This window comes from Arachis hypogaea, chromosome 4 (assembly GCF_003086295.3).
Source record: "Arachis hypogaea cultivar Tifrunner chromosome 4, arahy.Tifrunner.gnm2.J5K5, whole genome shotgun sequence".
Classification (NCBI taxonomy): Eukaryota; Viridiplantae; Streptophyta; class Magnoliopsida; order Fabales; family Fabaceae; genus Arachis; species Arachis hypogaea.
The window spans coordinates 114,970,288-115,042,376 of record NC_092039.1 but is presented as its reverse complement, the minus strand read 5'-3'; the positions used below and the strand labels follow the sequence as shown (position 1 = coordinate 115,042,376).

General features: G+C 34.6%; 4 protein-coding genes across 10 annotated transcripts; 3 read left to right on the top strand and 1 right to left on the bottom strand.

The window, feature by feature from the left end:
- Positions 1–16,223: 16,223 nt before the first annotated feature.
- Positions 16,224–17,862, top strand: LOC112795241 (uncharacterized). The gene is made up of 5 exons (XM_025837181.1): positions 16,224–16,227; positions 16,311–16,378; positions 16,472–16,983; positions 17,028–17,308; positions 17,387–17,862. Exons 1-5 carry the CDS (start codon positions 16,224–16,226, stop codon positions 17,860–17,862), a joined length of 1,341 nt encoding a protein of 446 aa, XP_025692966.1.
- A 17,624-nt stretch (positions 17,863–35,486) lies between these two features.
- LOC112797414 (ribulose-1,5 bisphosphate carboxylase/oxygenase large subunit N-methyltransferase, chloroplastic) lies at positions 35,487–40,363 on the bottom strand. Its single transcript, XM_025840329.3, has 12 exons — positions 39,835–40,363; positions 39,570–39,733; positions 38,604–38,687; positions 38,401–38,458; positions 38,031–38,084; positions 37,750–37,821; positions 37,583–37,663; positions 37,210–37,382; positions 36,684–36,786; positions 36,488–36,619; positions 36,190–36,312; positions 35,487–35,860 (listed from the first exon to the last, which is right to left on the bottom strand). The coding sequence occupies exons 1-12, from the start codon at positions 40,183–40,185 to the stop codon at positions 35,774–35,776; spliced, it is 1,482 nt and encodes a 493-aa protein (XP_025696114.1). The 5' UTR covers positions 40,186–40,363; the 3' UTR covers positions 35,487–35,773.
- Positions 40,364–40,453: 90 nt separating this feature from the next.
- LOC112797416 (uncharacterized) lies at positions 40,454–44,806 on the top strand. 4 transcript variants are annotated; one of them, XM_025840330.3, is made up of 7 exons: positions 40,454–40,609; positions 41,582–42,046; positions 42,738–42,883; positions 42,980–43,148; positions 43,373–43,471; positions 43,975–44,057; positions 44,280–44,806. In XM_025840330.3, exons 2-7 carry the CDS (start codon positions 41,657–41,659, stop codon positions 44,404–44,406), a joined length of 1,014 nt encoding a protein of 337 aa, XP_025696115.1. In that variant the 5' UTR covers positions 40,454–40,609; positions 41,582–41,656; the 3' UTR covers positions 44,407–44,806. The 4 variants fall into 4 exon arrangements, with proteins under 4 accessions (XP_025696115.1, XP_025696116.1, XP_029153799.1 ...); XM_025840331.3 differs by having other exon boundaries at positions 40,462–40,609; positions 41,545–42,046; XM_029297966.2 differs by having other exon boundaries at positions 40,606–41,446.
- Positions 44,807–46,184: 1,378 nt separating this feature from the next.
- LOC112797413 (K(+) efflux antiporter 2, chloroplastic) lies at positions 46,185–57,124 on the top strand. 4 transcript variants are annotated; one of them, XM_025840328.3, is made up of 22 exons: positions 46,260–46,513; positions 47,582–48,713; positions 48,795–49,231; positions 49,589–49,760; positions 49,836–49,926; positions 50,260–50,396; positions 50,493–50,552; positions 50,656–50,772; positions 51,218–51,286; positions 51,402–51,467; positions 51,952–52,041; positions 53,041–53,145; positions 53,323–53,451; positions 53,701–53,910; positions 54,496–54,645; positions 55,164–55,217; positions 55,300–55,358; positions 55,566–55,632; positions 55,717–55,893; positions 55,974–56,030; positions 56,463–56,537; positions 56,642–57,124. In XM_025840328.3, exons 2-22 carry the CDS (start codon positions 47,676–47,678, stop codon positions 56,762–56,764), a joined length of 3,483 nt encoding a protein of 1,160 aa, XP_025696113.1. In that variant the 5' UTR covers positions 46,260–46,513; positions 47,582–47,675; the 3' UTR covers positions 56,765–57,124. The 4 variants fall into 4 exon arrangements, with proteins under 4 accessions (XP_025696111.1, XP_025696113.1, XP_072092114.1 ...); XM_072236014.1 differs by having other exon boundaries at positions 46,278–46,513; positions 47,660–48,713; XM_025840326.3 differs by having other exon boundaries at positions 46,185–46,513; positions 47,582–49,231.
- Positions 57,125–72,089: the final 14,965 nt, after the last annotated feature.

The following is a 72,089-nucleotide window of genomic DNA, read 5'->3' as shown; positions in this document are numbered from 1 at the left end:
TTTGCAAAAAACAAAAATGTATCAACTTGTACTGTACCAATAGTACCGGTTAACATAACCGACACTGTAGAAACAGTATTTTTCTCAACTATAAAAGGAGGCGTGTGTATATATATATATATATATATATATATATATATATATATATATATATATATATATATATATATATATATATTCATTTCTTAAATTTGGTAATCATAATTCCTGTCTCCAATTTAAACTTTTTTTTTCTTTCTAGACTTATCCTTAGCCTTGATTTTATATCTACTCTTTCTCTAACTCACTTTTTCTGTTTCTTAAGTTTGTCATTATGTTGCTCAGTGTTACTCTAAAATATTATATTATGTTATTATGTTGGAAGATATTTTTATATTTTTTTAAATGTTATTGTTTATAATGAATATATTATGAGTTATGTTGAATTATATTGAATTGATTATTTTATTATTATTATATTATATTTTTTTGTTATTTTTTTCAAAAATTTTCAAATAATATCCGTAAATAATCGTGGGTATCTGCATTTGCTAAGGGGATAATTAAATAGGGGGACTTGCGACGAAGATAGAGAGCGAACGGGGGATGTTTTTTTAAACGGGAGCGAAGGACGGAAAAAGAGGTCCGCCGCCATGCCCACACGAGTATCTATTACTATATCTAACTAACAACGAAAATTCAATTTGAGCCGATTTGAGATAGGACACGTGAACTTTATCTGCATTGGGTTTTAAGACAATGAACCTAATTCGGATTTAGGATCCTAACAATAGACCTAGGTTGATCTTACTCACTTTACTTAATATTTTGAGTCATTACTGTAATAAATACAATACTATTAAATATGATTATATTTAGTATATATAAAAGTTAGATATACTTACAATAGATTTTATAATCAAATTAAAAAAAATAAGATCACTATTTTCATATACTAGAAAGTTTATAAAAAAATTTTAGACAATAAATCAATCCTTAATAAAGTATACATTAGCTCTGTAAAAAAAATTAAATGGTATATTAGATATTATTATTTATGTACTAATATATATATATATATAGATATCATCGATTATTAAGTTATAATTAATTTCTAACTCAATTTTTGGTAATTAAAATTTAAATTATTGAAATTATTAAATGTTGAATATTTTGCAGCTAACAACTTTTATTTTTGTTATTAAAATTTTGAAAAAGACAAGTTGTTAATCAATTCTAAATTCAAATTTAAATTTAAATTCATGTAAGAAAATATTTTGAATTTTTTTCACTAACTAGAATTAATTTTAAAATAAAAAATTATATTGTATATTATATTATAAAATAGTGTAGTTATTCATTTTTCTAATGATAATTATTATCAAATAAAATCGTATAAAAATGGAGAAAAAAATATATTCCAATCTAGAAATAATAATTTATTTTTTAATAGAATAAATTATATATTAAATAACAAAAGTTATTATAGTTTCTTTTTACACAAATAATATACTCAACTACGATGTTTTGGTAATATTGCCAAAAAATATTAATCAATCAAATAGTTTTTGTAATGACATAAGTTTAGAAGTTTAGAAGCTTGAAAATCATGTAATAAAATATAAAATTTTAACCGATAATAACGTTGATCATATTGTTTGAATTCCTGAATGAATATGATACCAATAAACAAAACTGTCAAAGTTAAATTTTAACAAAGGCAAATCTCCATAAGTATTGCTATCATCAATTAGAATTGTTTTATTTTCAAGACAAATACTATTTTCTTTCACTGTATTTTTCAATTCGGCAGATCGAGAACTAATCATCCATGGATTGAAGCTCCATTTATTAAGGATCTGTCGCTAGCCAATGAGTTGTTATATACACAAGGCAGAATTCAAAACTCTAATACTTAATTAGGTAGACGAGTGAGATGATCACTCTATCAATCCAAATTAGTTAAGACAAATACTAATTATTTTCAATATTAAAAATAATTAAACTTTGATTTTAATTATAATTTTGTAAAATATTTATAATAATACTTATTATATATTTTTTGTTTAATCTCTTTTAATAAAAAAATTTATATATTTTTATTAATTATCCCGTATAGTGTTTGGGAATATACACTAGTGTATTTAAAAAAACGTGTAGTTTTTGTTAAAAATATTTTTTTGATAAACCTCTGTTAGAAATTTATATTACTATAAAATTGTTATTAGGCTAAAAAAAATCTTAAACAAAACTCTTAAAAGTTTCGAATAAAAAATAAATAAAGTTATCAAATTTTTATATATGATCACTCAGCTCAAATGTGCTTTTAGCCAAGCCAGTCTTTCTACAGCCATGGTCACAAGCTGATTGCTACAAGAGAGAGAGTAAAGACAAGTGTTTATAAATAAAAATTTCAGAGAGAATCTCTGTACCTTATATATCTTTACCATAGTGTGACCCAAGTTCATTTATTTAAACTAGATAAATAAATTGGCAGAAATGCAACGTTAACCTATTTTAACAGTCCTACTTGTAACTTATCATTTTAACACTATTCTACTCAGAATCAGATTGTATATTACAAATTTTTTATATGTTATGATAAGTATGAAGTGGATGTTCATTTTTCAATGTTGTTTAGAATACGAAAAAAAATTATAATTAATTAAGTTTGAAAATGGTGATCCCGTAAATAAATAGAAATTTGTTTTGAAACAATATACACACAATAGTAACAACATTCTTCTCTCTCTTTTTATATTACTAATACTATTCTCTCTCTTTTTATATAACAAATAAACTTGTATCTTATATATATGAATAATATTGGTGAATACTGATAATAGAATCTTCTATTTATATTTTTTTATTTTATATTTATTACTTCTTATTTATTTATTTATTTTACAACACGTTATTAGCACGAGATTCTGATCAAAATTTGAGAAGACTCGGATAATAATTGAATTTAATGCTCTTAATATATCTGAAAACAATTATTTATTATGGATATTAGATGCTGAAATTCATCTTGATTCAATGGATCTTAGAGATACCATTAAGGTTGAAAATAATGCATTTCACAAGGATAAAGCCAAAGCTATGATTTTTCTTCATCGTCATCTTGACGAAGGATTGAAAAATGAATATCTCACATTAAAAGATCCTGCAGATCTGTGGAAAGACCTTGAAGAAAGGTATAATCATCAAAAGACGGTGATACTTCCTTAAACCCGATATAAATGGACGCACTTGCATCTACAGCATTTTAAATCCATAAATGAATATAATTCAGCAATGTTTCGAATCACCTCACGAATGAAATTATGTGGAAAAAAGATAACTGATAATAATATGTTAGATAAAATTTTTTCGACCTTCTATGCCTCGAATGTGCTCCTGCAGCAACAGTATCGAGAAAAATGATTTAAAAATATTCTGAGTTAATTTCTTGTCTTCTTGTTGCTGAACACAACAATGAGTTGCTTTTAAAAAATCATGAAGTGCGTCGAGTTGGCGCCGCCCCATTCCCTGAAACAAATGCGGCAAATCATTACCTCAGAAGAGGTAAATGGCAAGGTTTTAGTAACAAGAAAAATTATGAAAGGAAGAAGAATTATGTTCATAAGAAAGGATCTTACCAGAAGTGGGATAAAGAAAGAAATACTAGGCAAAATAAATCAACAAAGGATAAATATTTTCGTTGTGGTGGAAATGGCCATTAGTCGCGTACCTGTCGTACCCCAAGACACCTAGTTAATCTTTATCAAGCATATTTGAAAAATGATGACAAAAGAAAAGAGACGAATTTTGTTTCAAATGATGCTGAAATTTTCACCACTCATTATGATGTATCTGATTTCTTTGAGTATCCTGAAGGAAATATTGGTCATTTGATCAATGATGGAACAGTTCAACATGTGGGATTGTTAAGTATTCATGTAAATAAATAATGTAAAAAAATTCTTGTTAAGTTTTATTTTCTATGCATCTTAATTTCAAGTACGATGTATAATAAAATATTTATGAATTTCAAAATGATTAAATGTGCCGAGTTCTAAATTAATAATAATAAAATGTTTAGTATATAATATTATGTATAGTATTTCTTAGAAAAATAATCAAGAAAATAATTTTATGCGCATATACTTCTACTCATTTTAATATTATTATTTGTTTTTAAATAAAATGGCAAGGACATATAATAAAGATGTTTGCCTTACGGATAGTGCAGGTTCACATACTATTTCTTAAAAATAATATATATTTTACCCATCTTGTGCCAAAAGAAGAATATATTAATACTATTATTGGCTCAAGCAATGTGATAGAAGGATCAGAAAGAGCTATAATTTTATTTTTCTAGAAGAACAAAATTTATAATAAATAATGAACTATTGTCTACTAAGTCTCTAAGGAACTTATTGAATTTTAAAGATATTCACCAGAAATGGATATCATATTAAAACAATGAATGAGGGAAACCACGAGTACTTATATATCACAACTCATGATTTAAATAAAACGGTTATATTAGAAAAGTTACCCTCACTTTCATCTGAGTTATATTATACCAAGATTAGTGCAATTGAATCACATGCCATTGTAAACCAGAAGTTTACTAATCCAAATGAATTCATAACTTAGCATGATTGATTGGGTTATCCAAAAACAATCATGATGCGAAAAATTATTGAAAACTTCCATGGACATTCATTAAAGAATCAGAAGATTCTTAAATCTAGTGAATTCTGTTGTGCTGCATGTTCTCAAGGAAAGCTAATTTTAAAGTATTCACTAGTAAAGATTGGATTTGAGTCTCCTGAATTCCTAGAAAGGATTCAAGATGATATATGTGGACCTATTCATCCACTATATGGATCTTTTAGATATTTTATGGTCATAATAGACGCATCTTCGAGATGGTCACATGTGTGCTTATTGTGTTCTCACAACCTGACGTTTGTGAGATTATTTGCTCAAATTATTCGATTAAAAGCACGGTTTCCAAAAAAATCCAATCAAAGCAATTCGTCTTGATAATGTTGGTGAATTTACTTTCCAAGCTCTTGATGCTTATTGTATGGCTAATGGAATAAGCGTTGAACATCCAGTAACTCACGTTCACACATAAAATGGGTTAGCAAAATCACTTATTAAACGTCTCCAATTAATTGCTAGACCCTTACTTATGAGAACAAATCTCCCAACCTCGACTTGGGAGTATGCTATTTTACATGCTGCAACACTTATTCGTTTGAGGCCAACAAGTTACCATCAGTTCTCTCCTATGCAATTAGCTTTTGGACAGTAGCCAAATATTTTTATTTAAGAATATTCGGGTGTGCGATATATGTTCCCATTGCACCACCTTCTCGCACCAAAATGGGACTCCAAAGAAAATTTAGGATAAATGTTGGATATGATTCTCCCTCTATAATGAGGTATCTTGAGATACAAACTGAGGATATATTTAAAATCTGATTTGCAAATTATCATTTTGATGAATCAAAATTTCTAACATTAGGGGAGAGAGAATAAACTTCCTAAAAAGGAACTTAATTGGAATGTATCATCCTTGATGCATTTAGATCCTCGATCAGGGCAACGTAAATTAGAAGTTTAAAAGATTATACATTTGCAAAGAATAGCAAATGAATTACTTAATGCATTTTTTTGTACAAAGAAGATAATCAAATCTTATATATCAGCGAAAAATGTCCCAATTCGAATTGATGTCCCAATAGGACAAGTGGCCACTGAAACAAATTCACGCTAAAAGCGTGGTAGATCGATTGGTTCCAAATACAAAATCATCGAAAAAGAAAAGAGGTAAATACTATTCCTGTAGAAAAAGACATAATAAAGACACCTATAGTTGTTCAAAATTCTGATATAGTTTTGATGCCAGAAGACGTTTAGATACATAAAAATTGTAAAAATGATGAGATCTCGATTAATTATGTCTTTACAGGTAGGGGTGCTCATAAAAAAACCAAAATGTGGTTAGCCAGTTTAATAAAACAATTTTAAAAACCATATCCATATTTTTTAGAATTGGTTAACCAAAACCAAATTAAAAAAACCCGATTTTTAATCGGTTAACCAAAACCAAAACTAATTTAAAATCAAAAGAGGGAGAAAGAGAGAGGGAAGAGAGAGAGAGAGAAGGAGAGAGACATAAAAAGAGAAGAAGAAAGAGAAAAGAGAGGAGGGAAGAGAGAAGGAGAGAGGGAGAGGAGGGGAGAGAGAAAGATGGAAGGGGGAGAGAGAGGGAGAGAAGGATAGAGAGAAAGAAAGGGGAGGGGAGAAAGAGGAGAAGAGAGAGAGAGAGAGAGAGAGAGAGAGAGAGAGAGAGAGGAGGGGGAGAGAGAGAAAAAAAGAGAAGAGGAGAGAGAAAAGGAAGAGAAGAGGAGAGAGAGGGGAGAGAGAGAAAGAGAAAGAGAGGGAAGGGGGAGAAAGAGGACAAGGGGAGAGAGAGAGAGAGAGAAGGAAGAGAGAAGAGGAGGGGGAGAGAAGAGGAGAGAGATGGGAAGCAGGAGACAAGAAAAATTTACTCGTATCATTTAGAAAGAAAATTATTTATATTAGAAAAAATTATTTATAGAAAATGCTGAAAAGATATAAGAAAGAAAAAGGAACAAAAGCAATGGAAGGGATTTCATTAGTTACAAATGTTACTCGTATTATTTAGAAAGAAAAAATTAGATTAAAAAAATTCAATTAAAAAAAGGTTTAAAAATTTGGATTTTTGTATGTAAAAATATTAATTTTTGTGTAAAAATCAATTTTTTGTATAAAAATCAATTTTTTAGTATAAAAACCAATTTTTTATGTAAAAACCGATTTTTAGTGTAAAACTGGTTTTTTAATATAAAAACCAATTTTTCTATTTAAAAACCGGTTATGAATTTTACTAACCGGTTAATAACCGGTTTCATCATATAAAACCAATTTGGTTAATTAACCAATACTATATTTTTGGTTAACCAAAAAACTGGTTTGACTTTTGGATTAACCAAACCATGAACACCCCTATTTACAGGAGAAAAATGAGATTGAAATAAGACAATTGTCAATGAAATATTTGCATATAATGTGGCATTAAATATCATGCATGAAAGTAAGGATCTTGAGTCAAGAACAGTCGAAGAATGTCGACAAAGGAATGATTGGCCAAAATGAGAAGAAGCTATGAAAGTTGAGCTAGACTCACATGCGAAACGTGAAGTTTTTGGACCTGTAATACGTACACCAGAAGATGTAAAACCTGTTGGATACAAATGATATTTGTGAGAAAACGAAAATGAGAAAAATGATGTTGTACGCTACAAAGCTCGACTCGTAGCACAAGATTTTTCACAAAGACTCTGTATAGATTATGAAGAAACATATTCCCCTGTAGTGCATGCAATAACATTGCGTTATTTGGTTAGTTTATCCGCATATCATAAACTATATATGCATTTAATGGATGTGGTAACAAATAAATTTTTCGATATCTTTATGGTACAGTTGATATGGGATTGTTTTATCCCTATGGATCTAAGTCACAACTAGTTGACTACGCAAATGGAGGATACTTGTCTGATCCACACAAAAGGAGATCTCAAACAGGATACCTGTTCACATATGGTGGTACAACTATATCATGGAAGTTCACGAAACAGACGATAGCAGCAACATTCTCTAATCATATTGAAATACTAGCGATACATGAAGCAAGTCGCAAGTGTTTTTGGCTCGAGTTTGACCCAATATATTTTGTCATCATGTGAATTGATTGATCATAAGATAGCTCTAACTGTCCTGTTTGAAGATAATACAACATGCATTGCTTAACTTAAGGGTGGATACATAAAAGGTGATAGAACAAAGCATATTTCTCTCAAATTCTTCTTTACTTGTGATCTTCAAAATCAAGGGACAATTAATGTCCAACAGATCCGCTCAAGTGGCAATCTAACAGATTTATTTACAAAGTCACTCCCAAAATCCTCATTTGAAAAATTGGTACATCAGATTAGGATGCGCCGATTTCAAGATGTTAAATGATGTCGACCAGAGAGGAAACTGTACTCTTTTTTCTTTGGTCGGATTTTTTTCTATTGGGTTTTTCTTGATAAGATTTTTAATGATGCACTCCCCATCACAAAGGATATTGTATTCTTTTTTCTTCACTAAATTTTTTTCATTGGATTTTTCTTCAATAAGGTTTTAACGAGACAATCTTAAATGGTTATATAAAGGGGAGTGTTGTGATAAGTATGAGGTGAATGCTCATTTCTTAATGTTCAAAATATCAAGAGAGATTACAATTAATTAAGTTTGAAAATGATGACCCCTGGCACCTATATAAATAGGAGTTTGTTATGAAGTAATATACTCACAATAATAACCACAATTTTCTCTCTCTTTTCATATTACTAATATTATTTTTTTTTATATAACAAATAAATTCGTATCCTATATATATGAATAATATTAGTAAATACTGATAGTACATTTTTTATTTATACTTTTTTATTTTATATTTATTGTTTTTTATTTATTTATTTTACAACATTATAGTCCGATTATTGTAAGACTAGAAATTTAACATGGGAAATGACAAATACAATTTTTTCTTGCACCACAATAACCAGTTGCTTGCGCTCCATATATTTGCTTGCAGTCACTGGTGCATTCTTTAGTTCCTGAAATACATCCTCTTTGACTCACTGCAGAACACAATTTTGCCTCTGATACTTTCAATAATCTTTCACTACCTATGCATTTACACATCAAACATATGAAATCATTATGCTTGTGAATGTCAAAATTAAATTATGCTTAAATAATGCATATGATTTGCACTTTAATTTTTTATTTATTTTTAATATTTTATTTTTAAAATTTTTCAGGGAAAAATAAAAAATAAAAACAGAAATTAAGATTTTATTATTTTTTTTCTTCATAAAATCTTAAAAATTATAAAACATTAAAAATAAAAATAGAAAACAAAAACATAAAACAAAGACATCTTTAGAGTTTATTTGGTTTTAAAAAGTATTTCCTTTTTATTTTTAAATAATTTTAATTTTAAGATTTTATTTAAAAAAAGATAAAAATTAAAAAAATTAATTTTTAATTCTTTTCTTGTTCTCTATGAAATACTAAAAATAAAAAATATAAACACAAACTAAACCACAAACCGATCCTGAGTTGTATCTATTTGTTATTTTTTTTCAAAAAAAAATTTACACGTGCATATAAATTTATAGAATAAAAAATGATTATTAATTCTTTTTCTGTTAAAAAATCTAAATAAAATAGAAGTATCTTTTAAAGTAAATCCATTTTTAACATTCTTAACAATATACAAAATAAAGGTAAAATAACACTTAAAACAAAAAAAAGAAAAACAAACACTCACATAAGATACAAATAATTAAATCTCGTTAACGAATAACTAAAATATACCGATTCCAATGGAAAAAATGAAGAGAATGATGAGAACATAAGTAAAAGCCTTCATCTTATCAGTATTCAGTCTTCCGGTTTGCGCACTTAGCTGCATGAAACACCTTATGTATGTCTGTGTGTATGTGTGTATATATATATATATATATTTGTGATTATTAGCTATCAACTAGTCATCAATGATGATTTGATGATGTGAGATTGGTGTAAAATTTTATCCAAAGACTCACCTTCTTCTTCTGGTTACATACTGACCAAAATTTAATAAAACTACTGGCCCCTAGACTTTTCCTCTATATATATATATATATAGTAAGTCATATGCCTATGATGGCATATTTATAACTGACTAGATTAACTACATTTGATCATGTCTATCCATATGTCTTTGATAGCATATTTAATGTAATTGACCGAAATTAATTATATTTAAATATGTATTTAATTTTAAAAAATACTAAACTTATTTATAATTTTTAAATATGTTTATTTTATTTTTTTAAATTATTATAATAAAAGGTTGAATATTGTACGATTTTTAAAAGATATTTAGTTAAATTGAAGATTAATGCTACTTGTATAATAAAATTCAGTTTTTATTTAATTTTTAAATTTAATATTTTATTATTTTAATTTTTTAATTAATCATATTTTCTACTTTTAAGAAATTATTTTTACTTTTAATATTTATCACTGTAAAATTTGTAATCACTTGTAATACATTAATTTTTTACAAACCAAACCATAAAATTTGTAATAATTTTTTGTATACTAATTTAAAAAAAAATCAGTGAAATTTTTAAAATCAATTAAATTCACTTCAATTTTTTTTTATTCAAAGTATTCAAAATTCATATCAAAAAACACATCTAAAATTAAATAAACAACCTAAACACATTTAAAATTATATATTAACACATCTAAATTATTATTATTGTAGTTCTAAATTACATATTGAACATAAAAAAATTAAATTTAAATACACATTTAAAATTATAAGAATGCATTCTAAATATTTTATCAACATATCGAAAACTCATATATATATATATATATATATATAAAAGAACATAATAAACAACATAAATACGTCTAAAATTATAAGAATGCACTCTAAATATTTTATTAACATATTTAAAATTTATATAAAAAATTTATATATACAAAATAATAAAAAAATAATAATGTCAGAGAATACACAAAAAAAATTCTATGAACCCACCCAAACCTAAGATACGGAGGAAAGAAAATCAACGCCTTCGACGAAAAGGAACGAATAAGCATTATATACAATAAACTATACTACAGTTAAATTAGTATGTATTTTGGTATGAAGTGAATAAAAAAGCAAATTAAAATGAATTACCAGCGGCACCAGTGACGAGAATTCTAAGTGGTCCACCATTGTAACGAAGATACCTGTTCCGTGGAAGCTCACTATTCACTAGTGTTACTGTCTAGTGCATGATGCGGACGAATGACGACGAAAAAGAGGAAGGCAGTATTGTAGATGAACACTAAGGAAAACGATGGCACAGATGAACGGTAGTTAAAAATGACAAATTACTGATGGCGTGTGTTTCTGAATTTATGATGTGTGGTGAATGTGATTGTTTAAAATTTTGTATGGTATTAGTTAACAATTAGATTGTTTAAGATTTATTTTAAAATTTTAAAATCGAAATTTTAAATTTTAACTAATTTAATTTTTGAATGTATATTTAAATTATAATATAATAATAATTAAATATATTAAATCTAAAACTGAAATTTAAAATTGAAATTAAAATTTTAAATTTTAATTTATTTAGTTTGTATTTTAAATGTGTATTTAATTTTAAAAAAATATTAAATTTATTTATAATTTTTAGATATATTTATTTTTTTAAATTATTATAATAAAAAATTAAATATTGTATATCTTTTAAAGGAGTTGTTTGAAGATAGTGCTCTCAAAAGTCTCTATTTTTTCGGTCTAACACTCACGTAATTTTATCACTTAAAAAAGATAGACGTAAGTTGAAACAAATCAAGTTTAAGAACCCAAAAATTTCGATTCACACCTCAATTATAAAGCTCAAGTTTAACTAATCCAAAGCTCAAAAGCGGATCCAAACTCCTGTTCGGACTCAAAACACAATATAATTGGTATAAATTTTAATTTATAACAAATTATGAAATATAAATATTTAAATTAATTTAAAAAAATTTTAAATCAGATTTTAGTCTCTAATAAATTTTAATTTTCTAAAAATCTTTATAAATTATTTTTGTCGGATTAATTGATCATTGTCTTATTTTAAATATGGATTAATTTATCTTAGAGTATATTTTTTAAGGATCTAATTGTCTAATAATAAAATTTTTTAAAAATTTATTTGGTTAATAGGCATATTAAAAAAGTGACTCAAAGTAGCTTAGTAATTAATATGTCCGATAAAAGTATATCTTAAGGATTTTCAAAGAATAAAAATTTTTTTAAAGATTAAAATGTCTAATTTAAACATTTTTGGGAATTAATATTCAATTATTAATTTTATATTAATTTTTATACATATGTCTTGATGTCAAATCAAATTTAAACTCGTTTATGGACTTAACTTATATCTTATTTTAAGTTGAGCATGACCTGGTCTGTTCATGAATTACGAGTTATTTGATTATGTAATAGATGGTACCAATATCTTGACGATAGAATTGACGACTTAATTTATATCTTATTTTTAAGTTGAGCATGACCTGGCCTGTTCATTTTAACAAAATGAATGATACTTACAATAACATTTTGACACTCAAATCAAAAGAAATTAATGAAATAGAGACTAGTTAAAGTTTATATCATACTTGAGAGAGTGAAAGCTCCCTCTAATATAGCATGACATTAGCTAGTTTTTGAATTTGTGATTTTTGAAAAAAATCATATCACATTAGATTTTTTTGTTTGAACATTCTTTTGTGAGGTGAATTAGACAATCTTTAATTTTAGATATTATCCATGCATAAAACATTCAAACAACACACTCTCACACATTATATGAATTTATTTTTTGGATTATTTTTCTTTCCGTAAGACTTTAATTTGAGTGTAGTTATTAAGGGGCATATAATATGCCACTCAACCAAGCCTCCAACATGAACGGACCCAAGTAATGTATTAGGTGGCATTTGTCCCTACTCTTTTTTTTTAATATATTACATATATAATATGCTTCCGTATAAATAAATTTATCCTAATTATTTAAAGTCTTAAATTCACTTTATCTTTCTATTATTTTGATTATTAGTTAATCTAATTAAATTTAGTCTTCTCTCATTCTCAAATCCCAGCCTTATCACTCCTTTATTTTCTTAAATCATCTTTTTAGTTTCAACATTTTTTCTATTCATTTTTTAGTAGTCATCTTTTTTTCATCAAAAGGTTAATTTTAAATTCTTTTTTTTTTAATATAATTCTTTATGACTCTATATATCTTTCGATTTCATTATTTTTCTTTTTGATATTTTCAATTACAAATTATAATTCAAACAATTATAGTTTAGGTATTAATTTAATTTTTTATTCTCTTTATAAATTTATATATTTTATTTTATTCTCAATTTACTGAATTTAGTGATCCCTATTATTTATTTGTTTATCTTTCGTTCTATTTTATTATATGTAATTATGTTGCATATAAATTTCTAAAATCAACCGATCAATTTACTAATTTAGAATATATATTTTTTATTTATAAAAATAATAATAAAAAAACATTTTAAAAAATATCTGTTATTCTATTTTATTATATGTAATTTTTTATTTTTTTATTCGATAAATTAATGTGTACTTTTATTTTTTTTGAATTTAGATTAATATACTTTTAGATTAATATATTTTTTCTTTTATTCTAACCACTTTTATTTGAACCATAAATGGTTGTTACGATATCAAGGCGGCCAATGAAAAAAGACGACCGGATTTGGCCCGTGAGGGGTCCAAAGGTGGTCTAGCTATCGTGGGTTAACGGTTTGATGGGCCATTAGTCAGTCCAGAACAAGCATTAATTTCCAAAAATAATTTTAACGTCAACCAAATAATTTTAATTTCAAATAAAAATAACTATTCTATTACTTATATAGTTATACCGGTTAATATTAAACAATTATTTCTATTATTTTAAAAATAAATTTATCTAGTGTTAATAAAATAATTTAAATAATTAACACACTTAGTAAGTAACTTTTTAATGTCAGTGGTGTAAAGAGAAATTGATATATAAAATTTCATTTTAATAATAAGATAATTATATTTCTACTCTCCTCTCTTTGTAATAAATTTATTTATTATTTATTATATATTATTAATTTTACAATTAAAATATATTACACAATATTTTTTATTGTGATTAAATTGATTTTTTTTTCCAAAATCAAGAAGCCTCTTTTTTTTTATCTCTATTCTTCTTTCATCCATTCTATCTCTCTTATATATTATTATTAATTATTAATTTAATAACTAAAATATATCACATAATATTTTCTCATTACAATTGAAATTAAAATCAATTATACATTATTTCATTCGTTTCCAAATAATTTGCTTTAACTTTTGAGTTCATTGAAAAGTTAATGTATCTAAACAAAGAGTTTATCTAAATACATTAATTTTTCAATGATCCTAAAAAGTAAAAGTAACACTTATTTTATAACAGAAAGAGTATTAATTTGACAATTAAAATATGTCACATAATATTCTATCCATTAAAATATTTTTTTAAAATTAAAATATAGGGATGCATTTTTTATAGAGACAGGACACTGAGACAGGATACAGAGATACAAAATCGTGTTTAAAAGAAGAGACATAGACAGAGACAATGTGTCTAGAGACATTGAATTAGTGTATTTTATGTCCATCCTGACAGGAAGGACACAGAGACACTAACAAGGGACACAACTTATTTTTCATTTTTTCTTTCATTATTTTTGTTAATTTTTCATAATTATATTTTTTACTATTATATTTTTCCTCTCAAATTTTTTAAATGAAAAAAATAAGAATAAATTAGATTTTCATCATTAGTTTTAGATTATCACCCAACAGAATACAATAACATAAATTTTGTATCTCTATTCTTTATGGTTTATTCTCAGTGTCTTGTTTTATTCTGTTCTCATAAACAAATACAACCTAGAAGTTCTCTTTCCCTTATCCACTTACTATATGCCACACAACACTCTCTTGTTGTAATTGAATTGAAATCTTTTCCTTTAAAATTAAAAAGATCTCTCATTCTGTTCTCCTTTTTTGAATGTCTCTTCATCTTTCACTATCTATATTTTTCTTATATATAATCACTAATTATTAATTTAATAATTAAAATATATCATATAATATTATTTCATTAAAATTACAATTGTAATTAGAATCTATTATATATTATTAATTTAAAAATTAAAATATGACATATTGCACTCTATCTCCTTATAATTTAAATAAACTAATTTTTTCTAAAACTAAGAAATTCTCTCTTCTCCACTCTCTCTTTCTCTTTTGCCTTTTTAATTAATATTTCACAATTTTTAAGACTTATTACAAAAAGAGGCTATTTTTTGTTATGGAAAAAAATTGGTGTTACGCAATAAAATAGACATATGGACAAAATTTTTACTGCTATGGTGTCAGCAGTAAAACATAACCTATGTTTTACTTTTGTCTTTAATTTTTTTTTTGTTTAAGAAACTAAACAAACGCAGCCTGTGTTTTATTTTTTTTAAGGTTTTCAAATCATTTTTATTTTGTTTTAGCCCAAACGCAACCTGCGTTTAGTGGTGGATAGTATTTTTTTTTGGGAAATAACAAAACACAGCTTGCGTTTTGCTTTTTATGTCAGTTTTTTTGGAAGATGCAAAACACAGGCTGTGTTTTATGAACTGTCAGTTTTTCTTTTAGGAAAACTAAAAACACAGGTTGCATTTTATTTAAAAAAATATTTTAATCAAGAGTCTTGCCTATAAATACGAAGCAAGACTCGTTCAACTTGCCTCACTCCACTTCTACTCATTCTATTCTTCTTTCTTGCACATATGTTGTAGTTCTTCTATTCTTCTTTCTTGCACATGTGTTGTAGTTCTTAGTTTTTTTAGCAGTTAGGTGTGTCAAAAAAAATGGATTAAGTGAGGTTGAAGTTATGGAAAATATTGCAAATTTGCGAGTGTATTATAACGGTGAGGTTATACCAAACACACATGAAGGAGTGACTTTTGTTTGTGAATATCCGTTGTCATTTGGTATTCCATGTACTATGAGTTTTGTAGAGTTGCAAAATGGGCTTAGTAATAACATTCAAAGCCACATTTCGAAAAGGGTGAGTAATATTTTATACAGAAATCTTGTACAAGTATTTAGTGGGCTGATACAGTTTCAAATAATGCCCATCATTAACGATGCCAGTATGCAACAGATGTTATGTATTTATCAACAAACCCAATTTCACGTGCTGATGATAGAGCTATACATTGAGTTCGAACAGTAGTTGGGGTTGGGCGCAGTTGGCAAGGAGGTCAATGTTGATGAGTTCGGAGATATAGATTGGGAGGAAGATAATAATGACAATGAAGAGGAGTTTGAATCCAACTATGAAGTCGATGACAAAAATGATGACGGAGACTTGGCAGGCAATCCAGCTGTGTAAAATGAAGCGGATGCGATTGTAAGTCAGCACCCGTTTGGTATTCTGTCTTTTATGCGGACTCTAGATCTCGAAGTCATGCATGCCCTGGAATTTCCTGAGTATGCGAATATGGGTATGTTATGATTATTAATTCAAGTTACATACAGTGTTTATTTTATTTGCCTTGTCTTATTGATGGTGGTGCACATGTCGTAGGTGAAGACAATGTTGTGGCAGAAGATGATGAGTTTAGTGTCAGAATAGAATTTGATTCGAGAGAGTTGGTGATATCTGCAATCAAAAGCTACACTATCTCTAGAGGAGTTAATTACACTGTGTATGAGTCTAAGCCGCAGACATTCTATGTGAAATGCAAGGGTTATGGTGCAGGTTATGATTGGCTTATCCGAGCTAGCTTGATTCGAAAGAAAGCTTGTTGGGAGATCAGAAGATACAATGACAAACACACGTGCACCATGGGCACGATTTCGCAAGATCATGTCAAGTTGGACTCAGACACAATTGCAGAGGCTATTAGGCCGTTATTCGAAGCAGACCCGTCGATAAAGTTGAAGTGTATTATTGCAGAAGTTCAATTCAGGTTCAACTTCACTGTAAGTTACCGCAAGGCTTGGTTGGCAAAACAAAAATCAGTCGCAAAAATTTTTGGTGATTGGGAAATTTCTTACCAAACTCTGCCAGTATGGTTAAAAGCAATGATTGTGAAGATGTCAAGGTCTCGTGCGCAAATTAAAACGCTCCCCTTTTACCGTGAAAGTGAGAAGGTTCAAGGTGTAAGAGTACTGCACCACATTTTTTGGAGCTTCTATCCATGTATTGCAGCATTTAGACACTGCAAGCTACTGGTGCAGGTTGATGGTATGCACCTGTACGGTAAATATAAAGGTACACTTCTGGTTGTGGTTGCACAAGATGGGACCAAAACATTGTCCCCATTGCATTTGCCATAGTCGAGGGTGAGACGGCAGACGCGTGGGAGTTTTTCCTAACCAATTTGCGGAGATATATTGTTACCAATGATGGCGTGGGCATTATTTTTGACTGCCATACCTTCATCGATGCTGTAGTAGCTCACAGTAACGGTGCATGGTCACCACCAAGAGCATGGCACATGTACTGCATCAGGGACATCGGGTCCAACTTCTTAAGGAGGTTCAAGGCTCCATATTTGCATAAACTAGTGGTTAACATAGGTATTTCATTTCGTTGTTATGGTCCTATTCATAGTAATTTTGTGATATCTGCTTACGACTAAATGAATTGTTCAACAGGCTATTCTAGGACGGAACAGGAGTACAACAAAAACTACCAAAGGCTTAAAGAGTGGGGTGAGGCATATACTCAATGGTGCGATAACATCGGTGTTGAGATATGGGTGTTGGCATTCGATGGGGGTCATTGTTGGGAACATATGACGACAAACTTTGTAGAGTGCATAAATTCTGTCCTGAAAGGTGCACGCAACCTTCCTGTAACTGCCATTGTTAGGTCTACTTTCTATCGGCTGAATGAATTGTTTACTCGGAAGAGTGCCGAGGCTCATGAGCTTGTCCGCAACAGATTCACGTATTCAAAATTTGCAACGAAGAGAGTTGAAGAAAGCTTTCGACGTGCAGAAAACATTGTGGTCAACCGGTTCGACAGGCGCAATGAGATGTTTGAGGTTCGCGAAATGCAAGCTGGTTCCGTTTACACTGTTAACCTTGCGCAACGACACTGCGACTATGGCCATTTCCAAGTCGAGTGACTCCCATGTCGCCACGCTCTTGCATGTTGCGCTAACCAGCGTCTTGATTGGCAAGTATATGTGCACGACGTGTACAAGATATCTGAAATTTGCAAGGTGTACAGAGACAAGTTTGTTCCGATGGGTGACCCATTTACGTGGAATAGATATGAAGGAGCGAAAGTGATCGCCAACTGGACATTGAGGCGCACGACAAAAGGAATACCGAAGTCAACACGTTACTTGAATGAGATGGATTCGCGGGATGTGCGTGGTCCTCGCCGGTGTACTATATGTGGACGCGAGGGACATAGCCGCAGCCGATGTCCTCATCATGCAGGTCCAAGCTCTGCTAGAGGTCATTAGTGGTTAAGCTTTTCAATGTAACTTTGTTATGACCTACTTCACAATTATATGTAACTTTTTATGTAACCTCGTCATTTATTTTAACCTTGCTAACAACTTATAATAAATAAAGTTTTTAACCTCGTTATGTAACTTTTTAATACGTAAATATTTTGTTACGAAAGTGCAATATGATAATCTCGAACAGAGTTATACGAGAACAAAGCTAAATATATGATAATAATACTAAACAAAATCATCTAAATATAAGATACAACACTGAATACAACACTGATACAAGATCAACTGCAACAGACTACTTCCTCGGTGCCTTCTTTGAATACAAGGATGTGGTGTATTTGTCTGGAGGCGCAGTTTGTGTCCGTAAGTTATACGGATGACACTGAGACACACCGGCATCCAGACCACTGCCAACGTCAGGACCACTAAAATCTGGCATGCTCGCACCACCAGTGTCATACAAATTGAAACCACTTATCCCCGGAGCACTCGCTCCTCCAAGATCATATCAGTGTTGCAAGTCATATCCCAAATCTCCATCTTCCTGCTGTGGGTACTCATTCAAATCAAACAACTGGGTACGCAGTGGTGCGGAAAGATCGGGAGGATCTACATGACCCGTCGATCGATCAAAGTCAAAGTCATTGGCATGACCTGATGTGGTGCGACGACCACCTGACTGCTGAGATAGAGCAGACCCTTCTTGCGGTGGCGTCGGAAATGGATAATCTGTATCTCTCAGGACCTGAGACAAGTTGAGGGTGTTAGATCCACCCAATGGGCTAAACTGACCATCGGCTAAAATTACCAGCTGCGGTATATATGGCTCAAGTGCCTGATGGGGCTGTCATTCCGATATGTACAGTGCCTGCTGCTCATATGCTGGCCACTGCTATTGCTGTTGGCCGTAGGCCGGTGCTTGCTGCTGGGCATATGCTGGATCCTGAAACTGCTGCTCATATGCCGACATCTGATACTAGTGCTCATATGCTGGCATCTGATACTGGTGCTCATATGCCGGGACCTGATAGTGGTACTCATATGCCGGAACCTAGTTAACAATTAATAATAATTAATGATAATAGTAAACCTAAATAATAATAATTAATAATAATTTAAAACGGGAAAAATTAATAATAATAATAATAATAATAATAATAATAATAATAATAATAATAATAATAATAATAATAATAATAATAATAATAATTAATAATACCTGAAACTGCTGCTCATGAAGGGGGACTTGCTGTTGAGGTCCACCTGGTTTTTCTTGTTGTTCCTGTGGTTCATTCGCGCCAACCTCTTCACCTGCAACTCTATTTGACAGTCGTAGGTGAACCACGTACTGCTGTATGTACCACATGTAGTACATTGGAAGAGGATGAAAGTCAATAATCTCCTCGCCTAACTACAATGTGTTATTGCAGTCAGATCTCCACCTGTTAACCCATTGACTCTAAATCTCTCCCCAGTCATGGTTCTGTGCTCCTGTCAACCGCTTGCAATGATCACGACCAAGGTCGAATGCCGGGCCTAGTGGAAGCTGTTGCATCCTGAACTGTCGTCTAACTCGGTCTGTCGGGTGCCACTCTATACACTCGAATGATCCTAGCAGCAACTTCATGGAGCACAACAACAAATGGAGTAAATGTGAGCCCAGATATACTGCTCAATGGACTCCTACGTGTCACACGGTTTGGTGTCTATGCACCGCCGAACCCATGCAAGATTCGCCTTACCCAATACGTGATCCTGTGGACCTGGTTCCAACCAAAACAAGCAATGCAATTCTCCATTAAAAATTGGTGATTGCTGTCTGTTTTACCCGTGACGGGCTCCCCATTAACCGGGAGGCCAAGTATATATGTAATGTCTTCCAGCGTCACCGTCACTTCCCCAACTGGAAGGTAGAACGTGTGAGTTTTTGGCCTCCACCGTTCCACAATGCACTCAGCAGTGCATAATGACCTCTCATTTTGCCTACTCGCGAAACGTGTTGAAACCCAGTAAACGCCAGTGACGCTATAGCTACCTCGTTAAAGGTATCTGACGGATCGAGTTTCTTGGGCAACAAATTCCTGACAGCCTACAAAAAGAAAAATAATTATTATTTAAATTTTAAATAATATCAGTTAATAATTTATTCAATAAATAATAACAGCAATATTAAACAGTATTTATTTATTATTATTCAAAAAATATTAACAACAGTATTTATTTATTTATTATTATTAAAAATAATTTACTTATTTATTAAACAATATTCAAAAAATAATAAAAAATTATTAAACATTATTTACTATTATTAAAAAATAATAAAAATTTATTATTATTATTATCCTAAATGATATTCTATTATTAAACAGTATCGTTTATTATTAGAAAAATATCAATAAATTATTAAAAAATAATAAACATTTATTTATTAAATAATATTATTTATTTATTATTAAAAAATAATAATAACTTATTATTATTATTCTAAACAATATTCTATTATACTAACCATGATAACAATTTTTTTTTCGGAGACTCAAAGCATAATAATAATGGCTAACAATAATAATAATAATAACAATAACCGCAATAATACTACTACTACTAATAATAATAATTATAATAATAATACTAATAATAAAACTATTATTTAAAATAGAAATAAATATATTTATTTATTGATAATTGACAAATGAATTTTTGTCGGTATAGAATTTATCAAGTGATCAATCGTAGTATAGTCTAAACCAACGCAAAATCCATCATCAAACAAATCTACAATCTACATCCGAGAGTACTAGTCTCCCGAGTCGTTCTCCCTTAGAATTGTCAAAGTGTGCATCTTATTGATTTAGTAAGCCTCGTTGGAATTCTTTGAAGGTTTTAGCAAAGTAATGAGAAACAAACAATCAATTATCAAAAGGCTTGGCTTAGGGTTGGCATTAGAAACTCTATCCTTATAGTCCATTCAATTGTTGACAACAATTAGGCCTTGCTTCATTTAGTTGTCCCCTAAGTATAGAGGAAAATCAAATGAAAACAATCAACTTGAGTCACAAGTTCTAGCTTCACCTCATGGGAATCTAGCTTTAGTGCACTCCAAGTCAATTAGCAATCCCTAACTCCAAATCAACCATTGATACAACTATTCAACTTATTCCAATGACCAAACCCTATGCCAAGTGTAAAAATTCTACTCCATAGCTAGTGTTGACATTTTATCAAACATGTAATGAGCAAGAAGGAAGGTCATAGTAAAATGAAGAGAAAAGTAGAATTAAAGATATTGCAATACAAGGAATTAACAACAATTGTCAAAGAGCAATAATGAGGATCAAAATCTCAAAGTATCAATGGAATCCAAAAATCATAAAGTTGAATCCTAGATCCAAAGAATTTTAGCAATTACAACTACAACTTGAAATTGGAAAAGGAAACCTATTACATGAACAAAGTGAAGTGAAAGTTGCAATGGATCTCACCAAGGAATGGGTAAAGATCCAGAATTTTTGATGAAGAAGAACCCTAGTAAGAACTTGAATCCTCTCTCCTCTCTCCCCCCAAAAATATCTAAAAACTAGAAAATGAACTAAGTGTCTTTTACCCTTGCCCCCTTGGTCCTCTTCAGCCTTTTCCCGCCAAAGCATTTCCCCAAAAGTGGGATCCTCAACTGCCTCCATGCTTAAGTCACGTGACTTCTTAAAAAAACACATTCGCAAATCGGCGCGCACGCGCAAGGTACGCGTACGCGCCTGTTGAGGCGTCTTGTATTGTGCGCGGAGGCGTGATGTACGCGTGCGCATCCCTGAGGGTCCTGGCTTAGCCGCCACTCAAACCGGCTCGTGGCTTGGCTCTTAGTCTCGGCTTCACGTTGCTCTCATCCGCGCGGGCGCGCCAGGTGCGCGCACGCGCCCATGCAGAAATTTCCAAAGCCTAATTCTCATGCTTTCTTCCTTTTGCACCCGTCTTCCTTTTCTTTTCCTGTCCATTCCTACTCTATATCCTGAAACCACTTAACACACAAGTCACGGCATCGAATGGCATCAAGAGAAGATTAGAAATGTATCTATTTTAGTGCAAAATAAGCATGTTTTCATTCATGAGGCAAAAATAGGAAAAGAATGCAAATCCTTGTATTTTCATGCAGAAAGTGTGTGAAATCATTGATAAACCCTTTGAAATTAGCACAAGATAAACCCTCAAAATGGGGTTTGTCAACCTCCCCACACTTAGATTCTAGCATGTCCTCATGCTTAGGAAAATGCAAAGAAACACAGAAGACCGAGGGGTCACAAACGTATAAAACTCACGAAATGCAACCTACTTATATGCATGCAACTACGACTAGTGCTGTTATCTACTTGGTTAGGAACAAATCAGCTTTCTTATGACATATGCGAGCACATGGGACACGATGGTGGTCAATGCATAGGACTTGCCAATTTCTAAGTATCAAATGCAATATATACAACCTTGCATGAGGAATGCTCGCGAGAGCCGGGAATCAAAGGATTGAGCATCGAACCCTCACCGGAAGTGTTTGCGCTCTGGTCGCTCAAGTGTTTAGGGTTAATTCTCTCAATTCTCCCCTAATCATGCTTTCCAAGATTTGTTCTTCTTCTAACAATCAACAATTATTCAATGCACGCATACATGTATCATGAGGTCTTTTCTTTAGGTTGTAATGGGGCTAGGGTCAAGGTAGGATCATATATGGCTAGTGGACTTAGGATCTGAATCTTTAATTAACTTAAACTTTTCCACCTAACCTATATAATGACCTATACAATTAAGTACTAATCTAACTACCCATTCCTCACTTTTTCACATACTCATGTATTTTCTATTCATTTCACAACATTTATGCATTGATTCTTATTGAGCTTCACTTTGGGGCATTTTGTCCCCTTTATTGCTTTTCTTTCTCTTTCTTTTTCCATTTTTTTTCTTTTCCATATTATTTTTCTTTTCTTTTTCTCATTTTTTTTTCTATATATAAGAGCATCAATGCATAAGGTCTATATAGTTGATCAATACATGAGCATGTACCCAATTCCCGACATTTTCAATAGAAAATACAAAACTACCCTTTTATTCGCCCAATGTCCCAAGGTTCTCACACTTGAACGATTCTCACTCACACTAGCCTAAGCTAATCAAAGATCCAAATAAGGATATTTATTGTTTTCCGCTTTTTTAAGGCTTGTAATGTGCTGAAATTAAGAACAAGTGGGTTAATCGTAGGCTCAAATTGGCTAACAAAGGAATATAAAAGGGTTGGCTATTTGGATAAGTGAACTAAAGAAATGATGGCCTCAATCATATAAATGCATGAATACACAGAATAATGGACATAGAGAATCAAACAAAGCAAAGATTACAATCATAGAAAGAGAATAATGCACACAAGAAGGGAAATAAGTGGTTATAAGATGTAACCGCACCATTAGGCTCAAAACTCACTTGCTTGTGTTCTTAGCTCAAAACCATGTTCCAAAATATAATTCTTCATGCAATTTTGGCATTAAAGCATTTAAAATTTGCAATGCCCCATGGTTGCCCCAAAGTATTGGTTTCCTAAGAAGAATTTCATTGTTCCAACCAAGTAAGCTTATCATGCGAATGGTGCCAACTAAAACCTAATCATGCAACCTATCCTAATGTATTCATATTTATTCAGATGTTACCTACGGAGATCGGTCGGCCGACCTCCCCACACTTAAAACTTAGCACGGTCCTCCGTGCTATAGGTCAGGCGCAGTGGTTGGTTGAGCTCCGAGTGTCCCACATCTCCGATGTCATCGCTTTCTCCGCTTGAAGTTGCGGTAGATGTGGAGATATCGGGTTCCTCCATAGGTGGGGTGACTATGCTTAGAAGTCTCTTCACATGAGCATAACGGCATTGGTTGCGCCTCTCATAACGGTCCAATTTCTTGTGAAGGTCTTTAAGGCGTTGGGCGGCCGACTTTTGTGATGTAGATGAAGTGGTAGTGTTGCGAGTTGGTGTGGGTAGTCCAGTGTCATTGGGGGCTTCCGGAGGCTTGAGGCATCTCTTGGTCGGAATTATATCACCATCGACCGGAATCGAGGTTCTCCTATCTTTAGCCTCTCGGTTGACGCCGGCTCTTGCAACCAATTCGGTCACCAAAGCGGGGAATGGTAGATTTCCTTTGGCATGAATGCGCCCCATGGATCGGCGGATGACATGCGAAATGTTGACCGGTTTCTCGGTTAAGATGCACCATATCAATAAGGCCAACTCGGCGGTGATGGATGACCCATGTGTGCTTGGGAGCACATAGTGAGCTAGAATTTGGGCCCATGCCGTGGCTTCTTGAGTGAGGTGGCGGACATCTAAACCCTTGGGTCTTTGCTTTATGGTCCCCCGAATCCAATATGCGTCGGGTAAAGCAATGACGCGGAGGATCGCGCTCCAATCGAATGCACGGTCATCGCAAGTAGCCAAGACTTCTTCGTAGGCGTCATACACATCCGTTGATGGTTCAATCCCAAGGACTTCTTGGATGGTTTCCACTGTGACCGAGACTTGCTTTCGGCGCACAAATATTGATGTGAGAAGGGGAGAGTGGTAGTTGGAGTAGAATTCCACTACCCATGAGAGATTGGCCTCCTTTGGTTGCCTCAAGAGGAACCTCCATTGCCTCCGGTCAATGTGTGGCATCACAATCGGACGGAGGTGAGCCGGTAGGACTAGGAGGGGTTCCGGATGATAATTCCTTTCGAGCATTCTTGAGTAAACAAGTTCGCAGTAACGGTTGGGAAACTTGTTCGAATCCTTAGGAGGGTTGTCCTTCTCTAAAACATCAACGGGGCCCTTAGTCTTCGTTAAGAGTGGCTTGGCTGTTAAGTCGTGGTGCGCTTTATTGGAAGTTGGCTTCTTGGGGGCTTTCCCTTTGTTCTTTTTGATGACCATCCTATGAGAACAAAGAAAGGGAAAAAACATCAAACCCAAATAAGTGGAAGTAAATGTGATTATGCAATGAAAAGTTATGCCGTAGAATATGGGTATCATTGTCACATGACAGCTGCAATATGTAACTAAGATAACATGGGAAGAGCAAGGCAAATCATATTCGTATGGTGTAAGGGTAATTTAAGCATGCAAGTAAGGAAGCATGAGAAGCACATACCCTTAAGGACCACAAATGGAAAGCAAGTTAAGAAAAATGTGAGTGGGTGGATTGGAAAAAGTGGGGATGCGCCTAAGAGTGATAAGCTGAGAGGCAATTTAGTCAAAGTGAGCTCAAAACTCAAGTATGCCTTTTGTCGAACACTTGGCGTGCATCCTTTTGTAGTGTGTGATTGGAAGATGGTGAAAGCAATGGAGTAATTCACAATCCAATATTAATGATTACGGTCCACAGTGATTGTAAGAAAAACAAGCAACACAACTCATCTACTAATGCAAGTGAAGTGGAGACCCAAATGCCCATGAAGAGTTAATTTGAGGGAGATGAAAAAGGAAAACAAAAACCTCCTAAAGAAGTATCTAAAATAAAAGAAGAAAGAAGCTAACTAAAAAAAGGTGAAACTAAATGAATAAGAATCACAAGAGATGGTGGCTTAGTATAGTACCTTGTGAGATGATGAAGAAAATGGGAGAGGAGGTTGTGGTGTGGGTTGATGGGGAGTGGTGGAGAAGGTAGTAAGTGGTAGAAGGTAGTGTAGAAGAGGGAATGGAGGGATGAGGGTGAGAAGGGGGAGTGGGCCCCTTTTTTAAGTTGGATGTGTAGTAGAAGGTATGAGAGGAGGGGAAATGTGAGGTGAAAGTGAAGGGGTGAGTGTGCCCCTTCTTACATCGGTGCCGATCATCCGCGCGTGCGCGCGCAGTACGCGCTCGCGCAGGGAGGCGAGGTGGAAAGGGACGCGCGCGCGCACGTTGCGCGTGCGCGTCCATGCGCTTGGGCTGGGGGCACAGAGGAGGCACAGGGGAGGCATAACTCTCTGGACGCAGTACCAGAGATTGCTTCAAGACTTTTGGCGCGCGCGCGCACAGTGCGCGTACGCGTCAACGCGGTTGTGCCCCAAGCATGAGAAGGGCCTGGAGGAGGCCCAACTCTCTGTGAAATGGCTCAGAGAGGAGTGCAGGATCAAAGGGCGCGTGCGCGGCTATGGCGCGCACGCGCATTTTGTGCTCGCAGTGTATGGGCGCGTGCGCGCCAGGTGCGCGCACGCGGCAGAGGTTTTGGGCTGGTGGCTTGGTGTAGGCCTGAGAATGGCTTAACTCTCTGGAATATGTACCAGGAGTGCAGTAGGGTGATCGGCGCGGACGCGCACAGTACGCTTGCGCGTCGATTGGCAGATTTCGCCCAAGTGCGCGGACGCGCCATGTGCGCGCGCGCGAGCTTCATGTGCTTCAGGCATGGTCCTGGCATGGTGTGGGCGCAACTCTCGGGTAAATGTATGGAGGGCTGTTATTCGCAATCCACGCGTCCGCGCACGGTGCGCGTCCGCGTAGGTGACCGTTGAATGCCTTAAGGGCGCGTACGTGCCAGGCGCGCGCACGCGCAGAGGGGGTTGCTTTTCCTAAATTTGCATGTGTTTACATCACTTTTGATATTTCAACTCCCCCCTCCACACAGCTGCTTAAGCACTATAGCAGAGCATTTTGCTTGGTAAACCATCAATGAATTTAACAAAAAAAAGAAAAACGGGGAATTGACATTAAAATCTATCTAACAAGCATGAAGTCAAGTGTCTATGTACAAAGCTCAAAGGAAGATCTTACCATGGTGGGGTGTCTCCCACCTAGCACTTTTGTTTAACGTCCTTAAGTTGGACTTCCAGCAGCTCATAGTGCTTGTTCAAGAGTTGCATCCCTCAAGAGGAACACTTCAAATTCCTTGGAGTTCTTTCTTTGCTCACCATGATACAATTTGAGACGGTGCCCGTTTACCTTGAAGATGTCCGGGCTTGTTGGGTGGCGCAAGTGGTAGACCCCATAAGGTTCTACTTTCTCCACTTGGTAGGGTCCATCCCACCTTGATCTGAGCTTTCCGGGTAGTAATCTCAACCTTGAATTGTAGAGAAGAACTAGGTCACCGGGTCGGAACTCTTTTCTCCTAATGTTTTTGTCATGGATGGCTTTCAACTTTTCCTTATAGAGCCTAGCGTTGTCGTAAGCTTCTAATCTTAAACATTCCAACTCCGCCAATTGAAGCTTTCTCTCCACTCCGGCCCCACCCAAGCTCATATTACACTCCTTTACGGCCCAATAGGCTTTGTGTTCAATCTCCACCGGTAAGTGACATGCTTTACCATATACAAGCCGGAAGGGGCTCATGCCGATCGGTGTCTTGTAAGCCGTTCGATAGGCCCACAGTGCATCGGAGAGTTTAATGCTCCAATCCTTCCTATTCGGCTTTACAACCCTTTCTAAGACATGCTTGATTTCCCGGTTCAAGACTTCGGCTTGGCCGTTTGTCTGAGGGTGGTAAGCCGTGGCGACTTTGTGGATGATGCTATATTTTCTCATGAGGCCGTCTATTTTTTTGTTGCAAAAGTGTGATCCTTGGTCACTTATGATTGCTCTTGGGGCGCCAAAGCGGCAAATGATATTATTCCTCACAAAAGAGTACACAACATTAGCGTCATCCGTTCGGGTGGGGATTGCCTCCACCCATTTTGACACATAATCGACGGCTAACAAGATGTAGAGAAAGCCGTTTGAATTTGGAAATGGTCCCATGAAGTCGATTCCCCATACGTCAAAGATTTCACAAAAAAGCATATTTTGTTGGGGGATTTCATCCTTCTTGGAAATATCTCCAAGCCTAATACATTGGGGGCAAGATTTGCAATAGAGAGAAGCATCTTTGAGAAGAGTTGGCCACCAAAATCCGCAATCAAGGACCTTTCTTGCCGTTCTTTGGGGCCATAGTGACCACCTCCTTTGGAAGCATGGCAAGCGTCCAAGATTGCTTGGAATTCGGTTTGGGGTATGCACCGTCGCACTATTTGGTCCGCTCTACACCTCCACAAATAGGGATCATCCCAAATATAGTATTTGGATTCGCTTTTCAGCTTATCCCTTTTGTTTTTGTCGAGATTAGGGGGGAAAGTGCGTGAAACCAAATAGTTTGCTATTGGGGCATACCAAGGAACCACTTCCGAGATTGCGTGCAAAGCATCTAATGGAAATGAGTCATTGATAGGAGTGGTGTCGCCTTTTGTGTGTTCGAGGCGACTTAAATGGTCCGCCACTAGGTTTTGGGAACCACTCCTATCTTTGATCTCCAAGTCAAATTCTTGTAACAAAAGCACCCAACGAATTAATCTCGGTTTTGATTCCTTTTTGGCCAACAATTACTTTAGTGCCGCGTGATCCGAGTACACTACAACCTTGGAACCAAGAAGATAGGCTCGGAACTTGTCCAAAGCAAAAACAATGGCTAGGAGTTCCTTTTCGGTAGTAGTGTAGTTGGATTGGGCTCCGTCTAATATTTTGGAAGCATAAGCTATGACATAGGGAATCTTACCTTCGCGTTGTGCTAACGCGGCTCCTATCACATAATTCGAAGCATCACACATGATTTCAAAAGGTTGAGTCCAATTGGGGCCTCGCACTATAGGAGCTTGTGTCAATGCTACTTTGAGTTTGTCATATGCTTCCATACATTCCTTGCTTAGCTCAAATTCGGTGTCTTTTTGTAGTAATCGAGAGAGAGGTAAGGCCACCTTGCTAAAGTCTTTGATGAATCTCCGGTAAAATCCTGCATGTCCAAGAAAAGAACGGACTTCCCTCTCGGAGGAGGGGTAAGGTAAACTGGATATGACATTTATTTTTGCCGGATCTACGGAGATGCCTTCCTTTGATACTATGTGTCCCAAAACAATTCCTTGTTTGACCATGAAATGACATTTTTCAAAATTTAAAACAAGGTTTGTTTTGGTGCATCTCTCTAAGACTTTTTCAAGGTTACCTAAACAATGCTCAAATGAATCACCATACACACTAAAGTCATCCATGAAAACTTCCATCGATTGCTCTAGAAAGTCCGCAAATAGGCTCATCATGCATCTTTGGAACGTTGCCGGTGCATTGCATAGGTCAAATGGCATACGCTTGTAAGCATACGTCCCAAAGGGGCAAGTAAATGTGGTTTTTTCTTGGTCTTCTAGAGCAATATGAATTTGGAAGTATCCGGAGTAGCCATCAAGAAAACAATAATATGATTTACCGGCTAATCGATCAAGCATTTGATCAATAAATGGTAGTGGAAAGTGATCTTTTCTTGTGGCCGCATTCAATCTTCGGTAGTCTATGCATACTCTCCAAGAATTTTGCACTCTTGTTGCTATAAGTTCACCACTTTCGTTTTTGATTGTTGTCACTCCGGACTTTTTGGGCACCACTTGGACCGGGCTTACCCATTCGCTATCCGATATAGGATAGATGATGTTTGCTTCAAGTAGCTTAGTGACTTCTTTCTTTACTACCTCAAGAATGGTTGGATTAAGTCTCCTTTGAGGTTGTCGGACCGGTCTTGCTCCTTCTTCAAGGAATATGCGGTGCTCGCATACTTTGGGGCTTATTCCCACTAGATCTGCCAAACTCCACCCGATTGCCCTTTTGTTTTTTCTCAATACGTTTAGCAATTTTTCTTCTTGTTGAGGGGTTAGCTCTTGTGCAATTATCACGGGTAGCTCTTGTGCTTCATCAAGGTATGAATACCTTAAGTGAGGTGGTAGTGGCTTCAATTCCATCTTTTTGTCATTCTTTGAAGTTTGAGTTTCCGGATGGTTTGTATGATGTGTGGTATTTAGTTCGCTTGACTTTTCATTTGCTTCTTCAACCATATACTTCTCGTCTAACTTTGCTAGATGTACTTCGGCCACTATGTTATCGATTGGGTCACACCGAAATAAAGAGTGGTTCTCCGGTGGATGCTTCATTGCTTCCTCTAGGCTAAAGCTTACAATTCTCCCATCTATTTCAAATGAGTAGTTCCCCGAGTAAGCATCAAGTTTAAATCTAGAAGTTCTCAAGAATGGTCTTCCGAGTAGGATAGACGATGCTCTCTCGGTTTCACTTGATGGCATTTCAAGGACATAGAAGTCAATCGGAAACACCAACCCTTTTATATTCACCAATACATCTTCCGCAACACCCGCTACGGTTATTATGCTTTTATCCACTAGGACAAATCTTGCCGTCGACCTTTTTAGTGGTGGCAACTTCAACACCCGGTAGACGGAGAGCGGCATGATGCTAACACATGCTCCGAGGTCACACATGCAATCTCTAAATTGAACTCCATTGACTGTGCAAGTGACCATACAAGGGCCCGGATCATCACACTTCTCGGGCAGTGTTCCCATTAAAGCGGAAAGAGAGCTCCCCAATGGGATGGTTTCCAATTCAAGAATTCTATCCTTATGTATGCATAAGTCTTTGAGGAATTTGGCATATCTAGGAACTTGATGGATAGCATCAAAGAGGGGGATGGTTACCTCAACTTTCTTGAACATTTCTACCATTTTGGGGTCGAGTTCTATGCGCTTTTTAGCTTTCTTCGCAAGTGTTGGAAATGGAAGTGGTTGAGCAACTTCTTCTTCCAAAGTTCTTTTGGCCTTGGTTGTCTCCCTTGTTGGTTGGGCTTCATCCTCAACTATGGCTTGTGGTGTCTCCTCTTCCACTACTTCTTCTATATTTATTCTCTCCTCTTCTTGAGCGGTTGTGATAGGGCTTGAGTCCTTTGCTTCCTTCTCTTTTAGTTGCGTACCGGATCTAAGGGTGATGGCATTGATGCCCCCCTTTGGATTTGGTTGAGGTTGAGAGGGAATGACACTTTGGATTGGGGGTTGAGGAGTGGGAGTTGATGGTGTATCCATGCGTGCAAGAAGAGCTTGTAGTGTAGAGGTGAGGCCGGTGAGACCGGAAGCAAGTGTGTTTTGTAGTTCCTTTTGGCCTTGGATAATGGTTCGGAGTGTTTCGTCTTGATTGGAGGGGGTGGTTGCATATGTGAGTTGAGGAGCTTGTGATTGGTTGGTTGGTGGTCTTTGATGTGGTGGTTGATATGTTTGGTAGTTTCTTTGTGGGTTTTGTTGATTGTATGGTTGATTTTGTGAATTGTATGGTCGGTTTTGTGAGAAGTTTTGTGAGTTGTTACCCCATCTTTGACCTCCTCCATTGTTGTTGTTGTCCCTATTCCCTTGTTGATGGTTGTCTCTCCAATTTTGATTATTGTGTCCACTTCCTTGGTTGTGGCCTCCTCCTCCTTGATAAGAGTACCCTTGGTTAGGATTACCGCCTTGGTAGTACCCTTGATTGGGGCGATCATAGAAATTGTGGGTAGCCGCCAAGGTATTGTCTTCTTGAAGGCTTGGGCACTCATCCGTGTAGTGAGAGTAGCAAGAGCAAATGCCACATACTCTTTGAGGGACCAATTGTTGGTTGTGTTGTTGAGGTGGTGGAGGGTGTTGTTGTTGGTATGATTGAGGTTGTGGTTGTTGTTGGTTCAATTGGAGTTGCCTCAAGATGGATGTCATCTCATTCAAGGATTGAGTTAGAGCGGTGGTTTCACTACTAGTTGATACCTCATTCACGGTCCTTGGACGGTTGACTCTTCGCCTCATATGTTGATTGGATTCGGCTAAGTCAATAATAAGTTGCCATGCCTCCTCCGCGGTTTTATATTTGGACAAAGAACCATTGCTAGAAGTGTCCAAGAGGGTTCATCTTGCTCTCGCATCCCTTGACATATGTATCCAAGCAATACTTGAGTGTCGATCATGTGATTAGGGCACGCATCTAGTAGTTTGCGAAACCGTTCCCAATACTCATAGAGTGGTTCCGTCTCACCTTGCACAATACAAGACATTTCCTTCCTTAGCCTATCCATCTTTTCCGGAGGCAGGAATTTATCCAAGAATCCCCTTCTAAGTAAGTCCCAATCGGAGGTAACTTCACTAGAGAGGGTGTAGAACCATTCTTTAGCCTTGTCCTCAAGAGAAAAAGGGAAAGCAAACAACCATATAGCAACTTCATCGGACCCTTCCCGTCTAGTAGTCGAGCATATGCGATGGAAGTCTTTGAGATGTCGAATAGGGTCTTGCGCGGGAAGCCCGTGAAACTTGGGTAGGAGGTTGATCAAAGCGGTCTTCAATTCGAAGTTCGCATTCAAGTTGGGGTGAGTTACGTGAAGGGGTTGAAGGACATAATCCGGTGCACCCGCTTCCTTGATAGTAACTCTCCTCGGAGCATCCATGGTATTAGTACCTAGAACAAAAGAAGATTTGTTAGTGAAATTGATGGAAGTAGGATTAATGCCTTCTTTGAGTGACGGTTCAATGTTCACTTCTAATAAGGTGGTTGAGGTGGTGAAAGCCTCTTCCCCTTTTCCAAACTTAAGCCGCCTCTGAGCTTGTCTAATATGAAGCAAAATTCGTTCTATTTCCGGATCAAAAGGGACTAAGCTCGGATTCGGTTGTGAACGCGTCATGCAATGAAGGGGAAATGAAATTCATTGTAACGAATGAGGGGTTAGTCACTTGAATTATTTACAATGAAATGCAACTATGTACATATATACACGCTTAATCCAAACAATAACATGGCACACTAAGCAAAATTCCCCGGCAACGGCGCCATTTTGACAAATGAATTTTTGTCGGTATAGAATTTATCAAGTGATCAATCGTAGTATAGTCTAAACCAACGCAAAATCCATCATCAAACAAATCTACAATCTACATCCGAGAGTACTAGTCTCCCGAGTCGTTCTCCCTTGGAATTGCCAAAGTGTGCATCTTATTGATTTAGTAAGCCTCGTTGGAATTCTTTGAAGGTTTTAGCAAAGTAATGAGAAACAAACAATCAATTATCAAAAGGCTTGGCTTAGGGTTGGCATTAGAAACTCTATCCTTATAGTCCATTCAATGTTGACAACAATTAGGCCTTGCTTCATTTAGTTGTCCCCTAAGTATAGAGGAAAATCAAATGAAAACAATCAACTTGAGTCACAAGTTCTAGCTTCACCTCATGGGAATCTAGCTTTAGTGCACTCTAAGTCAATTAGCAATCCCTAACTCCAAATCAACCATTGATACAACTATTCAACTTATTCCAATGACCAAACCCTATGCCAAGTGTAAAAATTCTACTCCATAGCTAGTGTTGACATTTTATCAAACATGTAATGAGCAAGAAGGAAGGTCATAGTAAAATGAAGAGAAAAGTAGAATTAAAGATATTGCAATACAAGGAATTAACAACAATTGTCAAAGAGCAATAATGAGGATCAAAATCTCAAAGTATCAATGGAATCCAAAAATCATAAAGTTGAATCCTAGATCCAAAGAATTTTAGCAATTACAACTACAACTTGAAATTGGAAAAGGAAACCTATTACATGAACAAAGTGAAGTGAAAGTTGCAATGGATCTCACCAAGGAATGGGTAAAGATCCAGAATTTTTGATGAAGAAGAACCCTAGTAAGAACTTGAATCCTCTCTCCTCTCTCCCCCCAAAAATATCTAAAAACTAGAAAATGAACTAAGTGTCTTTTACCCTTGCCCCCTCTGTCCTCTTAAGCCTTTTCCCGCCAAAGCATTTCCCCAAAAGTGGGATCCTCAACTGCCTCCATGCTTAAGTCACGTGACTTCTTAAAAAAACACATTCGCAAATCGGCGCGCACGCGCAAGGTACGCGTACGCGCCTGTTGAGGCGTCTTGTATTGTGCGCGGAGGCGTGATGTACGCGTGCGCATCCCTGAGGGTCCTGGCTTAGCCGCCACTCAAACCGGCTCGTGCCTTGGCTCTTAGTCTCGGCTTCACGTTGCTCTCATCCGCGCGGGCGCGCCAAGTGCGCGCACGCGCCCATGCGGAAATTTCCAAAGCCTAATTCTCATGCTTTCTTCCTTTTGCACCCGTCTTCCTTTTCTTTTCCTGTCCATTCCTACTCTATATCCTGAAACCACTTAACACACAAGTCACGGCATCGAATGGCATCAAGAGAAGATTAGAAATGTATCTATTTTAGTGCAAAATAAGCATGTTTTCATTCATGAGGCAAAACTAGGAAAAGAATGCAAATCCTTGTATTTTCATGCAGAAAGTGTGTGAAATCATTGATAAACCCTTTGAAATTAGCACAAGATAAACCCTCAAAATGGGGTTTGTCAATAATCAAATTGAAAAAAACTTACTCATTAAAGATGATCCAGATATTTAATAATGTGTTCTTTCGATTTGGTAAAATTACGAATCATTTTTCTTCCTCCCTCAAATTCTAACCCTTCACAGTATACTTCTTCTCCCACACTTGCTTTTTCACTCTTCCTCCTTCAATAACCTTTGGTCACTCTTGCTTTCTCACTCTCGTTTTTTACTCTTCTTCACTAACGTTTTTTCACCTTTGAAGGAACCTGCGTTTTGGTTTTATAAGCTCCCTCCATTACACGCGTCGGGCATGCAGCTAGGGAGGCTGCCAACCTTCCTCCTTCAGTAACCTTTGGTCACTCTTGCTTTCTCACTCTCGTTTTTCACTCTTCTTCACTAACATTTTTTCACTCTTATAGGAACCTGCGTTTTGGTTTTGTAAGCTCCCTCCATTACACGCATCGGACATGCAGCTAGAGAGGCTGTTAATCGCAACCTGGGATTTGCCCTGTATGGCTGACAAACGCAGCTTGCGTTTTGCCTTTTTCAAGACTGGTCAAAAACTGCTCCTGTCTGTATGCAGGAGACACCTTGGCACGTTTCAAAAATTAGTTGCCCTGCCCTGCCAATCGCAAGTTGCATTTTGCAGGATGCAACATTTTTTTGATCTTCGTCCTACACAAAATGCAGGTTACATTTTGTGGCTTTTGACATTACCAGCTCCACATTTATACATAACACACCATTCATTCATTTTTCAGCATTTCACCAATTTTAAATCTATTTACAAATTAATTTCTGACAAAAAGATCCTTCTTTTCAGATTATTTATTCAAATACCATCCCTTTAGCACGGTGCCACCTATTTTTTTTTTTTTTGGGTATTCTAACTATCTAGGAAGCACTTCTAACAAAAAAAATTGCTAACCCATAAAGTGTTCAGTATCCAGGAGGTGTTGAAGTAAAACACGAATCTTATATCCTGTTAGTTCTCTCATTTGCTAAAAAATTTAATATTCATTACAAGAACATTACATGCTATTAATTTTTAAATTGATAACAAAAATTAAATGTTGAGATACAATTTATTTTAAAAACTTACGATGTCGTAATATTATCACTGTAAGAAAGAGAATAAGAGTGGTAGACATTCTCATTTTTGCCAAAATTTTCAATTGCCTCAAAATCAACTATTGATATGAAATAAAATATATGTTGGAATATAAATACACATTGAAAACAAATTGAACAACACATATATTTATACAAAAATATATTGATGGCTAATTTTAGTGTAAAAATTTTGACTTACATTATACAAAGAAACTTACCATGTATGACCTCAGCAAATTTTTCATAATATTATAAGGTGAGATCCATGCTTTTAAAACAAGGAGGGTAAAACCGGGACAAAGTTATATGGACTACCATGTATGAATGGTCTCATTGGAAAAGATTTCGGAGCCCATCAAAGATTTTTAAAGCTCTTAATTCACCAGCCCTCATATCCCTCAGTCTTCTTCTCAGTATCTACAATAATATCATTGAAAGGCAAACAACATCAACTGCAGAGTTCTAAGAGTTTTAATGGCTGCATACATAAGGCAATATTCGAGTTCTTAACACTTCGTTAAACAGAAGAGTTACCTTAGTTAGTTTGATGATTCACTCTTATTAGTATTGATATTTGTTTATATATTGTGTAATGTGTATATTATGTATACCCTTGATCCCGCCCCTCCAATTCCCAACTTTCATGGCTGTGTCCCTTTACAGTTGTCCAATCCAATTTATAACCATTTAAATAGTGGGAGTGAAAATTAAGATACTGGCTAAAGTGTGTAATTGGATGAACTTACATATTGAGTACGAAATAATATCCTTCGCTCGCTTGTACACAAGTCCACCGCGAGCTGTTTCAGAAAAAGTCTACGGTTGAGTTGTTTCGGAGAAGTTACATCTAAATCCAGAGATCCACTTGCCTGCAAGAAACACATACATTCACTTCATTCATCCATGATAATTGCCATTAGCATGCAGGCAAAAGAGGAATAGCTAGTATTAACTTTTAGAAGCTGACAACTGTTAAAACACAACGTTCTTAAAAGCTATGACCATTCTAAAAGTAAGAGATGAAGGCATCAAAAGGTTTTCTGCCTGTAAGAAATTGTTGTATTTCGATATACTGGATTCGCAACTGTCAAGTATGAACTGCAATGCTTGCTCCTCTATTTCAGGATATCTTGAATCTTTCTTGATGGTAGTTTTATTCGATGCTGCCGCAGCCATCTGTCAAAAGAATCACTAGTTGAGTTTTACAAAAATAATTCACAAAAGTTAGTTTAGTTCATACCTCTTCAAATTGCGCTCTCATGCTTGAAGGACTAACAGCTAAATAAGCATAAGCCATTAACTCCAATGGCCAACCAGTAATCTGTATTGGAAAACATTGAGATCTGACAAAAAAATTGGAACAAAATAAATTAGTACAAATTTTAGTTAAAAGTATTCATTCAGAATGATATCTTAAAGGCATATCAGATAATATAAAGTCATCAAGAGAGAGTAAGAAACAAAAGGTTATGGCCATTATGAAAAAGGAAGCTATATCAGTAAATAAATAAAACTCTAAAAAATAACGAATTTGCATAAAAAAAATTGTAGTACATTTAGTTATTTTTCATTAGTGTTCCATAGTTCAAAAATGGATATTTTGGACATGTCACTTTGTCCTGGGAAAAGCTATTATGTAAATTAGAAAATGTCAAATAACTACGGATCAAACTAGAACTATTTTTGAAATATCTTTATCGAAGCAAAAAGAAGGAACTTCAACCATATACGAATGGTGGTAAAATTTTGGAGTTCTAGGTACTCACCCTGATAATCCATACTTCTTCAAGAGTTCTAATTTCTCCTTGTAGGATTTATCAGATTTCTTGAGTGACACTGACAACTCAACTGAATCACAAGGATTGGCGCCTTCCCTTGGAACAAACCCATACGATAATAGAAGCTCCCCATTTGATTTTTTTCCATATGAAATGAACACCTAGGTAGTATGATACAAGCAGTCAAATCTAATCTTTGGACTTAACGCTTAAACTACTCCGATGACGCCATACTGGTGAAAAATATCATGATCAAATAAAGCTTTAATCAATTAATAGCTTATCATTTTGTTTGGAACTTGTTTGCTTTGTGCTAACTTTATCCTAGATAACAAATTCCAATCTTTCAATCTATGTTTACCTGCTCACCTGGTTGATACGGCCGATCTGTAGTAAAGACAATTCCCTTTGATAAATTATCATAATCCAAAAAGGTATCCACCTAAACCAGTGAAAAGAAATTGGAGTTAGAAAATTTCATGGGCAAAATCATAATAAGGAAATTTCTTTGGAATAGACCGTACATACATCACAACTATGATTCAACATATCTGCCCAAGGAACCAAGGCAACCCTTCCGTCCATTGAGGGTAACCGAACCTGCAAGGTAGAAAAATCTCAAATGACGTTTTCATAAAATCAACTGTTTATCTGAAATGAGACAAAAAATTATAATAGGTGTTTAGTTTTCGACTTCATTCTCTTCAAGAAACAGCTCTATTATGCATCCACACAATTGCTGTACTTTATTTAGGCTGAAGAAGCAGAGAATTATCTATAGTTATATTTTGTATATGACATTGACTTACCAAACGAGAAAAGAGAATGCCAAATGACCATTTGAAGGACTCAATGTTGAACAACTGCAATTGAAACAAAATGAAAGATTCCGATAAAATTCACTTGCTCAAACAAAACCAAAATGCTTCAAATGCACTACCATATCACTTAAAATAAAGAAAATGAAAAACAATATTAATTGGGAATTTTCAAAACCAGTTCTTTATAACGAAACCAATGGTCACCTACACAAACAGGAAGGACCAAATTTAGAAATTACTAACAAGTAACTACTGGACGAAAATTGCTACTTTCAATCATCCAAAAAACCTAGACATATCTATTGCAAGATTCAGTTTTTCTTCAGAAGTCTGATTTCTTCCAATGAATGATACTCACCTCTTCAGGGAACAAATCGGGGTGTTTGGAAAATATTCTGAGCCTCAAATCATTGTATCTGGAAGAGATGGGAAGTACACAAGTTATAAGGATAAAAGGATTATATAATCAATAAAGCACAATAGATTGAGGCTATATACCAAGAGAAATGAACAGACAACAAAATCATGAAGAAATATAAGGTACAAACAATTGATTCATACGTTCCAATAACATTATTAATCCTGTCAACTGCTCTCTCCCTAATTTGTGAAGCTTCCAAATAGCGATCTAGTTCTGCTTGTGACCTGAAATGACACCAATGAACTATGGTGAGATCAATTAGAGAGCAGAATAGACCCCTTTATTATTTGTGGAAATAAGATGAAAAGTCCATTTAATCTATCCTTTGCTTGATGCCAAAATTATGATAGTAAAAAGATGAAACAATATAAGAACAACAACAGCAACAACTAATTGATTGCCTAATGCCTACTAATTATTTGATTCCTGGATAATCTTAAAAATTAGAAATTGGGATTTCGAAATTCGAATAAGTTAAGAGTGGTCATCTTATATGTCAACTCACGGCACCATGTCAAATCCTCCAGTGATGAAGATGGATTTGAGTTCAGGGAGAGTGTTACTAGTGAGTTTAAAAAATCAAAATGAACTCTGCGTTCGAATGAGGAATCTCAAATTGCATCAGTCAAGCATTAGTGCTTATACTTGCCTACAACAACCACAACTAACTAAGTAACAGCCAATTAACTATGGATAAACTGTCTTCGTGAGTTAAGTTAACCAAACTACGAACTACCAGATGCCAGCTCAGCTTACTTCTATAACTGCCAGTATTTACACTGACTAACTAATTGCTCTACTTACTAATAGCTATACTAACCAACATTATATAACTATCCAAAAAGCTTATGGAAGTCTTAGAACCCTAGGTCTACAAACAATGATGACACAGCATTTCAATCCCTAATTTTAATTCTTCAGCCATGATCATTTGTTTTTCCGTATCCTTCTTAAACAAGCTCTCAAGAGATTGCATAGTTCTAATTCCTCCTACCACAGATTACAAAAAATTCTCATACATACTTCTTAATGCCTTAAATATTAATTACTTTTTATGACCTTAATTGTTTGAAAGATTTCATAATCAGAACAATTAATTAATTTACCAGTAAAGAAGTGAATAAGGCTGGCGAGGTAGGGCTGATATATAGTTACTCCATCTTGAAGATTTCATGAAGCTGGCTTCACTTATGAGATAAGTTGCAAGCAATGGCCAATCCGGCACCGAATTCTTTTTCAAAATTGCACCAGCTTCCGGGCAGGTCCACTCCTGCCAATCAAAATAGAATTATCATAAATTGAATTAACTTAGTTCCATTGCCTGTATTGATATGAGTTTCTTGCAAAAAGAGAGGGAAGTGGAAGTCTTACGGAATCTTCGGTGATAACGAGCGTGGGAGGGACGAAGAGGAGCTTCTCTCCTTTCCTTATATTCTTTGAGGCAACGAGGCCCCTCTCTCCGACCTCAACTCTCTGTATGCTCATCTTCTGCGGTGGAAGCCCTGACTCTGACAGCCACTTCTGCAACGCCGATGCGTTCTCCAAGGAATCACTATCGCAGCCCCATGGAACGGTTGAGACTTGAGTAGCGGTGCCGCTTGCAGCAGAAAGCGACGAGCAATGCCAACGAACATGGTGGTGCTGCTTTCGGTGGGTTCTCTGAATCGGTGAGGCGAAAGCAAGACCAGAACTAGAAGCAGGGATGAGAGTGGTGCTGTACATGATCCCTGAAGCTCAGAGAAGAAGAACCTTATCCACTGGAACCATCTATAGTGCCCAGTGCACTGCTGTGATTATAGTTTGGGTTATGGTTAAAAAATCACGTGGTCCCAACTTTATCGCCTCCTAATCAATGATAGTAATTTTATTGCAATAAAAGGAATTCGATTGCAATTCCCACAAACGGGGTGCAAATGCAATAAACATAAAATAGGGGAGCTCCCAAAAAAATGACAATAGCATGCTTAAGAGATAAGGTCTTCAGATAAAAGGGAAAGTGTTCTTTCGTCTTCATTTTCGATGGCTATGGTAACTCACTTGACTAATCGAGCTCTTGAATCACCTCTTCTCATTGCTTCTTCCATCAACTGAACCCACTATCCCCATGGTTGCAGCCTTTGGTCCCTGGGTATCATACTGGCCAATGGTGAGTTGTTCCATACTTGCATAACTTTCCGGGCAAAACGATGGGATTTTTCATTTTTTCTTGTTAAAAGTTAAAACTCTTAAATAGTTATTAAATTTTTTTGAGCGAAAGTATTAGAAAAAATAACCAAGGCTAAGTGTGGTGGAAATTATAAATTGGTCTTTTTTGTTTTCTAATGAATGAAGTGGTGGTGAATTTTTTGGTTATTGATGACTATATCAAAAATGATGGGTTGATTTGTGTTTTGAATTGTTAGTCTGTGTTAATTCCTTTGAGTTTTTACTTCAAAATAAAAAAATATTAAAAAAATAAAAAATAATTTTTTTAAATATTATAATTTCTATTCTTTTAAAAAAGATGTTTTTTATTAGATTTAGCTACTAACATGTGACTAAATTTATTATCAATAAAAATTTTTAAATATTTTTACTTAATAAATATAAAATAAATATATTAAAATTTTTTTATATTTTAATAAAACGTTTTTAATTTTGTAAGTTTACATTCGAATTATGAATGAATTTACTTTTAGTAATATGTATTGAATATTTTTTTGGATAAATTAAATTTTTGAGATTTATGTTTATCAGTGTTCACACAAAATTTTTGATAAAACATCACGGTTTACATAAATTAAAATTAGGACCAAAATATAAATGGTTTGCGAACTTTGTATTTATATAAATTTAAGCTCCAATTATTTTAAAGGTGTGAATTGCCCTTATTTTATCCTTTTAAAGTATGTTTTACAAAAACTTTTTCAAGAGAACAAAAACTGCAGTGTGCTCCCCTCAACTTCCATTGATGTGCAGATTACTCTCGGCTGGGAGTCACACGGTGCATTTATGCATTTTTTTGTTTTAATTTATCATTTAAATAATTGTCTAAACACTTACTTTGATTAGTTAATACGATGAACTCGATCATATTTTTAGTAGTCTGAGAGTATATTCTATCCTCTCAAAAAACAAGGTGGTGAGAAGAACAGAAAACGACATTTTGGTATTTGCAATTGCTTAGTGGGCAGGCATCCTTATCCTGGCAAATATGGCAATGGCGAACGCCACTCTCATCTCCTGCAACTCTTCAACTTCAACACATCTTCCTCTCAACAATCACAAAAGCTCCAGAACCTCACTTCATTTTACTCAACTTAAAGTAGCTTCACTTTCACCACACAGATTAGTTCTTAGTTCCTCTAAGTCAGCAATTCAGTTGAAACGCTGTCGTTTCCTCCAAATTTGTCATACTTCTTCTCTCAAGAACCAACAAGAGGAGTCAAAGGAAGAGAGTGTAGTTGGTGGGAGTAAGAATGGGAATGGAAATGGGAACGGGAACGGAAATGGTGGAAGGGACTGGACCAGCTCAATTTTGCTCTTCTTCTTGTGGGCTGGACTTATCTACTATGTTTTCTTTCTCACACCAAATCAGACCCCGGTAATTCTTATCTACCGTGTTTATATGCCTTTTCTTTAAACAAAATAACTGTATGTATATTCTATTTCTTTTGATAGAGTAAAAAATGTAGTAGCATTTTGTTCCTAATATGTAGAAACTATAATCAGATATTCAGTCATGTTTTGCTACATTTGTAAAAGTAGTTGTGTTCATGCTTGCTACTTGAATGGTTTGGGTAAAAGATTGGATTTGATTGAATAAGAGAATACTAACATTTTATATGCATAGTAATTATTACTAGACCTTGATTATATGCACCAATGTGGGATTGGTAAGGTGATAAATATCTTGGTTCCTTAATCAATGAATCCAGGGAACAGAAAAAACATTTGCTAAGGGATCAACCCCTCTTCATGGGACTTCAGCTAGGTCGGGCCGGGTTAGCAGGATTCCTGTTAAAGAGCTTTGATTCTGTAAATTTTGTGTAAAATTATTTTTTAAACTGACATCTAATTAGGTATATAGATAAAAGTAACTTCTTTTTGAGATATTTGGTGTGAAAATTAACTGTTTTTCTTTTTTCCTTTTTTAATTTATCTGTAAGATCTGTTTGGATGTAAATATGTAATACATGGAAATTAAATTATTATTCCCTAATGTCATCCATTTTCATATCATTTTGTTTTGTATTAAATTTTTGGATTAATTCTTCCCCCTCCCTCTGTATCAGTCAAGGGACATGTATTTCCTGCAAAAGCTTCTGAATTTGAAAGGAGATGATGGTTTCAGAATGAATGAAGTACTTGTATCATTGTGGTACATAATGGGTTTGTGGCCCTTGGCCTATAGCATGCTGCTACTTCCTACAGGAAGGAGGTATTTCACTCTGAATCTGATATTCCCTGAAAAATTAACATGGTTTGTTAATGTTAATTGCACTCTAATTGCAATGTTAACTATGATGTTCTACAGCTCAAAAAGCAAAGTTCCTGTTTGGCCCTTCCTTGTACTTTCATGTTTTGGCGGTGCATATGCGCTTCTTCCTTATTTCATACTTTGGAATCCACCAGCACCTCCGGTTGAAGAAACTGACCTTAAATCATGGCCATTGATCTTTCTTGAATCAAAAGTAACTGCAGTGGTAAGCACTCATCTTAGTTTCATCTTGAAATTTGTTGCAGGCAGATACTTGAAATTTAATTAAGAGTTATGTCATTGTGTGATAAGATACCGTGTAAACATATTACCTGCAAATCACATATTAGAGAAATTGATTGTTCATTCAGAGGAATCCATATGCATGTAGCATACTCTCACTAGTCTCTACATTTTCTTGTAATGAAACTTACCCCAACAATACGTCAGATGTCGCTTGCTGCAGGGGCATGCATAATAATATATGCTTGTTTAGCCGGGGCAGACACATGGACAGAATTTTTTCAATACTTCAGAGAAAGCAAATTTGTAAGTTCATACTCTGATTCATGTAGTTGACAAAACTTATCATTATATTTATTGTGTATGCTTTAGCAATGCCATGGTGTTTTCTTCCAGTACTGGTATACAATATCTATACAATAATACAATAACAGGGTTTACCACTCTTGGTATATATACAATATATAATAGTGATACCACTTTTGTTGTCCAAAAGTTTCTAGTTCTTTACCTTTGTGTCTACATTTACCACCTTTACCATTTTTTTCCATGATGATGCAGTTTTGTATTCCTGTAATTGCTGTATTTGATTATTTAGATTATAAAGTTTCAATCAACAATTTCTAGTCTATTAAAAATTAGTAACTAGGCCAAATTTATGTCTAAGCTTCAATACAGGTAAAGGATATGAATTCTTTCATTTTCAGAATATGTCAATGTTATATAATTTTTTTTACAGTTATTCATTCTTCATAGGATAGAATTTGCCAAAACTCTTTTTGGTGCTAATTTGGGTATTAATGTTGCAGATTCATATCACGTCCATTGATTTTACCCTACTTTCCACATTTGCACCATTTTGGGTCTACAATGACATGACTACTAGAAAATGGTATGTTCCTTAATATTAAAGTTCTTCAAATTTAACTAAGCTCCTAATCCTTCTCTATGTACTCTATCCGTTTGTTTTTCTGCCCTTGGATACAAAGAAATGTACAATTTGTATCTAGATACATTGGTCCAACAATGTACCAGAATTTTACAATGATAGGTAAAAACGAACAAACAGTAGAAGATAATCTAGCATATATTTCAATGCTGATCTAATTTGCAGGTTTGATAAAGGTTCCTGGCTTCTTCCCATATCATTGATACCTTTCTTGGGGCCTGGTTTATACCTTCTTCTACGACCGTCACTGTCAACAATCGCCATTCCACAAACTCCAGCTGAACCAGAGTAAACACATTTGTTCACTCCCAAAGAATGGGAAGATGCGTATTTTAATGCGATGACAGTTGAACTCAGTTTCGAGATTGGTTAGTTCTAAAAGGTCGTTTCCTACAAAGTGCACCACAACATAGTGTTTCCTCATCTACTCAAACTCCATACCAACATTGAGGTCCATCAGTTTGGGGTGTAGATGGATGGGAGAGAATTTTCACAATCATATAGAAGTCCAAATTGTAAGTTCCTAATAGGAATTTAATGTAGGTAAGCATATCAATGCATGACAACAAAGCTGTTTTCTTTATACATGACATTACTGCAGCACAAATCATGTTTATAAACTAATCATTTAGAAATAAAGTGAACTTACCTGATCGGTTGATCCTTAAAAATAAACATAGAATTTTATTTTACTTTCTTATTGTCATTTTTTGGTGGTTATACTAGTGGCTTACATAGTTACATTTGCAGTGCTTAAGCCAATAAAACGCTTTACATTTTTTGTTGTAATAATGCAAACCTATGAGTAACAACAAATGGAACTCCCTTAAATTGCTGCGAAAAGCAATTTAGGAGTTCTCGTCCAAGTTACCCTCACCTCAGTTAAAAAAGATTGAGGTATATTTAACTTTAATTTCTAATAGTGAGAATCACAAAATATATGATAATTTCAACAGTGTAATGAGTGATACATGTTAAGGGTATATCATAAAGAAAAAGGGCTTTGGACCTATGGTTATTAAAATAGACATGTTCTTAAGGAACAAACAAACGATTTGTTTAGCGTCAATATATCAACGTTGACTTGGAGGCATAGGATAGAACGTAAAGTAGTAGTACATAATAAATTTCAAGTAGAAACTTAGACACATATACACTATACATGTTTATTTCTCCATTATGATAATAATAATGCAGAGTAAAGCTTCAAGACAAAATTTGTCAAGAATATCCCTTCAGATACACTATACATGTTTATCTCAAAAGGAATATACTATCTAAGTAAGCAATTGCCAATTTTATCATTCCACATATTTTGTCTTCTAAGTTCTAATAAAAATAAGCAAAAAAGTAAGCAATCACTCTAATGAATAAGTAATTGATTAATCTTTTAGTTATAGTTTATTTTTATTCTTAAATTATTTTATCTGTAACTCCGATATGATGTAAGTGTTTAATTTATTTGTTATCAGCATAACTTTTTTTTATTACACAATTTATATCGTGCTTTATTTTATCATCAGCAAAAGTATTTAATTTTATAAATAAATAACTTTTGAATTTTAGTGATAAAGAGATATATAAGAATTAGCTTAAGGGCATTAAAAATAATAACTTTTGATATTTATAATATATTCAATATATTAAAAATATAAAAATTTCAAACTTCAATTTTTTTTTGGTTACTCGCCAATATTTTTTTTACCTTCTTAATAAGGGTTCATTAACCCAGCCCAAAACAAATAAACTATTGCTTTGATTAAAAAGAAAAGTATAAGGATTTGAATCCCACTTTGTGCATGCAACAACTCATTGGTCAGTGATAGATTCTTAAATAGAGCTCAGATTCGTGACGAATTAGTTCTTAACCTGTCGGATTGGGGGATACTATAAAAAATTCAAAAAAAAAAGTACAATTATGACAATAATATTAATAAATTCTTAAATAAAATTCAATACTGCAATTGAGTAATCCTTGGTCTGCCGGGAGGATACCCATAAAAAAAACAACATTAATTCATGTCCCAAAAAAAACATCATTAACTACAAACTTTAGAGTTTAGAAGTAGCAGGTGAGTAAAATAAAATAAAAATAAAAAATAGCTAAAAACCAGTTGTCTTTAATTATTCATGTTTATTTCCCTCTATTCGGGGCGGACTGGTGTATCTTCAAACAAAAACGAGAAAGAGAGAGAGAAAATGAAAGAGAGACACTTAATAACACAAAAGCGAAGAAGCAGGGGCTGCGAGTATGAGGGAGGGAGTGAGAAAAAGCTAGATAGCTTCGAAGACTACGCCGTTTCGTTAATCACATGCATCATTTGATTCTTCTTCACCTTTTCTTCTTCTCCCCATCGATCAACCAGCGTTCCAACAAACCCTCTCTCTCTTTTACTCTCGTGCGTTCTCTCTCTCTCTACATTCTCTCTCTTAATTCTTTAGTTTATATTTTCTCTTTTCGCTTTGAATCTTCCTATTCGATTCCACGTAACTGTTTTCTATTCATCGTTTTTTCCTTTTCGCTTCCTTGTTCTTTATTGCGATTTTTCAATTATTATTTTTGTGAATTGTTGATTTGCGTGTGCGATGTGTGTGAAATGCGTCGAACTTAGTTGTTTCTCAGAATGTTGACTTTATGAATGTGGATTTGTTTCAAGTTTTAGATGTGTTGGTGAACCGTGTGAGCTGTTTGTTTTTCAGTTGAGTGCAAAAATCTTGTTCGATTCGATTTTTTTTTGGGTGAATTAATAAAACGCTGATGTATTAACGTAATTGTTCCTGAACTGTGAGTGTTCGATTTTGAATGTGGAATTGGTTGCAGCTTTCGATGAGTTGGAAACAGAGTGAATTATTTTGTTTTTAGTTGATTGGAGGATCTTGTTGTATTCTTTTTTTTTTTTTTGCATTTTTTTTGCATTTTTTCCCCTTAGGCTAGGCATCGGGATTTTGTAGAATGGGTGATTAGTATTTGTAAAATGACACTATAGTTTGTCTCGGAGAGTGTTATAGTGAATAGTGGATTTGGTTCCATACTTCCATTACTGTTAGTTGTTACAAGTTGAATGTGAAAGGCCTGTTGTATTCCTCGTTTCTATTCATCCTTTAATTGTGTATTCGTATTTTGTACTCCTCAGATTCTTTTGCGAATTTTCTGATTAGCGTATGGATGCTGCGTTGAACTGTGTTGTGGTGCATAGCTTTGACCCAATTTTGCTGTGTTTTGCATATCAAGCGAGTTACTCAGTTATTTGATTTTAGTTAAATGTGAAAATTGTGTATACTCGTGTTCAGCGTTTCTTTTTATTTTATTTTATTTTTTTATTTTGCATCAGATTTGTACGTGAAATGTATTTTATATTTTTTTGCTGCTAGCAATCTGAGTGAGTTGTTTCTTTTTTAATTGAATGCCAAAATCAAGTAGTATTCAGTTTTTCTAATAATTTTGTTATATTTTTTTCTCCCTTCAGGTTTTTGGTTAATTGCTGATTGGTGTATTTAAAAGTTAGTGAATAGTGTTGTTGTATGTGATTGCTTTGTTGTGAAAGGTCAAGAAATTTGAACATGGATATGGCTTGTAGCATACCACAGTCAAGAATGTTTCATGGGGGTGTAGGACCGTGTTACAGGCACAGGTCAGTAGGTCATTTTGAGTTCAGGGGATGTGCATTTATTGGAAACACAAGGAGTGTTTTGAGATTGCGTTTCAGTGGGATGAACAAAACTAGTGATGTTTCTGATTGTTGGAGTAAATTAAGAGTGGTGCCTGTTCGTGAACTTAATGTTTTGAATATGAGTAGTAGTTTGTATTGTAAGAATCTTTTTACTGGTTCTAGAGTAGTTTGGTCAAAATGCCAGGGTAATGATTCTGTGGCATATGTTGATGGGAATGGGAGGAATGTTGATTATGTGGAAGGATCAGGGGAGGATGCTGGGCTGGGTGTTTCCAGTGCTGAACTGGATGCCCCTTTGGAAGAAAGGGAGAGTGAAATAGGAGTAGAGGAACAAAGCGTGGATGAGCTGAAGGAAATATTACAGAAGGCCTTGAAAGAGCTAGAAGTTGCACGTGTAAATAGTACCATGTTTGAGGAAAAGGTGAAAAAGATATCCGAGACTGCAATTTTCTTGCATGATGAAGCGGCAACTGCTTGGAACAGTGTTAATTCTACCCTTGACATCATTCAAGAAATTTCCAATGAGGAACAAATCGCAAAGGAAGCAGTTCAGAATGCAACCATGGCTCTTTCATTGGCCGAGGCTAGGCTTCAGGTAGCCATAGAATCATTGGAGGCTGCAAAAGAAGAGCGTGATTCAGCACAAGGTTCTAATGAGAGCAATGATGAAAATGACATAATAGAAAAGGAGAAGGCACTTTTGGTTGCTCAAGAAGATATCAAGGAGTGCCAAACAAATTTAGCCAACTCCGAGGTGGAGCTTAAACGGTTGCAAAATAGAAAGGAGGAGTTGCAGACGGAAGTTAGCAAATTGCATGAAATTGCTGAAAAGGCACAGCTGGATGCAGTGAAAGCCGAGGAGGATGTCACAAACATAATGCTTTTAGCGGAGCAAGCTGTTGCCTTTGAACTTGAGGCTACAAAACGTGTAAATGATGCAGAGATTGCCTTACAGCGAGCAGATAAGTCTGTTTCTACTTCTAATACTGATACCATTGAAACTATACAGGTAAATCAAGATGTTGTGGCTGTTCCTGAAGAGGAGAAAGTAGTCCAAGGTTTCTCTGGTGATGTCAGTGTTGAAAGAGATGAAGGCTTGCCTATTGATGATGAATCTTTGCTTGGCACGTTATCTTCTGAAACAATATCTGATAAAACCAGCCAACTTCTGGAAGACATAACACAGTCTGACTATTTGAGTGATAACGAGAATTCAGTTCAAACTAAAAAACAAGAAATGCAGAAAGATTTGACTAGAGATAGTTCGTCTCTTGCTCCCAAGGCATTACTGAAGAAATCTTCTCGATTCTTTTCTGCATCATTCTTCTCTTTTACTGAAGAAGATGGAACCGAGTTCACACCAGCATCAGTTTTCCAGAGCCTTATGTTATCTGCAAAGCAGCAGTTTCCCAAGCTGGTTCTTGGGTTGTTGTTTATGGGAGCAGGGTGCGTATGATCTTGATTCATTTTATTCCTTTGTTGCCATTGCTTTTCTTCTAAAATTTCTAATAGGGAAGACTGCATGCATCATGTGTTTAGCTTATTACAGTATACATGCCAAAAATTAGGATGAAATTTTAGAGCTCTCTGTGCAACGTGTTAAGATTATCTATGTTTGAAACTGATTTTAAAGCTTACTTTGGTGTTTGGAAAGGGATATATGCCCCGGTATGTGGCAGGTTTGCTTGAGTTGTACGTATTTTTATTGGAAAATATATTGCGCCTTCCTGCTATGTTATTTTAAATGCAAGATTTAGTATGAAGACTAACCATAATAAACAAGTGGTGGATTTTGTACTGCAGGGTTGCCATCTATGCCAATAGAGGAGAAAGGACTGCTCAGCTGCTTCAACAGCCTGAAGTTATTGTGACCAGTGTTGAAGAAGCTTCCAGTAGTGCAAAGCCACTGGTTAAGCAATTTAAGAAACTCTCTAAGAAAATAAAGAAAATTATTGCATCGTTACCTCAGCAAGAGGTTTGTTTTCCAACCTTTTCCATTCATTGATGTTCAATTTTATAAGTTTCGTGACTTGATATGATATTTTGTCAGGTGAATGAAGAAGAAGCCTCCCTCTTTGATGTGCTATGGTTATTACTTGCAAGTGTTATATTTGTACCAATATTTCAAAAACTTCCCGGAGGTAACTAAGTTGTGATGTTCTATTATTGTTGAATTGCACCATCAGACAAAGTATAGAAAAGTTGCTCTTTTTTATGTGATATTTAGTTAGACTGTGATTAGGCACAGTACTCATATTTTGCATGAATCTCTATTTTTCTTCGTCAGGGTTCTTTTTCTTCATGACATTGCTAGTTTAGTTATGGCAATTGATGAAACTGTAGTGGTTAAAAGCAGGATTTTTCATTTCAATAGAAAGTGGTTCTCTGGCTGTGTTTTGGATTATAAAGTAGGTTGTTTGATATTTCAAATATTGTGGTGCTTATGATATGTCCTATTCCGCAATAATGTTTAGGCAGCCCTGTTCTTGGCTACTTGGCTGCTGGAATCTTAATTGGGCCTTATGGCCTCTCTATAATTCGACATGTTCATGGGACAAAGGCAATTGCTGAATTTGGTGTTGTTTTCCTTTTATTCAACATTGGCCTGGAGGTGGGATTTCCTATAAATTCTTATTCTTGTTAACTTTGACCATCAACCATACTCAGAAGATTTGAACTGAAGCTCTGAACTGCTTTGCTGTGTTAGCTCTCTGTTGAAAGACTTAGTTCAATGAAGAAATATGTCTTTGGATTAGGCTCAGCTCAGGTGATTGGGATTTTCCATATTTCCTTGTTGCTTACTTCAAGCTATTTTTGATACTTGAGTAATTTATTAGCTGATAAATGCTTGCATGTATGAGTGAATACAGGTTTTGGCAACTGCTGTAGTTGTTGGATTGGTGGCTCGTATTTGTGGCCAGGCTGGTCCTGCAGCTATTGTCATTGGGAATGGCCTCGCATTATCATCAACTGCGGTTGTTCTGCAGGTAAATAACCTCACTACTATATGCTTTTTTTTTTCTTTCTCTTTTTTAACTCCAAAAAAAAAAAAAAACCAAAACTTTTGAAGGTTTGAATATCTGAACTTTTGGTATAATTTCACAGAAAGTAGCCAATTTTAGCTATAATCAAGTATCTATTTATTTTATCTTCTCCCTTTTCTTGGGAGGTATACTTAATTTTAAAATGTTACTTTGGCCAAGTAATTGCAATTTTCTTCTTGTGGTTCCCATTTGCTGATTAAGTGTACTAATACCAATTAATATTTATTACCACCTAATAAAGCTTGATGTAGTTGTAAGTATCGCATGTTCCTTGTTGAAAGCTGCTCATCTGAGTTAAATATATGCTGCAACTACTATGTTCTATCTATTTTCTTTTCTGTGATTTCTGGTCATAGCGATGCTGTCATACGGTGAACTTTTTTAACAGGTGTTGCAGGAGAGAGGTGAGAGCACATCACGGCATGGACGAGCTACATTCTCTGTTTTACTTTTTCAGGTTACTTTATAGCTTGTAACTTGGCTATATATCTAGAGACTGCAGGAAATTATTATCTATTTATTTGCTATAGTATGAGAAATGTAATTCTTTATGATATATTTCTTCTATTCAGGATTTGGCAGTCGTGGTCTTGCTGATACTCATTCCTCTTATTTCACCCAATTCTTCCAAAGGAGGGGTAAGATTTTTTCTCAAGCATTATTAGTCTTGAAGTATCTATTTGTGATTGGAAGACCATATTGTGGTCATAATAGCACATGATTAACTTGCATGGATTCCTTTCAAAGTGAGAAGCATGAGAGACTGTTTATGACTTTGAAATGTTCAAGGTGTGGTTGGTAGTATAACCACATTGCATCATGACGAAGATTTTTTGTTTGTTATTCCTCCTCCACTTCCCTGGAACTTAATGTGGAACTAATAATTATTTTTAGGACCTACGGTAAATTGATATATTCTTTTAGGAAAGAAAATTATTTTAAAATATGCTTCGAAATGGTCAGGGCATAGTCTTCTTTTCTAATTTAACTAAATTCTTATATGTTTATAGTGGGAATTGTTGATGTAACCTTGCTTGTGGTTTATATAACAATTTTTTCCATATGCATACCCTCCTATCATTCTTTGTTTTCCTCACGGTAAATATCATAATATATCTCCAGGTTGGTTTTCAAGCCATTGCTGAAGCTCTTGGATTGGCTGCTGTTAAGGCAGCAATTGCCATTACTGCCATAATTGCAGGTGGACGATTGGTAAGTGGTATGTAGTATGTTGAACTCGGGTGTACTATCTCTCATCGACATGATTTATGATACATTTCGTGTGCAATTCTAATCTGGATAGGTGATGCTTGCCTTTTTATACTTGAAGGAAATATTATATTCTGTTAGGGACTTGGGTATTATGGGGTGCTCAAAGTCCCACATCGAGTAGTATGGGATGCTTGATGTTGTATATAAGGAGAGTGGTTTTTCCCCCTTGACAGCTAGCTTTTAAGGTGTGGTTTCCTACTTTCCTTAGATACCTAACAATGGTATCAGAGCGTGGTTGTCGGCGCCATGGAAAGGGCTATCTATAGGCTGGATTAAGGTGAATACCGAATACTGATAGACCGTAGCAAAGTGGCTACCGTTGGGTCCGTGTCGATAGAGTGAAGCCGCCGTGGACGTCGGCTCTCCAGGGCCGGTGTATTGTTAGGGACTTGGGTATTATGGGGTGCTCAAAGTCCCACATCGAGTAGTATGGGATGCTTGATGTTGTATATAAGGAGAGTGGTTCTTCCCCCTTAACAGCTAGCTTTTAAGGTGTGGTTTCCCACTTTCCTTAGATACTTAACATATTCTCTTTACCCGATGATAAACTAAATCTATTTTGTTTTATCTTTTTAATCTTTCATTTGAAAGAATTTCAATTCATCTAAGTTTGTTGAAAATGCATTAATTCCACAGGTTTTCATGTTATATATGATCTTTTAAAACTCAATTCGGTTTTTCATGATGGACAGAAGTTACCAATGAGTTGAAATACATATATGAAATTTAATGCTTATATTACTAGATGTGGTATTGGCCTTCAATTATTGAACATAAGATAGGTGGAAGTTTCTCTATACATATTTTCTGGGTCCAGTGGGAATAAATGGATGGCTAGTCTTGTTGTTCTTGGGGTTCATTTGGAAGGCATCTTATGGTGTACTTAATTTTCACATGTGATTATGCCCTATACTGAAAATTCTTAATTCCACTATGCAGCTCCTTCGACCAATATATAAGCAAGTTGCAGAAAATCAAAATGCAGAAATATTCTCTGCCAACACACTCCTTGTTATTCTTGGGACCAGTCTTCTTACAGCCAGGGTATGTTGTTGCCCTATTGCTTTCCCTTTATCCTAACATTTGGCTTTTACTTTCAGTTAGCGCTTTTTTTTTTTTGGGGTAGTGTTCTTGTTGGTGAAATCCTTGGGTTTATGTCCATTGTGATTAATCTGTTATTCTTCATTATGATGTTTTACATCTCTCTCTCTCTCAAAACAGGCAGGGCTTTCAATGGCATTGGGAGCATTTTTGGCTGGTTTACTGCTGGCAGAAACTGAATTTTCGTTACAGGTTGAATCTGATATTGCTCCATACCGTGGCCTTCTTTTGGGGTTATTCTTTATGACGGTAGGTGCTGAATATTGAACTTCACAAATTTATTGGTTGTATTGGTTCTATTTGTTCTCAAGATACATCTAATTTTCTTCTAGTATATAGGTATGAACTATATTATTATGAGAATCTTTGGAAGCTACGGAATAGCTTAAGAAATCTTGATAAAAAATGATAAAGCCAGCATCAATATTGCCTATGTATTAATGATGACGATGACATGAGTCTGGGCAATTAATTGCATGACTTTTTGCTACTTTTCAGGTTGGAATGTCAATTGATCCAAAACTTCTTGTTTCAAACTTCCCAGTTATCACCAGCACACTGGGACTGTTAATATGTGGCAAGACTATCTTGGTTTCTGTCATTGGTAAAATCTTTGGGATTTCTATCATTTCTGCCATAAGAACTGGTCTTCTTCTTGCTCCTGGTGGAGAATTTGCATTTGTGGCTTTTGGTGAAGCTGTTAATCAGGTTTTTGTCCTCAAACATGTTTCTTCTACCAAGGATTGTTTTATAAATCATGTTTTACTCCAGGCCTTCTTATTCATGTAAAATAAGTCACTTGGCAGGAGTTTTCATAATGAATGGATGATAATAGGTGCTAGCCAGGCTAGTATACCATAATTTTCTCACTTTTTTATTATCATTATTTTACATGATATGCCTTAAGAATTCTGCGATTTAATAATCTGTTCTTGCATTTTCTTGTTTCCTGGAATTTATAGATTAATGCTATTTGTTTTAAGAGGAAGTTTTAGGTGCATGCCTCATACTTTAATGATTTCCTATTATTGCCTAGAAGTATTTCTGGAAGGATCAGAGTCATAGGATTCTATCTGAGGTTTTTGCATTTCTGTTACCTGCTTAGAATACAAGTATGGAAAGGACTTTAATGATTGTCTGAAATCAGAGAATCACTAGTGTATGTGTGAGCATACACACCCGTGTTTGTGTATACATTTTTCAATTTGATTGATCCTCATTTGGAGTTGAAAAATTCAAAAAGATATATTAGCTGCTAAGGCTTTCCCCCCTTGTTAATCGGGACTTCTGCAGGGCATAATGTCTTCTGAGATGTCTTCCTTGCTCTTTCTTGTCGTGGGCCTGTCAATGGCCATTACACCTTGGTTGGCTGCAGGAGGCCAGCTGATTGCTTCCCGTTTTGAGCAGCACGATGTTCGAAGTTTATTACCTGTGGAAAGTGAGGTAGAACCTCTTACATTTGAATAGGCATTTAGCAGTATCTATGATGGTACTTTCTTATTGGTGAAGTGATCAACTTTCTTAATTGCACATTTCTTGTCAGAACAAGCAGAGAGGAGATTAGTTTAAAATTGTAAAGCTAACTAGCCTGGTAAATCTTTTATGAAGTCAGTTAAAGTCATATAAGTCCTCTCCAACCCAAAACTTCGTATTGATGCTAAATATGTCTAATGGCTATTATTTTGAAAAGGAACTTTTATGTGCTTTATCCATTTTTATATTGGAACCTGTTTTATATTTGAAATATTTTGGCCTGTATGTTCTTTAACATCCTTGCGTACATTGCTTAGTAGATTGTATATCATTTTATACAAGGTTCCTAGTAAGGAGATTTTGTAGGAGCATTTCTTTCACTACTAATAGATGGTGGATTCAGTTAAACCATAAGAGTTTACCGTTTGTTTCTTTAATCTAGAGTGGAAGCTGTTATTCAACTTATTTTTGAGTGTCCTCTTTTACAGACAGATGATCTGCAAGATCATATCATCATTTGTGGGTTTGGGCGAGTTGGTCAGGTAAATTTTGGCTTCTTTTTTTTTTATATATTGGTTGAAATAATAGATAATGTGAAAAAATATACATCTTTGTTATTTTCAGATCATTGCCCAACTTCTTTCTGAGAGACTTATTCCTTTTGTTGCACTAGATGTGAGAAGGTAACAATGTATAACGGGAAAATATCATCCTTCTCTTTTATTCTTTCATGTGAATGAATAATTTGGAAGCTACTATTTACTTTTTAAACTTAAAATATAAAACAAAGTCACAAGCACCATATTTGATATTCCTGAATTCAGAATCCCTTGGATAGGAAACGTCATATGAAATTCACTTGTTATGAAATTTTTTGTTAATATACACAGTGATAGAGTGGCAGTTGGACGTGCCCTGGATCTGCCAGTATACTTTGGTGATGCTGGTAGTCGAGAGGTAGGGCACACGATTCTGTAGCTGAGCTTGCATAATAGCTCACTAATGTGTTCTTTACTGACTTTATTTCTAATGCATGACTAGGTCCTCCATAAAGTTGGGGCTGAAAGAGCATGTGCTGCAGCAATAACTCTAGATACACCTGGTGCAAATTATAGAACCGTTTGGGCTCTGAGCAAGTACTTCCCAAATGTGAAGACTTTTGTTCGTGCTCATGATGTTGATCATGGATTGAATTTAGAGAAGGCTGGAGCTACTGCTGTAATATTCCTAGGCCTAGTGTAATTTATTGCATTTTTAGCAAAACAAAGCAGGCTATTAAAACTTTTTGCCACTTGCAGGTTGTTCCAGAGACCTTAGAACCTAGTCTTCAACTAGCAGCTGCTGTCTTGGCTCAGGTAAATCTATCTACATTGCCATCCTATTTTTAGAGCATATATATCACCTAAAAAAAAATCATTTTTTTGTGCTTGCAACAATATAGTGTTATTAGTATTTAGTAGTATGTTTGATTACGACAGAAGGTTTTCCCTCTGTATAAATAACTGAGTAACAGTAAACATTTCCCATAAAAATGAGTATCTGTTCTGCTGTATTGCACAGTAAAGATTGGCTCTATCTGATTGCCAATACTAGCTGTTCTCAAAATTGTAAAATGCAAATAAATAAAAATGAAAACTGAGTTTTGTTCAGTTTGGGCATTCTTAGACTCTTAATCATTCAAAAGCAACACTGGTAGTATATTTCTTACTAGTTTAGATTACATCCCAATGGCACGCTATTGCATGGAGACATATGAACTTTAGTGTTCTAACCATTTCTCCTTTCAGGCCAAGCTTCCCACATCGGAGATTGCAGCAACCATAAATGAATTCAGATCCCGCCATCTGGCCGAGCTCACGGAGGTACACTTCCCTTGTAAATACTTGAAAAAAAAAAATCTCTAACTTCTTGTATTGCTCTTGTATAGTTGATGTACGATTTTTTTTCAATGTTGTGTTTTATTCAGCTGTGCGAAGCAAGTGGAAGTTCTCTTGGTTATGGATTCAATAGAATTATGAGCAAACCCAAATCTCAATCACCGGATTCACTTGATGATGCTCAAGTGTCTGAAGGGACATTGGCCGTATGAGGTTAACTCTAACCCCATATAGAGAAATTAGAATGCAAAAGCAAACACTTAGGAAAAAGAAATAATTGTTAGAAAAAGGTGTATAGCAAATCGATCATATGTTCCAACATTATGTATAGAAATATAGCCGCGGATAGAAAAAAGATGCAATAGTTTTATCTTATTGCCATCTTTTTTCTTCTACCAAAAATTTTGGTTCACGAACCTCTATTTATTGTTGTAAGTGGCATCGTCGTCAAGTTTCATTTCATTTGCGCTGCTTGCCTAACTTCTGTAAGAAGGTAATATATCTCCATTCTTTATGAAGTGTATGCCATTTTTCTAGACAATAATGCAACGCAATGAACAATTTGTGATCCAGAACCGTATTTTAATTTCTATGCCCTAGACGTCAAATTAAAGTTGTTCAGTTGCATCATGGGCGTAAGCTTTTGATTGTTTGATACCATTCTAAGTAATTTTAGAAAGTTCCTTCTTTAACTGCATAGTGCATTTATCATTTCACCTCAAATTAGGGACCTCGAGGTAAACTAATTCTCTGGTCATCACTTTCTCAACTTGGAAATCTCATCTCATTATCCTGCATAGATTGTAAGACAATGAATTTCAATTTATTTTATAGGATATTTGTGTTTTATTAATAGAATTACATTCAAGATAATAATGGAATAAAAATGATAAGTTTAATTTTACCTTTAACTTTACAAATCACCTTTGTCTAACCTCTTTAGAAATCTTTTCATAACTTGGCCATGTCGTGTCATACATCAAATTAATGTCCTCCGTTATTGCCCGAGTCACTGCATTAAGGGCATAAAACATTGGATAACAAGGAATTGATATACTAATTAGAATACGCATAAAAGTCATCACTGTTATCTCCATTGAGCTCTGGCAGTAGTGTGTTGCCTTTGCTCCGCTCCAGATGCCTATGATGAGTCTACAGGTGGTGGAGGCGGTGGTGGCAGACTTGTCTGTGGCGAAAATGGAGGAGGTGGAGTCCATACCGATGTAGGCATATGGGGATGAGGGCAGGGCTCACATAGTGCGAGTTGGGATCATTAAAAATGACTGAAATAAAGGATGGTGATGATATGGTAGGTCTGGGACGAGCTGAGGTAGACAGTGGTAAGGAGGCAACCACAGAAGTACCAGGGGTCATCGTCACCCTACCCCTGCCTTGACCACTACTACTGACATTCTTACATGAAAGTTAACATAAACAATAATCAATAAACATAAACATGAGCAATAAATTGGTAACTTCAAAGAACTGAATTTCAAAAATCAACTTTAAAACTTTTTAACAAAATTTTGGCAGATTTTTTCTTAAATTAGATGCGCCGCCAAACAATATTCTCATTTTTCTCAAATTAAACAATCTCAATAATAACCAAGACATTAATGACATCAAAATTTTAAAATCTTTTTAACAAAATAGAGTAATACCCCAAATAGGTCCCCAAGAAATTTACCATTCGACAGTTTTGTCCCCCACAAAATTTAACTAAGATTTTGACCCTGAGGTTCTCAGATATCACCCAAATACGTCCTCAAAACTGTTTGATCCAGTTAAAGTGGTGACGTGTCAGGTCAATTGTGACATGTCACCTTTAGGACATTTTGGTCCCCATCCACGGTGGACAAAACGACGTCGTATTGGAACCAGTGGCAAAACGACGTCGTTTCGGGGAGGACAAATTCGTCCCCACTTAGACAGAGAATGCAAACGGCGTCGTTTTCATGTTGGGGACCTATTTGTCTTATAATAGTATTTTAGGGGACCTATTTGACCTATAATTTGTGATGTTAAAAGAAGCTATATTTACTTCAACGCAAACCCTTTAAAAACACATTGACATTGGTCTGTTCATTTATCAAAATGGTAACATAAACCTGAGAACTCAAACATGTTAACCACACAAATATTTGGCTTCAATAGCAACATAAACGAAATCAAGTCAAAGAAGGTTTATTTTCTTTAACACAAACTAAACGAAACCATTCTAAATAACATAACGTCTTCTTCCTCCAACATAACAAAATGTGGTAACATAACTAAGACAACAACTTTCACACTAATTCTTAGAAGTAGCATTTCTTGAAAGACTGGTTCAACCCTCGTGTGCAACAAGTGGCACAGTATCTAAGTTGTTCAAATTCATTCCAATATGAGGGTTGAACCAGTCTTTCAAGAAATGATGCTTGTAACAGCCCAGACCACCCGCTAGCACGATATTGTCCGCTTTGGCACACAAGACCTCACGATTTTACCTTTGACGACAGAGATGCTAGTCGAAACCCCCCACACTCACTCGTCAAAACGCGTCATGCTAGGGAGAGGTATCCGCATCCTTATAAGGCATGCTTCATTCCCCTCCCCAACCGATGTGGGACCTTACAATCCACCCCCCTAAGGGAGCCCAGCGCCCTCGCTGACACATCAATTCGGGCTCTGGTTCTGATACCATCTGTAACAGCCCAAACCACTCGCTAGCACGATATTGTCCGCTTTGGCACACAAGGCCTCACAGTTTTGCCTTTGACGATAGGGATGCTAGCCGAAGGCCCCCACACTCACTCGTCAAAACACGTCATGCTAGGGAGAGGTATCCACACCCTTATAAGGCATGCTTCGTTCCCCTCCCCAACCGATATGGGACCTTACAATGCTTCTAAGAATTAGTGTGAAAGTTGTTGTTTTAGTTATGTTACCACCTTTTGTTATGTTGGAGGAAAAAGACGTTATGTTATTTAAAATGGTTTCGTTTAGTTTGTGTTGAAGAAAATAAACCTTCTTTTAACTTGATTTGGTTTGTGTTGCTATTGAAGCCAAATATTTGTGTGGTTAACATGTTTGAGTTCTCAGGTTTATGTTACTATTTTGATAAATGAACAGACCAATGTCAATGTGTTTTTAAGGGGTTTGCATTGAAGTAAATATAACTTTTTTTAACATCACGAGTTATAGGTCAAATAGGTCCCCTAAGATACTATTATAAGACAAATAGGTCCCCAACAGGAAAACGATGCCGTTTGCATTCTCTGTCTAAGTGGGGACGAATTTGTCCTCCCCAAAATGACGTCGTTTTGCCACTGGTTCCAATACGACGTCGTTTTGTCCAGCGTGGATGGGGACCAAAATGTCCTAAAGGTGACATGTCACCACTTTAATCGGATCAAACGGTTTTGGGGACGTATTTGGGGGATATCTGAGAACCTCAGGGTCAAAATCTTAGTTAAATTTTGTGGGGGACAAAACTGTCGGATGGTAAATTTCTTGGGGACCTATTTGGGGTATTACTCAACAAAATATTTGCAGACTTTTTCTTTAAATTCGAGACCTCTACCTAACAACACTCATTTTTCACAACTGTACACGATCTCAATAACAACTAAGATATTAATGACATCAAAACTTTAAAATTCCTGAAAAAAATTTGGTCAAATATTTTCTTAAATCAATGCCTCCACCAAACAACATTCTTATTTTCACAAAAGTACAAATTCAAACAAACATTTAATCAAACAATTATTATGCAACCCTTTATTACTTTGTGATTTCCAGAAAAAAAAAAGGTCAAAAATGAGCTACTAGAGTACTAGACATCCTTCTTCCTCCTCCTCCTAAAAACTCATCCTAAAAAATTTAAATCCAACAAAAATTTAAAATTTGTACAACTTAAATAATTTAGTACTTGTTAGATATTTAAATCAACTTGCACTAAGCACCGCCATTGGAATTATCATGAATTAGCTAGAGTTGCATGGATATGAGAATCAAGAAACAACTAGATACAAGAGTCCAAATATATATGCTGAAAAGTTTGAAAAGTCAAAAGATTAGAGTTCAAATTGAAGAAGGTAACATGCAACTAGTATTTTCACAAGCTTCCTGCCGCCAAGACTCAAGGATAGTTTATTATGTTAGAAAGTGTTTTTTGTATTATTAAACCACCGCCTATAGACATCTATAAATAGGTGGGATCGGTATCATAGTTGGGATATATGTTCCTTGAAATCAAATTATGGTTATGAGAAGTGTTTTGTTCCATGAGTATCATGAGTGTTAGTGAATCTAAGAAATTGAAAACATGATAGCGTCATTTATATGAGTGAGTGATCCTAGGGCCAATTGAAGAGTGGGTATAGTATTTACATTTGGTATCAGAGCTGGTTAATCCAGCGCCTGGTGTCTGAGAGTTTGTGAGGTGTGGGAGAGTTCTCACATAGTTGTTGATTCATAGAGTCGGCATGGCAAACACTTTCAATATTGTGTGGTCCGGTCCCAAATTAAATGGGAAACTTGATTATAGTTATTGGGAGACTTTGATGTCTACCCATTTGAAGGCCCAGAACCTGTGGAATTTCATTGAACCGGGTTTGCAAGAAGGAGCAGATGCTGCCCAACAGAGGAGGGATCAATTGGCGCTATCTCAAATTCATCAAGGAGTAGATTATACGGTATTTGGCAAAATAGCAAATGCCAAAAGTGCAAAGGAAGCATGGAACACGTTGAAGCTGTCATACAAAGGCGTAGATAAAGCTCAAAAAGCAAAGCTACAATCTTTGAGAAGAGAATATGAAAGGTACGAGATGTCGAGCTCAGAAACTGTTGAGCAATATTTTACTCGTATTACAGATCTTGTCAATAAGATGAGAGTCTATGGAGAAGATATGCCCGATAGCAAAGTAGTGGAGAAAATTCTTCGCACCATGCCGATGAAGTATGACCATGTGGTGACTACGATACTAGAGTCACACGATATGGACACCATGACGATTGCAGAGTTGCAAGGAACCATGGAAAGCCACATCAGTAGAATACTAGAGAAGTCTGAAAAATCAACCGAGGAAGCCCTGAAAAGCCGAGTGAATTTCAACAACGTTGCAGAATCAAACCGTACACAAGAAGGACGAGGTCGTGGTTTTAATTTTCAAAGTAGAGGTAGAGGAAGTTTCAGAGGTAGAGGTCGTGGCAATTACAACCAAGGAAGTTACAATAATTTTACACCACCTAATCAAGGAAGAGGTGGAATGAATTTCAGGCCTGTCAACCGAGGAAGAGGTCGAGGAAATTTTCATCAAGAAAGAACAAATTTCAACTGTTTTCATTGTGGAAAGTATGGACACAAAGCAGCAGATTGCAAATTCAAAATGGTGAATAACAATCAAGCACACATTGCAGAAAATCAGCATCAAAATACTGATGATAATCCGGGTACTCAGACTTTATTTTTTACAAGTAATTCATGTGCTGAAGATGAAAATATATGGTACTTGGATAATGCTTGCAGTAATCATATGTCTGGTAGAAAGGAGTTATTTTCTTCATTAGATGATTCAGTTAAACTATTATTGAAGTTTGGTAATAGTACAAAGATCCCTATTGAAGGAAAAGGGCACATACCAATCAGATTGAAAGATGGTTCTCTGAGTTATATTTCTGATGTTTTCTATGCTCCCGAACTTGATTACAATTTACTGAGTATGGGGCAATTATCTGAGAGGGGATATAAGATGATAACTTATCATGGATATTGCACTGTATTTGACAACAACGGAAGGTTCATAGATAAAGCAAAGATGACCTCAAACAGAATGTTTCCGTTAAAAATTCAACATGTTAAACCCTCTTGCATGAGTTCTGTGATACTTGATGATAACTGGTTGTGGCATATGCGGTTTGGGCACTTTCATTTTTCTGGCCTAAACTACCTGTCAAGAAAAGGACTTGTTTCTGGTCTACCACGGATTCATATTCCCAATTGTATTTGTGAGATTTGTCAACTGGGAAAGAAGCACAGAGATCCATTCCCTACAGGAAAGTCTTGGAGAGCTAGAAGATTACTTGAAATTGTGCATTCAGATCTCTGTTCTGTAGAAGTTCCAAGTAATGGTGGTAGCAGGTACTTTATCACTTTTATTGATGATTTTAGTAGATATACATGGGTATACTTTCTGAAGCAGAAATCAGAAGCATGTGATGTCTTTAAGACATTCAAGGCGTTTGTCGAAAAACAAAGTGGCTGTAAAATCAAAATTCTCAGAACAGACAGAGGAACAGAATATCTTGCGTGTTCAGAATACTTTAAGCAACACGGAATTCAACACCAACTAACAACTAGATACACTCCTCAACAAAATGGAGTTGCTGAAAGAAAAAACAGAACCATCATGGAGATGGTCAGATGCATGCTCAAGTCAAAACAAATGCCTAAAGAGTTTTGGGCAGAAGCAGTCGCAACAGCAGTTCATATTTTAAACAGGTGTCCAACAAAAAGTGTTCGTGATAAAACTCCAGAGGAAGCTTGGAGTGGAAAGCGGCCTTCCATTCATCATTTCAGAGTCTTTGGGTGTATTGCTTATGCCCACGTACCAGATCAATTAAGGAAGAAGTTAGATGACAAAGGCGAGAAGTGTATTTTTATTGGCTATAGCACAGACTCAAAAGCATACAAGTTGTACAATCCAGAAACAAAGAAAGTAATCATCAGCAGAGATGTGACGTTCGACGAGAAAGACATGTGGAACTGGGACACAAAGACAGAAAAATATCCGATTGTAATTTCAAATACATGTGATGATGAAGAAGAAAGACAACCAGATGCAACTGAACAACCTGAATCATCTAGAAGACCTCAAAGAGAGCGGAGACTACCTGCTAGATTAGCAGATTATGAAGTTGGCAATGACAACGATCCGACTGATGAAGAAATCATAAATTTTGCTCTATTTTCAGATTGTGAACCGTTGAACTTTGAAGAAGCCTTTAAAGATAACAATTGGAAGAAAGCAATGGATGAGGAGATTCATGCCATTGAGAAAAATGACACATGGGAGCTGACAGATTTACCAGCAAATAAGAAGCCGATTGGAGTAAAGTGGGTTTACAAGACTAAGTACAAACCCAATGGTGAAGTTGATCGTTTCAAAGCAAGATTAGTTGCAAAGGGATACAAACAAAAACCAGGTATTGACTACTTTGAAGTATTTGCTCCTGTTGCTAGATTAGACACTATTCGTATGATTATTTCACTCTCGGCTCAAAATAAGTGGAAGATACATCAAATGGATGTTAAGTCTGCATTTCTAAATGGCACTTTAGAAGAAGAAGTGTATGTTGAGCAACCTGCAGGATATGAAGTTCTTGGAAAAGAAGATAAAGTTTATAAATTGAAGAAAGCTTTGTACGGCTTAAAACAAGCACCAAGAGCATGGTACAAGAAGATTGATTCTTATTTCATTGAGAATGGTTTTAGAAGATGTCCGTTTGAGCATACTCTTTATATCAAGTTCGTTGAACCTGGAGTTATCTTGATCGTGTGTCTTTATGTTGATGATTTGATTTTTACTGGGAACAATTTGAAGATAATTACAGAATTCAGGGAGGCTATGATAAAGCACTTTGAAATGACGGATATGGGCTTGATGTCTTACTTTCTTGGCATTGAAGTGGTTCAAAGAGATGATGGAATTTTCATTTCTCAGAAGAAATATGCAAATGATATTTTGAAGAAATTTCAGATGGAGCATTCAAAGCCAGTTTCTACTCCAGTCGAAGAGAAGTTCAAGTTGCTGAGAGAAGATAAAGGAAGAACAGTGAATCCTACATATTACAAAAGCTTGATTGGAAGTCTAAGGTACTTAACTGCGACTAGACCAGATATTGTGTTTGGAGTTGGTTTGCTTAGCAGATTTATGGAGGAGCCTTGTACCAACCATTTACAAGCGGCAAAAAGAATTCTTCGATATATCAAAGGTACTTTAAATGATGGAATTTATTATGAGAATACTAATGAAGTAAACCTTGTTGGCTACACTGATAGTGATTGGGCCGGAGATATAGAAACAAGAAAAAGTACTTCAGGGTTTGTATTTCATCTTGGTTCTGGTGCAATTTCATGGTCATCAAAGAAACAACCAGTAGTAGCACTATCTACAGCAGAAGCAGAATATATAGCAGCAGCAAGTTGTGCAACACAAGCAGTTTGGCTAAGAAGAATTCTTAAGGAATTGAACGAGAAACAAAGTACTCCAACAACAATATTTTGTGATAACAAGTCAGCTATTGCACTTTGCAAAAATCCAGTATTCCATGGAAGATCGAAGCATATTGATATTCGGATTCATAAAATCAGAGAGTTGGTGAATGAAAAAGAAGTTGTGATCGAGTACTGTCCAACTGAAGAACAAGTTGCAGATATATTTACAAAGCCATTGAAGACTGAATTATTTTACAAGTTGAAGAAGATGCTTGGAATGATTAATTCTGCAAATTTGATTTAAGGAAGGCAATGTTAGATATTTAAATCAACTTGCACTAAGCACCGCCATTGGAATTATCATGAATTAGCTAGAGTTGCATGGATATGAGAATCAAGAAACAACTAGATACAAGAGTCCAAATATATATGCTGAAAAGTTTGAAAAGTCAAAAGATTAGAGTTCAAATTGAAGAAGGTAACATGCAACTAGTATTTCCACAAGCTTCCTGCCGCCAAGACTCAAGGATAGTTTATTATGTTAGAAAGTGTTTTTTGTATTATTAAACCACCGCCTATAGACATCTATAAATAGGTGGGATCGGTATCATAGTTGGGATATATGTTCCTTGAAATCAAATTATGGTTATGAGAAGTGTTTTGTTCCATGAGTATCATGAGTGTTAGTGAATCTAAGAAATTGAAAACATGATAGCGTCATTTATATGAGTGAGTGATCCTAGGGCCAATTGAAGAGTGGGTATAGTACTTACAGTACTAGATAGGCAACTTCAATTCTGAGCAACAACAAAACTAGAACTCTTTCACAAATAGAGATCCAATCGATCAAAGCCTCAATCACCAGTTCACCATAATCCTACAATTTGAGTCCAACCTTTTTCAATAACATAATTTGAACAAGTGACTAAAATTTTTTTCAATTGATAGTAACAAAGGAAAAATTCCTAATTTTATCTAGTTCAATACAACAAAATATAATAAAAATAAAAAAATTCTTACTAACATAATAATAATAATAATAATAATAATAATAATAATAATAATAATAATAATAATAATAATAATAATCAATGAAAAAATACAAAATCCTAGATTTGTCTACTTTTAGCTCAACAATAATGACAAAATTTTGTAAAAGAAATAAAAAACAGAAAACAAATAGTACATAATAGGAAAAACAAAAGTTGAACAAAAATTCAGAAAATAAAAATATAAACCCTATCTTTGTCTAATTGTAACACAACAATAAATAACAAATACTAAACATTTACAACAAGAAATAAAAAATAGAAAAATAATAACAATATATAATAGAAAAATAGAAAATTGTTGTAAAATAAATAAATAAAAAAATAAATAAATATAAAATAGAGAATAAATAAAAACCTCTAATATTAATATTCATTAATATTATTATTTTAATATAACTGAGATATTCATATATATATTTACTCTTTCATATGTTGACGAACGTATATATATATAGAGAAGTATTTTATGCTAGTGTTGTGTGCGTGACTTTACGGTGCTTGTCTCTTGCTCAGTGCCTCATGTTATGTTTCTCAATTTATACACGGAGAAACCTCTTCTTTTCCTTGCTTCATTAATGTTTAGTGCAACTTGCACCGTTCACCGTTAAAAATTTGAATCACCCAAATGGTTTTCATTGGAGGAATAAGTCATGCATATTTAATTAATGAACATTTATAATGTAAAGAGATTTTAGGAATATGCTTCATTAAAATTTTACTAAAAAATTTAATAAAAAAAATTTAGTGAAAGAAAAAGAATATAATATTCTTTTTAATGAGAATTATTTCGTTAAAAATTTTGTAAAAAAAATTCAATATGGATAAAAACCTGATAAAAAAAAAAGAGTAAAATATTCTCTTCTTATCATATTATTTAATATCTCGAAATCGACACATCTCAATCTGATATACCAATTTTTTAAAAGAATATTTTAAAAATGATTTTGTAAATAAATCTACCAAATTATTGTTTAAGCGGATCTCTTGGACATCAATTGTTCTTTGATTTTAAAGGTCATGAGTAAAGAAGACTTTGGGAGAAATATGTTTTGTTCTATCACATCTGATGTATTCACTCTTAAGTTGAGCAATGCATGCTATATTATCTTCAAACAGAACAGTTGGAGCTATTTCTTGATTAATTAGTCTATATAATGATAAAATATATTGAATCAAATCCCTGAGTCAAAAACGCTCGCGACTTCCTTCATGTATCACTAGTATTTCTATATGATTAGAGAAAGTTGTTGCTATCATTTGTTTTGTGAACCTAGCTATATCGCCATATGTAAATATGTATCCTGGTTGAGATATTCTTTTATGTGGATCAGATAAATATTCTGTTTCTGCATAGTCAACTAATTTTGATTTGGATCATATGAATAATACAGTCTCATGTCAACTGTTCCATGAAGATATCGAAAAATTTGTTTGATTCTATTCCAATTTCTTCTGGTTGGAGATGAACTATACCTTGCTAATAAATTCACAATAAATGATATGTTAGGCGGTATATTATATAACATCTCAAATTTTTTAAAATTAAATAATTAGTTATTTATGAGTTATTATATTTGTTGAGATTTTATTTTTAAAAAATTATTTTAACAAAATAATTAAATAAAATTTTATGATTATTGAAGTTTAACTTAATTATAATTTATTCTATTAGTTTAAATTATTTATTAAAAACTATTTAGTTAGATAAAATTAAATTATTTATTATTATTATTATTATTATTATTATTATTATTATTATTATTATTATTATTATTATTATTATTATTATATGAGTCCATTATGTACATACAATGGAAAATTTATCAACAAAGTTATTAAGAAAATAAAAGAAAAGAAATGAAACTTGGCGCTTATATATATATATATGACCGTGGATTACATTTTTCTATCACATTAATCCTAATCATTTGTAATTACACATATGAGTCATTAGAATTACAAATATGAGTCATTAGAAAAGAAAAAGAAAGAAGGGAGAAACGTGGCTTGAAGGTATATATATACATATGTGTATATATATATATATAAATAACCATGACACCTAACCCTTCCTTATCACATTAATCATCATCATCTAGCTTTTTTGGATTTCATTTTCTTGCACGGTGAGAACATAGTGACCGAGAGTGAGAGAGAAAACCATGGAACCCTTAAACCTTTCGACTTTAATTTCTTTAAATTCGTAATTCCAATACAAAATCTAATCCAATAAAAGTGTTCGTATCTTCATTCTCTACATGTTGGCGTTACTTTTGTCTGGTAAAAATTGACAGTGACGTAGGTTTTTTCGGTCAATTAGAGTTTTAGGAGGTACAGACGACTTCTGACGTTTTCTTCTTCAGCAGTTCGGTTAAAAAGTTTTTCCAGAATTTTCGTTGATTCTGATTTCGTATGAAGGTATGAGATTTTATTTTAAAATTAACAGTTTTCAATTTAAAAATGCCCAAAATATAGTAAATAATTGCAAATATGTTAGTAATTATAATGTTATGGAATTTAAATTTTTAGCTGTGAATGACTGACTGTGTTTATTATTGAGTTTTTGGTTATAAAAGTGAATGAAAATTAATTTTTTAACTAGAAGTAGTAATTTTGAGAGTTTATGAATGATTTTACAAGAATTGTAATCATATATCGATTATTGAAAAAAGATTTTTGTTTTAAGTTATAATTGAGTTCGGTTTACTAAGAAAAAAGGGTTTTTATTAAACATTATGAAGTTTGATTACCTAAAAACTGATTTAAGGGTATGATAGATGAGTGGATAGATGGTGATGCAGAGGTGTGATTGATTATTTGGTGATGCAGAGGTATGTGTAATTAAGTGGTTATGCGGAAGGACATTTAATAATGTAGGTGATGCGGAGGTATGGATATGTAATTGGTGATGTGGAGGAATAATAAAAAGAAAGAAAATGAAAAGTCATGAATGAAATAAATAACTAAAGTAGATTATGATTTATGAAAAGTGTATGTTAAATGAACCTTTGTGCCAAAGTGCTATTGCGGAAGTACCCGCCTAACTGATAGCCTAAGGTTGCTAATGTGGGAATGTCCGCCTAATTGATAGCCTATGGTTGCTAATGCGAAAGTGCCCGCCTAACTGATAGCCTAAAGTCGCTAATGCGTGAAGGTTCGCCTAATTGATAGCCTGTTCTTATCGTGATGCCAAGATATCCTGACTGACATGGGTTCGCCCATGATGATAATTGTGCCTGACTGACACGGTAAAGGAACCATATTCGGGGTTCTCCCCGAGTAACGTCGGGTTGTGGGTAGACAACCGACGCGTGAGCTCATGACCTGCTTAGGACAGACATGCATCATATTGTTTGCACATTTGCATTTGATTGAGGTTGCTTATCTTGTTTACTTGTGATTGTGCTGTTGTCTTGGTGACTTACTTATGTACCTGACTAGACATTCTACTTGTGCTGTGTGGACTTAATAATGTGGTGGGGGCTGATATTTGTGGATTGGGTTTAGGTATATTATTTGCGATGTTGACTTATTTAGATATTGCGACAATTGAGGAATATTGTTTAGGGATGAGAAATTGTTATTGTGACGGAGATTTTGTTTAAGTAATGTGGTTTAAGGAAAACAGGTTAGTAACGCCCTACTTTTGGTACGATCATGACGTGCTAAATGTTAGGGTGTTACATATTATTAGCAAGATACTGTAGTGCTCCAATTAGCACTGAGATATGGTACTTCAAGATCAAGGATATCATCATTTTTTCTTTAGGATGGAATTGATCATTTTTAACATTCATAGACCTTACGATCATTGGAATACTTAATGGATGTGACTTATCCATATAAAATCTCTTCAAGATCTTTTCTGTGTAAGTTGTTTGATGAATAAAGATCACATTACTTGTAAGTTTGATCTGCAGGCCGAGACAAAATTTAATCTTTTCGAAATCTTTCATCTCAAACTCTTCTTTTAGACAGTGTTTGGTTAGTGAGTGTGTCTACACAAGACAAAGACACGGTACCACACGTTTTTATTTTGGTTGTTGAGACACAAAATTTTGAAGGACACGCTAGTACATAAATAGACACGGATTACATGTATTCAGTGTATCTCTAATAAGTTGAGATACAAAAATTGGTACTAAGATACTGATTTTTTGACAATTTTATTCTTGTTCTATTTTCATAATTTTACTTTTGTCCTCCTCTCTTTTTCTCTTCCATTTCTAGAACCCCTCTCTTCTCCTCCCCTCCATTTTTCTCCCTCTTCTCAACTTCTGTCCTTTCTCTCTTCATCACCAACTAACCTCTTCTGCTGCCAGAGATGCTGAAGTGTCTCTACCACTGCGTCACCTTCTAGCTCTGACGTTGGGTCTCCACATTCCATCGGATCTTCATCGTCGTCTTCCTTTTTTTCTTCCTCCTCAACCTCTCTTTGATTTGCTTTGGCGCTTCCTCATCGTCCTATCTCTATCTTATTCCAAATTTCCATATCTACATCGAGCATCTGCCATCGACCCACCGTGACTCCATCTTTATCTCTGTTCATCCTTATATTTTTTCTTTTCTGGATTTTTTTTAAAAAAATAAAGTTCTATTTTTTTGTTTTTTATTATTAATATGTGCTTTTTTTAAAAGAAAAAATTATAGTATCAATCTATGCTTTGAAATATCTCATCTTCTAATTAATTTTTTAATTTTACCGTTGCAAAACTGCTATATTTTAGTTCGTTCATCATAGCTTCAACAAGTTAAAATTGACACAAGAGATTTAGAATGTGAATCATGCCCATTAATTATTTACTATTTTATTAGGAAGATATGTATTAAATTTGTAGTTGAAATTATTAAAATTTTTGTAATCTAGATAATTTTTTGTTATGAATGGAAATGGAAGAAAAAAATCAATGTAGTGATTGATGAAAAAATATGGATGGTAGTGAAGGTAGATGATGAAGGTATTATTGACTTTTTAAATTTTTGTGTGTTTTATGTATGTTCTTTGCCAAACATAAAATATGTATACATGTATTTTATATTTATGTCATGTTATACACTAAACAAACATAACCTTAAAGCTTTTATAATCATTGGAATCTCTTCAGGGATCCCAATGATGTTTAAATTATCAATGTACACATTAATTATAATGAATCCAAATGCCAATTTCTTTATAAAAACATGGACATATATTATTATTTTGAATTCCTTTTTGGCCAGATACTCAATAAGACGATTATACCACATTCGTCCATATTACTTTAGATTATATAAAGATCTTTACAATTTGACTGAGTATAACCTCCTCGAATATTTATTAGATAGTTTAGATATCTTTAATCCTTCAGAAATTTTCATATAGATATCACGATTTAATGATCTGTATAAATAAGTTATCACCACATCCATTAGATGCATATGCAGTTTATAATATGCAGATAAACTGATAAAATAACACAATGTTATTGCATCTACTATAGGAAAATATGTCTTTTCATAATCTATACCGGGTCTTTGTGAACAATTTTGTGCTACAAGTTGAGCTTTATAGCATATAACTTCATTTTTCTCATTTCGTTTTCTCACAAATACCCATTTGTATCCAATAGATTTTACATCTCCTGGTGTACAGATTATAGGTCTAAAAACTTCACATTTTACAAGTGAGTTTAATTCAGCTTTCATAGTTTTTTTTTCCATTTTGACCAATCATTTATTTGTTGACATTCTTCGACTATTTTTGGCTCAAGATCCTTACTTTCATGTATGATGGGTAATACCACATTATATACAAATATTTTATTGATAATTATTTTATTTCGGTTCTATTTTGCTCCTATAAAGACATAATTTATCAAGATCTTATCATTTTCATAATTTTATGTACCTGAACATATTCTGGCATCAAAACTATATCAGAATTTTAGACAATTTCGGTGCCTTTTCTATGTTTTTATCTTTTTCAACAGAAGTATCATTTGCCTCGGCAATATCAAATGTCTCTCTTCTTTTTCGAGGGTTTTTATTTTTGGAACTAATTGGTCTACCACGCTTTTGACGTGTACTTGTTTCAGTAGTCATTTGTCCAACTAGAACATCAATTTGAATTGGGGCATTTTTAGATGGTATGTAGGATTTGGTTATCGTCTTTGTATCAGAAAATTCATTTGTTACTCTTTGCAAATGTATAATCTTTTGAACTTCTAGTTCACATTGTCCTAATCGTAAGTCTAGATGCATTAACGATGATGCATTCTAATTAAATTCTTTCTCAAGTGGCTTATTCTC

What these genes read in the sequence shown, in the direction of transcription:
- LOC112795241 (XM_025837181.1), top strand. An exon ending in AATTTGATTCGAGAGAGTTG is followed by an intron (nt 16,379 to 16,471) that starts GTGATATCTGCA and finishes GTGAAATGCAAG; the next exon opens with GGTTATGGTGCAGGTTATGA. An exon ending in CAGGTTGATGGTATGCACCT is followed by an intron (nt 16,984 to 17,027) that starts GTACGGTAAATA and finishes TGGTTGCACAAG; the next exon opens with ATGGGACCAAAACATTGTCC.
- LOC112797414 (XM_025840329.3), bottom strand. Translation starts at nt 40,185, where the DNA reads ATGTACAGCACCACTCTCATCCCTGCTTCTAGTTCTGGTCTTGCTTTC. An exon ending in TGTTGAATCATAGTTGTGAT is followed by an intron (nt 37,664 to 37,749) that starts GTATGTACGGTC and finishes TCACTGGTTTAG; the next exon opens with GTGGATACCTTTTTGGATTA. An exon ending in AAGAAGTATGGATTATCAGG is followed by an intron (nt 36,787 to 37,209) that starts GTGAGTACCTAG and finishes TTTTTTTGTCAG; the next exon opens with ATCTCAATGTTTTCCAATAC.
- LOC112797416 (XM_025840330.3), top strand. Translation starts at nt 41,657, where the DNA reads ATGGCAATGGCGAACGCCACTCTCATCTCCTGCAACTCTTCAACTTCA. An exon ending in CTACTTCCTACAGGAAGGAG is followed by an intron (nt 42,884 to 42,979) that starts GTATTTCACTCT and finishes GATGTTCTACAG; the next exon opens with CTCAAAAAGCAAAGTTCCTG. An exon ending in AATCAAAAGTAACTGCAGTG is followed by an intron (nt 43,149 to 43,372) that starts GTAAGCACTCAT and finishes ACAATACGTCAG; the next exon opens with ATGTCGCTTGCTGCAGGGGC.
- LOC112797413 (XM_025840326.3), top strand. Translation starts at nt 47,676, where the DNA reads ATGGATATGGCTTGTAGCATACCACAGTCAAGAATGTTTCATGGGGGT. An exon ending in CCAGTCTTCTTACAGCCAGG is followed by an intron (nt 53,146 to 53,322) that starts GTATGTTGTTGC and finishes CTCTCAAAACAG; the next exon opens with GCAGGGCTTTCAATGGCATT. An exon ending in GTTGCACTAGATGTGAGAAG is followed by an intron (nt 55,359 to 55,565) that starts GTAACAATGTAT and finishes TAATATACACAG; the next exon opens with TGATAGAGTGGCAGTTGGAC.